Below are 54,262 nucleotides of genomic sequence, written 5' to 3' on the forward strand. Positions count from 1 at the left end.
CATATACAGCATGACGTGCCTTTAAAATTAATATTTATTTTCTTTGATACATGACTGTATTAAACGAAGCCGTTTACTTAACTCTCTCACTATTATCTCACCTTTCTTTTACTTGAGAAGATTTTCTCTAGTTTTTAACTTCTCTACGTTAATAAGTATTGTACACTGTTTTATGTACGAAAATAGTTTTGATCTTGTTTTTTGTATGTCTTTGAATGGCGCGAAAATGACAATAAAGTTTTTGAGTTCTTTGGTTTTTAACACACCGTTGGCTTGGTAGTTTGTATTTCATTGAATCATTGCTTGATGAAGTGATTTATTACTTCTTAGTGCTTATTCGTGTTATCCACTGTACTTAGTGAATTGTCGAATCAAGTGACTATAGAGATTTGTATTTTGTGTAGATTTGTCTCGCTGTAGTTTCTTAGAAATTTCAAGTAATAAAACAAAAGGAAAGGATAGGCTATCTTGGTTGAAGATCCAAGTTCACTTTTATTTAAGGATTTTATTGTTAGGAATTTAACAAAGGTAAGTCGTTCAAAATATGCTGCAATCGGCCTATCTGTTGTCGATTTAGTCTAGTCTTTACTGAATACTTCAATTAATATTATAATAATCTGTTCAAAATGGTTAACATTGAGGGCTATTGGGTTTTGTAGCACCATGGATAATGATCAAAATCTACATTATTGCCTAAGCCTAAACTGTTATTAGTGATGTTCATACATAATAGCATAAGCATAAAAACAATAAAAAGGGCAAATATTTACTTTAGCCACTTCATATTTTTTGCCTTTGGAAATTATAAAAGGTGGCAAATCACGAATTTGACGTTATCAACGTTTTCTGCTCATCCTCCTGAACAAAAAATATATATGGTTTTAGGGGTTGCAAATGACAAATAACATGGTTTTAGAGGGTATATACATAAATAGTCAAGTTCTTAATGTTCTGTTTGTGTGCTGTGTCTGGATATCTGTAAATATTATCTGCGGGTGGGACTGATAGCGTTTCTGTTATCTGAGCGCTCTGGGACAGAAGTCAGAGATAATGTGTACTGTAGGTTGGATCGAGTGAGTGCGTGACAATCATGGATCAACTATCCACTAATTCAACCAATCGTAGGCTAGTGAACTGGTGTGACGTAAATATTATCTGCGGCTGGGACTGATAGCGTATCTATTATCTGAACGCTCCGGGGCAGATGTCATGGTGCTTCACTAGATATCGTGTGCCACTGTAGTTTGGATCGAGTGAGTGCGCGACGATCATGGATCAACCATCCACTAGTTTGACCAATCGTAGTGAATTGGTGTGTCGGAGTGTTTTGTCGGGCATGGTTACGTTTTGACCAAAACGAGATTATTTATTTTCTGTACATTCTGTGGAACACACTAGTGGTAAGTGTTCTCTTTTAATGTCCGTTTATATACGTATTCATATTAGGGGTATTCATGATTTATTAAGTTTTTTACATGGTACATAATTGCCTTTCCATTACGATTCAATTTATATTTCTGATCAGCCCCTCTAGAATTTGATATTTTACTGATAGGTACTATCTCGAGGGATGTTTTTCTTTTGTTGATATCAGCGCGGGGCAAAAGGTGCTGCTGAAGCCCGCGCTGATCGCCGGAGGCACTCGTCTCAACTCGACAACTAATGGTAATTCTAAGCAATATATGGGTCAACCTCGATTTTTCTCATATTACAATATAATGTTCCAATAGTCAATTAGAAAAGGAAATGACTAGAATTTCTTGTTGGAAAGCAGTTATAGGGAGCAGGCAACCGCCAGACGGTCATGTGTTTAAAATTGTTTTACATACATTACACCTACATCATATTGTAATATGTAATAACAATTTATCAGTAATTTTTAATAAAAAAAGAATCACGCACGATGCCTGCCCGCTGCGCAGCGCTTTGCGCTGCTTGCTCTTTTAGAAAAAAAATTAACTCGAGTAGTTCCAAATTTGAAGCCCAGATCACGTCAGTGCCCCTGATCACTAATAGGTAATTCTAAGCAATATATGACCGTCTGGCAGTTGCCTGCTCCCTATAACTGCCTTCCGGCAAGAAATTCTAGTCATTTCATTTTCTAATTGACTATTGGAACATTATATTGTAATATGAGAAAAATCGAGGTTGACCCATATATTGCTTAGAATTACCCAACTAATTAATTTGTACTCGAAATTTAAGAAAAACGTTGTTCATTTGGATCAAAATTCGAGTAGGGTACGATAAGCGGACCTGGTTTTTTTATATTGAAGAATGTTATCATCGATACCTAATATTCGCATCTCAAATCCTACCTGACTATCAATCGATATAAAAGTATCTATAGTCTTCAATAACAATCATATGTTTTAAATTAAAATATAAATTTAATATTTACAGCGATCAAAAAAATTATTATAACCTAAATTAGGAAAACTGAAGACGACCATATTTGCTTCTCTCTCAGTTACAGTTGTTTCTTTCCCACAAATTTCACATAATGGTGTTTTCGGTTTGAGTCCAACATGTTGAAGTCACAAAAACAATATATTTTATTTATGTCTTATCATCTTTGAAAGCAATGTCAAGTAGTTTTCTAAAATTGACTGCCATTTTTAATAATCAAAGTTACTTATGTAAAATTGAAATATTACCCTACAGTACGTGTATTATTTTAAAATGTTTACAGCTGTTGATATAGACTATTTAAGTTAATAGTTCAAAATAATTAATCAGTATCGAATGATTATATCGATGGTTATGATCAATATCGTTTGCCAATTTCGATATAAAAAACCGGGTCCGCTTATTGTACCCTACCCCCAAGACATCCTGCCAGAGGTCCTGGAGGAGATACAAATCTTGACATGTAGGCTATTTTGAACAAATTCCCAATGATAGAGAACTGATGTATATGTTTTGTGCAGCCAGTACAAAGGCTTATGGAAGAGAAGATAATCAACATTTATGTACAAAATATGTAAGAAGTGATTGCATCCCAAGTGTTTTATTTTTGAGCACTGATAAATTTTTGGGTTTTTTTGTTTGAACATTATCCAACTTTAAAAAACTAGATAACTTTTACAATGTATAGTTGAACATATAGTTTTACTTAGTGTGATTGTTAATGTTATCCGTATTTTTCCTTAACTTTATAATTTGTGTTAATTTTTTTTAAGACAACCAGTTCGTTGCCACAATTTTTTTATTTGTCAACATTTTATCAATAATTTTCAACAGAGTGTTCATATCGTAATTTAATGGACACTGAATTTATTGAATAGAGCCCAGACTTTTTTCATCAACATAAGAAGGTCCAAAAAAACATTTTTAATTTTGAGTCAAGCTTCTTTTAATATATTCTAATAGATGATTTAATGTTTATCTATAATTTTTTAAAATCATTAAATAGGTAGGGTACGATAAGCGGACCCGGTTTTTTATATTGAAGAATATAGTCATCGATACCTAATATTCGTATCTCAAATCCTAGACTATCAATCGATATAAAAGTACCTATAGTCCTAAATAACAATCATGTTTTAAATTAAAATATGAATTTAATATTTACAGTGATCAAACAAATTATTTAACTATACGTAAATAATAAAGAGAATAATAACTAAAAGTAATCAATTTGAACATTCTTTCCCAATTTTTTGTTCTTAAAAGTTCTTCCTTTAAGATATATTTATGTATATAAGGTACTCAACATTTTTTTCTTAAGAAGTAGAAGCTGTAGGGAAAATTATGAGTATATTAACAGACTGCGTAGTAATAAAAATGTGTTCTTACCAAAGCCAACAAACACATATTTTACAAAATAATTAAATTTTTTAGCACCTACATTATTTAACAAATTGCCAAACAACATAAGTAAGATAAATGTTTTTCTTAAAAATTTAAGACATGTCAGAATATTGAAGATTTATTGTTTTTTATTTGTAATTAGTTGTTTTCCCTCCTACTTTACTCCACTGTACTTTGCTTTACTCACTATATATTGCCTTTAATTATAATTATTATAGTTATGATAAGTATTATAGTATTATTAAATCATAAATTCTCTCAATAAGTATTTAAGTAGTTTTGTGTAATGATGTTGTAACTGTTCATATTATAAATTGTAGTAGTTTGGAAGAGTAGTATTTATTGTATCTTTGATTGTGTATTATAGATTTAAGTATAATTACTTTATTTTTGTTTATATAATTTAGTTGCCATTTGAACAGTGATATTTAAAATTGCAGTAAAGCCTCCAATCAGACTAAGCCTTGGAGGATTAAATATTTCTCATGATATACTTATTAAATGTATGTATGTATGTAAGGTGTTGTTTGAGAAATAAATTTCTTTCTTTCTATTATAACCAAAATTAGGAAAATTGAAGACGACCATATTTACTCTCTCACAGTTACAGTTGTTTCTTTCCCACAAATTTCACATAATGGGTTTTTCGGTACGAGTCCAACATGTTGAAGCCATGAAAAAGCGTCATGTAGTTTTCTAAAATTGACTGCCATTTTTAATAATCATAATTACTTATGTAAAATTGAAATATTATCCTACGTGTATTATTTTAGAGTGTTTACAGCTGTTTATATAGATTATTTAAGTTAATAGTTCAAAATAATTAGTCAGTATCAATTTATTATATCGATGGTTATGATTAAGTAATATCGTTTGCCAATTTCGATATAAAAAACCGGGTCCGTTTATCGTACCCTACCCCATTAAATTTGTGGAATAAATAACAGAGATACAAATTATTTACAAACACTTTGCAAAAAGGATAGAAACCCTCTGGCACTGGCAGGCACACACTTGTAATAAATGCTTGGAACTGGTTGAGTACAAACAACTTGAAAAATACCTATATAGCACTAAAGGGTTAAACATTGAATCTAACCTTAGACATGAGAAAAGGCCTGTGAATAACCCTTGGAAATTTTTCCCCAAGTGGCATAACTCTTCATGACAACAGACATGGCAACTCTCTCAAGGTTAAAATTTGATTATGAAAAAGTCGTATCAGCAAATTTTAGAGATAATATTTACTTCACCATGTCAGATGTTGGCCTAAAACCACTTTATACCTATTTTTTTGAAATAGTATAGTATTATTTCCAGAAAGAATTTGTAGGCACTGACAAACTATATTGATAAAATATTAGCCTGACCAACATTTTAAACATACTATCTAAATCTCAATTAGTTCATTGATGTAGGGGACGGGAGGAATCAGGGTTTCTGAATAATAAATTATCTATGTCTCTAAAGTACTAAATAAAAGTTAGGCGTATAGGTTTAGAATTAAAAGGATTAATTTAGTAAATACAATGTCTTCAACATCATAAATAATAAACGAACCATAACTATCAAACAAACAGATGGATAGGTAATAAAAATGATCTTATTTCAATAATAAAAACATCATGACCAGAAAACAAACACATAGAAAACGGGATATTGTCTTTCAATGTTATTTTGGTTTGTTTTCCAAACTACTTACATTTTTATTTTAATGAAGTCATCAAATATCATGTTAACAATCTTTAAATGTATTTATGTTTGTACAGATGACTTGAGTGCGTTCAGTTAAACTTAAATATTAAATTAATCAGTATTGGTTGATTATATTGATTGTGTATAGATGCAATGTTGATATAACAAATTGGTCCGCTTATCTTACTCTACCCGCAATTAGTTCCATCACTCACCTATTTTTTGTTTGTCTTTATTTTAGCCACAGTTTCTACCTCTTCTAGGTGAACTTTATTTTCGTTTTCATTTTTCGGTGTTGTCTGCCTCTGGGCATTTTTATGTTTGCTTATTTGTAGCAATTTGTGATTGGTTAAATTTTGTTATGAAGTTATTTTGACCAGTGTGAAACTGCCAATGGATTCCACTAAGGAGTTCTAAACCATTTCCCTTAGCATTCTTCATAGCCAGTTCCCACCACTCACTTAAGTGATATAATGAGTAAAAATTGCAGATGACTGACATTGAAACTTAAACTATAAACTTACAAATATAACCTGTATGCTAACTAAAACAATCTACAAGTTGGTACATTACATAGCCGCAGTTTAATAGGTGGCCACCACCACAATCGAATCACGATTATTGAATCCTCGATTAAAATGTCGAGCCAAATTACACAGTAGGTATTTCAAATAATAATATAGTTCTGCTGCTTTTAAACCTTAAAAATTAATATATTAACGATAATTAAAACTATCTATGTTATTTATATTTATACAATGTTATAAACCAAACAATATAACATTTGTCTCGATTCCTTGTGACACAAAGAACACATGTATCGTAATTGTACTTGCCGCCATTAGTCAAATACCAAACAGATGATTTTACTATGAATTAATTTGGAGCCATGTCATTGAACTGAACTGCGTTGTAGGCTTTTAAAATTGTATTATAGTGGATTATCTTCACTATGTAAAAGAAATGTATTTGTTTCTGATTATATAAAATAACTAATAACTAAACTTTACTAAACTATGTTTGAGCAGCAAAATACCTACGATTACTTTAGCCAATATGAAATGGTATTTCTGCAGGTACTAATGCCTTCAAAACTACATTTACTAATAAAAGGGCAAAGTTTGTTAGATTCCAACTGAAATAGTACAGATTTTCAGTATATTCATAATTCCAAATTTAGAATGCTCAAAAGTCTTCCATTATTCTTGTCGATGTCACTAGCCTACTCAGTGCGTAAATGAGATAAAAACAGGTAGCAATGTTTAATTGTGAATATCTATAGGTCAAGTGTTGTATTCGATAGTTTGGATATTTCTAATCGATAATCATGATTCGATTGTGGTTGTGGCCGCTTATTATACTGCAGCCCTTTACATAACTAAATATAAATTTAACGGTTTATTAACAGTTAGTACCAACTGTCAGCGGCTGTAATAAAAATTAACCATAACAGTCTTTGTGATCATAGTTGGCTATTTTCTGCAGCTGATTTGAAAATCATGAAAAAGAATTATTTCTATCTCGTAGTTATGTATTTACAAGTATATAAAGCTTCCAAGGAGACAAGCACCACATTAAAGTAAACAATATGTTTCTACATAATAATACTTCAGTTTTATGAGCTGAGGTCTTTGTGGGAATGCTAGAAAGAAGGTATGATCATTTACAAATAAACCAAAAAACTTACTTTTTTCTCAAAAATACAAAACTGCTCCCAGCAAGGCACATATACCATCTGAAACTACACAATATATATTACATAATGATATGTAATTTTTCTGGTCTCATGCGTTGAGGCTTTTTTTTGTTAGACTACCAATAAGTTTGAGATCTACTACATGGAGATCTGTGGTAATAACTTATTGGTAGCCTAACAAAATAATTCACAGCGCATAAAACCAGAAGTATTATAGGCTACGGTATAGTAAGTGGCCACCACCACAATTGAACCAATGTACCAAATCATTAATTAGAAATACCGTACATAAGTTATCAAATACAAAAACATTCTAATTATAGTTATTTATAATTAATATTTGCTAGCTATTTTTAATGTACTGAATAACAATATTGTTAGACATACGTTAGAAATTAATTAAAATCATTTATATGGTATTTGAGAAATGGCTGTAAGTACAATGGCGATGTACATGTATCATTTGTGTCACAATGCTTGCCAATGCAGACCACTGTGTAGCCATGTTTGTTAATCACCACTTCCAATTCTTCCATTTTGCTCTTAATTCTTTGTGTATTTATAAACAAAAACTTAGAGTGTGCAGAATTATATACAACAGTATGCTCAATAGTATCTGTGTTACAATTACACAACACTACTTTATCAGCTCTTCTTCCTTACTCCTCAAGTTTGAAGTAATATCCTGTCTGTGGTCTCTTCTGCAGGATTACTAACTATTTGCCTATTAATCACATTGATATTCTCCTGTGCCAGACATCTTTTACCCTTGATGTTAAAGTGTGTGCCATGGAGAATATGGAGTTCTCTACCAGCATTGCTTGCTTCTATAATTCTTACATTATTATATCTCTTAACTATTTCCTTTACTTCAAAATTGGTTTTCCTACTGTTTACACATAACCACTCAGGAAGACCATATCGGTTTGGGACATCTACTAGAACTTGGGACATAATTTTTTTTTAACTTGATTTAGAGTTTCAGAGATACCCATTAAAAACTCTTGTGATTCATTATGGATTAAGTCATTTGTACCTGATATAATAACTCACATATCTTGTTCTTGATAAAATCTTTGTGTTCAACTACTATTGTAAAGTAAATATTAATATTTTTTTTTTTTTTTGTAATTTCATAAAAATTCTAGTTAAGCGTGATTATTATCACATTTGAAGTGTAATTCTATTCCTTGTATTTTCAATTTTCTTTTTTTAATTCTTAAACCATAAATTTTATATAAATTGTATTATAGCCCAACACCCAAACAGCCAAACTTGGATAACTCCAACAATTTTAATTTGAAGTTTGGTATAGAATGAAATTTTATCCCAGTCTCTTGATACTCTATTTTAACTAGGCAGGAGAACTCCACACCACATATAAGGATTTGTCACTGAACTTGCATGCAAAATTTAAAGTATATCTCGTTTCATTCTCAAGATGTCCTATGGACAATCATACAGAAAATTGTGTAAGCTGGTTTTTTGCTGATGCTATGAGGTTTGAGTCATCTGCATGAAGATACAGATGACTCTTTATTTAACTGACAACCCCAAGTGTACCCTAATTATAGGAGGTGAACAGCAATGGATCCAAGATATAAGGGCTATTCCAGAAGTAACTGCCGTTCGCTTACAGTGCTGGTAGTAGTGGGGGTAGCGCTCTCTCTCTCTCACACACACTGCTGAATGCGGCAGGTCACTCAGCCTCTAGCCACATGGCAGTTCGAAGGTTGTACCAGTGTTCGTTCATTTTCTATAGCTTTGCGAAATGTATGCCGCAATAGAGTTTCTTGCCAAATGTGAAATGCTTGCTGTTAATTAGGTCTTTTACACCAAAATAATATTGAGTGGTAGTTATTCATAGAAAATTTTGTGCCGTTTATGTACCAAACAAAATGGATGAAAGGAGTGCACATGAATGGGTTTGTTTATTTAAAAGTGGAGGATCAAATATTCACCAGAAAGGAGTGACAGGCTATCAGTGGTGAGTGTTGAGCTGTTTGTAAGTTCAACGAAACAGTTAAAGAAATGGAGGTTTCACAATCTCTGAGCTTACAGATAAATTTCCACAAATTGTTTTTGAAAATGGAAAAGTGGTTTTTTGCTCTCAGTGTATTAATGATGACAATGAACACTTAAAACACTGTCACTGGCTGGCTAAAGGTGCATGCAGCAAAATTTCATGAGAATTACTATTAAAAGGCTTTGGTTAATCCATGAATATTTCAGCAATTTTATACTGTTTTTCAACTGAATTCGTAATAAATTCAGTGAAGTTAACCAAAGCTGTCATTGAGGATTTTTTATTCCATAACCCATGCTGTTGTTCATCAGTAAGTTTATGGTTCTCTAAACGTGCTACAACAATCATAGATTATACATAGCTATTAAAAAAGTTATATACAATGCCAGAAAAGCAATAGGGTGATAATTAGAAATACCTGTGGTTTCACCCTTTTTAAATATAGGAATTACTATAGAAAATTTTGATCTTTTGGAAGCACCATCTGATACAACAAGAAATTTACAAGATAGACTAATGGTTTAATCATTATTTCTTTTGAAAATTTCATTAATATTATGGGAATCTCGTAACTACTGGCTGACATGTTTTTAAGAGAATCGATTATTTTATATAAGTCTGTTTCAGTCACTGGAGAACAACTAAATATTATTTTGTTAAAACCATGTTATATATCAGAGATTAAGTTTCCTTGCACCATTACTGTATTTTGTACAGGTTTTTTCTGAAGCAAGATACCAATAATACTTACAAAGTAATCATTAACCCGTAGCATGCCGTAGAAGCCAAAGACGAAATAATCCGCCGATTGATAAAAATATTTTGTATTACTGTTTTTGAAGTTTATAAGCTCAATATATAAGCCACAATACTAAGTAATATACTGGCTTGACCAAATAATCCAGTTGCAGCTGTCAGCTGGCCGCAGTAAACAATAAATAGTTTTGTTGCTGGTAGCTGTTCTCCCACTCCTGTCTGTACGCCGATGACAATACTATCCGCCATTACCGACTGTCACTGGAGCATGTATTGTGCCTTTGGGAAGTGTTCTTGCGTTGTCATTCCTTATACAAATAGTTGTAAAAAGTTATTGTTACCATGTTTTAAGTGTTATAATCAAGTTTTTATTGTTTCTTTTCTGTTGTGTAATTATGGCTCATCACCCAGACGATTATGATTATGACGATTTTGTTGCTAAAGTTTGGAATGCTACGTTTTCTAGTGCTTATAATGATGAGGATGAAGATGATATTAGTGATACTCTTTTAAACAATTATACTGACAGTGACGCTAATGATGATGTTGTGAATGTTCAACAACCACAAGTGTTAGGCCTAGACCTATGTCAGCAACAGGTAAGAAGTCCTACCTTGCAAAATAATGCTCAACCTACGCCTACATCTGTATGGACCAATATTACACATGATTGAAAAAAATGAAAAAAAGGGTCGTGCACATTTTGGGTACGAAGGGCAAAGGGAGCAGACGTAATATGAGCCTTGTACAAAGTAAGTGGCCAAATAATCCTCCAACCCCTTAACCAGATGTAGTAACAGACTATACCAAAAGAATGGGAGCAGTTGATAGAAGCGACCATTTTATCGCGTCTTTCAGTTCATGAGGCATACAAAGAAATGGTACCGTAAGGTTTTTTTTTGCTTTTAGAAGTGGTCACTGTCAATTCTTACTTGTTATACAAAAATGTTCAAGAAGCAGCTGGATAAAAACCACTTACCCATAAATATTTTAGGAAAAGTTTGGTTAACGACTTGGTAACAGATAGAGTAACTCTACGTACACTACGGAGAAAGTGTGGAAGACCAACTCTAAATGTTCCTCAAGAAAAAAGCAAGCAACATTTTATGGAGAAAAGAGCTCAAGGATCCAGGAGGTGTGTTGTTTGTACAAGAAATGGATTATGAAAGGAGACAATCTACTTCTGCAAGTCATGTCCCGAGACCCCATGGCTTCATCCCGATTTGTGTTTTGAAGTTTACCATATAACTGCCTAAATCTAACATCAGACCTTATAAACTAATCAAGATCAGCATATTACACTTTATTTGTTTTCTAATCCTTGTACATAGTTTTAATATTTTTCATCACATGTATTTGATTACTATGTAACCTGAATTTGATTTTTATTTAAATATTCCATTATTATGAAAAAATGTGATTATTTTAATCCAAGTATTACATTATTGTAAAATTTATTTTTTTTTGTATTAGTCATTAGGAATGAATAAAAAAATAGCTTTAAAGAAATTTCATTTTCATTTTTTCACCTTAAATGAGCGTAATCTAAAAAAATACTAAATTTATATCGGCGTTCAAAGGGTTAAAAGCATTACTGACTTATGTTGTATTGGAGATCTGTCCATTAGTAGATATGTTACTTTCTATATTATCCTTCTTTTTCCCTGTTTCCTCATTTATAATATCCTATGTTTTTTACAAAGATTTTTTTAAATTTTATTTAGAAAAAAATACTTTTTTTGGATTGGTTAGCAAATCTTTATATTGTTTATTTTGACAATATTTTAAAATTTACAATTGTATTTTTCTCACATTTGAGTTCAACTAAAGTAGTACATGAAAATATTATTGTTTTTAATACACAGAAGCAACACACCATAAACAGCTCCTCACATTAGAATAAATTGCTAAATAGTGTCATTACTATGTGAGAATTTCCTCCCAATGAAAGATCAAATCAAATCAAAACATCCTTTATTCCATATAACATATTACAATGCATTGGTTTGCGTCAACTTAGTACAATCATGTGTAGAGAACAATTTACATAGGAACAAAATACATAGGAAGGACTAAATAAATTACGTATTGCTATTAATGTAGTCATCTACAGAATAGAAACAGTGTTCAATAAGATAAGCTTTAAGCATTCTTTTAAAACAAAATAAATCCTTTTCAGCTCTAAGAGCATCAGGAAGAGCGTTAAAGAGGGACGTGGCATTGTAAAAGGTGTGATGTTTAAAAAAAGTAGTGGAATGGTAAGGAATATTCAGTTTATGTTTTTGTCGAAGACTGTATCCCGACTGAGGAACAAGGGACCGGAAAACACCATGGTTCTGCTGTAAGAAAATCAAGGTCTGAAAAACATAAATGCTTGGGAAGGTAAGCAATTTAAGTTCCTTAAAAACAGGCCTGCAAGTCTCTATTCGACGGATGCCAACTACTATTCTCACTGCCTTCTTTGCCGTTTTGTACGACAACTTTCCGATCCCCAGATTGTCACCGCATACGAAAGATAAGGGAAAATTAGAGCGTAGTAGGTTGTTAAGAGGATCGCAGCGTTTGTAAAAGGTGCCAGTCTACGAAGCACAAAGAATCCAGAACAAAGCTTACGTGCTACATAATCGATGTGGGATGAAAAATTCAGGTTTTCTGTCTATAGACAATCCCAAAAATCTAACATGCTGTTCAGAAAGGATTTCCATATCATCGACCCAAACGCTGAGATTATTAATGCTATTAGATGAGATTGCGAATTCAACAATTGCGGTTTTAGCAGCATTTACCACTAGACCATTTTCCCTAAACCATTGAACAATCTTATTAGACTCCACAAAAGTGCTAACCTCCATGGCCTCACGACATTGGTTTTCCATTACGATGGACGTGTCGTCTGCAAACAAACACAACTGGGCCTCCGCATTACAACTCCTGAGGTCGTTTACATATATAATAAACAGAAGAGGGCCGAGTATGGAGCCCTGCGGCACCCCCGCCTTAACGCTCAGCACATCCGAGTAGCATCGCCTCACAGTGCCTGCAGCATCGATGAAGGACACTTCTACGGCCTGTCGACGATCCCTCAAATAAGATGAAAGCCATTGGTTCGCCACTCCTCGAACTCCAATGCCTTCGAGCTTTTCCAACATGATGTCATGGGAAACCACATCGAAAGCCTTCCGAAGATCAAAAAAGACACCGGAAGTAGACCTACCTCTATCCAAGGCATTTACTATTTTGTTGATGAGCGTAAACATTGCATTGACAGTTGACCGTCCTTTAACAAACCCAAACTGATTCTCAAACAAAATACTGTTGTGATTAATAAAAGACCATAATCTATTTAAGACTGCCCTTTCAAATATCTTTGAAAACGTTGATGTGATAGATATTGGTCTAAAATTATCGAGTTCATCCACTCTTCCTTTTTTAAGCAAGGGCTTCACAACAGAAAGCTTCAACAAATCTGGGAAAACTCCACCTTCGAATGAACAGTTAATAAGGTGAACGAGTGGGTCAACAAAACATTCACTACATGACATAAGCAATTTAGATGATATCCTGTCGCAGCCAGAAGACGTCTTTGGCTTTAAAGACCTGATGATATCTGTTATCTCTCTCCTAGTAACTGGTGATAAGAAAAATGAAGATGTACATAATCCAGGCTGCACATAAGAATGAGGAATACTGGATGAGGTTGATGCACTATTAGACACATCAATAAAGAATTTGTTAAACATGTTTGAGACCAGTTTTGGATCACTGATATCAACTCCCTTGTCATCTTTGACGGTGCGGGGGACATTACATGGAGACTGATTCTTCCCTCTACTTTCATTAACGATCTCCCACATAGTTTTGACTTTATTAGAAGATTTTTGTATAACATCAAGCACCTTAGATGACTTAGCAAGCCTAACACAAGACTTGTATTCTCTCTTCAATGATAAGTAATGCTTTCTCCTCAGATCAGAAGAATCCAAATCTTTAGTGAAGCAATACCACTGGAGAACCATATCTCTAAGTTTCAATTGGTGATCACTCAAGGACACTTTGCTGCATGAGGCACCTTTGCGAACTCTTCTTTTCTTTTCAGGAAAAGCCTGTTCAAAATAAAAGGAGATTGAAGATTGGAATAGACGCATTTTATCATTTATAGTCCCAGCCTCGTAAACATTAGACCACGTTTCCTTGTCAATTAGATATTTGAAAATACGGATATTATCATCAGAAAACGATCGCTTGAGATAATACTTAGGATGACTTGAGTCACTTGAAGTGGGTAGTTTGACACTGATCACCAGTGCATGGTGATCGGACAATGCAGTAATTAAAACGGAACAACTACAAACGTCATCAGGGAGATCGGTGTAAACATGGTCAATCAGGGACTTGGAGTTTTTAAATTCCCTGGTATAAGATTTTACCTTATTTTTAAGGTCATGAGAAAGCCATGGTGTAAATCAAGTCATCAACTTTACCATCAGACACAGACAAGTCGACATTGAAGTCGCCCACAACAATGGTTCTGATATCTGGACTTATAATTTTTTCCAGACATTCTGATAAACACCTGTAAAATGTCTCGTGCTCCTGTATTGAGGACGAAAAAGGCTGTGGCTTATAAGCAGTGATTATCAAAAATGAGGTGTTACTAAAGTGAAACCTGGCAGCAGCAAGCTCGCACCTGCCTTCCAGACAAAAACGTGAGACATCTATTACCTCAGATTTGATTGAAGACTTACTATAAATACATACACCTCCCTTATGAAGAGTTTTTCGACAGTAGGCTGTGATGCCATTATATCCGTAGAAAGATGCAACTTCAAATTCAAAGTCTCTTAAATGGTGTTCCGAAAGGCAAATTATGTCTGGATCTTCAGATTCAATGAACATTTGAAAATGGTCAAACTTACTTGAAAGACCCTGAACATTATGGTGAACTGTGCTCAGCTACAGTGGTAGGGTCATTTGAGACAGATCCTCTAAAAAATGTTCTCCTTGGGTGATATCAGATGGACTGCAAGGAACCTCCTCGGGCAGAATTGGCTCTTTTGAGGCATTTTCCTCCAAGCCAGGAATTACACTAACAGTGTCATATCCCTTTTTAAGACCGAAGGCAACAGAAAACACTTCTGAAAACAGAGTTCCTAGCTGATGGCTACCTTTTCTATTCAGATGCCTACCATCTCTGGCAAGATGTTGCTTCTTCACCCAACAATTTGCCTCAACAAACATTACACCAAAATTGTTGCACATGACATCCAGCTGATCATTAAAATCAAACAAAGCTCTATATGTTATATCAGACCTTACTAATATGCTATTAACAAAAACCATAGTATTAGGAAAATGGGTTTTGGTGGTGAACAAAAGGTCGGCCATGTCATGGAGGGCCTCACGCTTTCCATGGCCACCGTTATAGCCAGCCCCTCCATTATACCATCTTTTAAGATTGTTTGTTCCCACATGAAAATATATGACAGAAATTTTTTCACCAGTGTACTTCAACAATTTCTCTTTTATATCCTTAATTTTGCCACCCGGACAAAGTTCCACTATTGCTCCCTTCTTAAAGCTTATTTCACTTGCATATCGAATAATTGAGTCACCTATTAATAACACATTTTCATTAAATCTAGAGTTGTTACTTCCGTTACTCACATCTTCGACCAACAACTCACTTTGAAGAGTAGACTGATTTTTAGTCATTGTAATAGGAGTCATTACCTGTTCTTTCTCAGTCACAGACTGAGTTTTAGTAGTGTGGCGCATTAATTTAACATGGTCTTTTCTTGAAATTTTTTTATGCTTTGACATTGAACTTTGAGATTTTTGTTTCCATGTTCCAGATACATTTCTTATGTAAGAAACTTGTACATCAAGTGGTTCTTGTGAACCTAAACTACTAAACTTATTACTACATTCAAAGCGAGCTGACTGCTTTGCAACCGGCATGAGTTTTATTTCGTTCCCTTTAGTTTTAGTTTTTTTTTGTTTTAACTAACTTCCAGCAATTTTCTGCTGATTTCTTGAGTATTACAGGACTTACAATTTGTTCGGCATTATCACTAAAGCTATCAGCTCTTTGACAGATAGATTTTCTATTTACAGGAAGATCAACTACATCAGTTTTATTTACAGAGTCATCAGGCAAACTCGACCCATCATGGAACCATTCGAGAAATGGTTTTTTGTACATGAGAACAACAAAAATAGTTGAAAATGAACTTTGCATTTAGGATTACATTTATCCCACATTCATAACTATTGTTTTGCTGAGTGCAACTAACAGAAATCAAATTTTCAGGTGGGATTTTCAAGTTGGTAACAGTTGTAAGAGCAGGAAGGTCATTAAATGTTACTAGAGAATCTAGATGATAAGCCTGGTGTCTAGATTTGTCAATAAAAACAAGAGACCAGTGAGAACCATTCCCCCCATTAGCCTCACCCAGGATATCACTGACAGCAACAAACACATAATTGCATGCCTGATAAGATGGAGATTTTAAAAGATCCAAAGCAGTGTTACTGTCTTTTTTAATCAGATGTGACACGGAGGGACTGACAAATAAGCACTGACCCATATCACCTACACTACTTTGCATAGATGAGAAATAATCATGGATGATAAGAGTCTTAATACTATTAGACCTGTCATCTAACTTAAGCTTGTAAGAGTCTTTTTCGGCAGTGATGGATGAGATGTGCAGATCCCGCTGTCTCAGAGAAGCCTGCAGTGTCTCAATGCGCTGGCTCAGTGAACGCATTTCTGACGCTGCTTGGTCCTGGATTCTGAAAGACGTATCCTTTTCCTCCTGTCTTACGTCCTTCTCTAAATTGAGTTTTGACTCTAGCACTTTCACTTCCGCACTTAGAGCCTGGAGATCGTCCTGTTTATTTTTACACTCCACATTTAAAAGGTCCAAAAAACGAAGCAAACTGGTAATATGTACAAATAATGCTTCAAAATCAACGTCAGGATTGTTGGCAGCAAGAATATTCAATTCTCCCGACAGAGAAAGTAGAATTTCTTCCTGGTTATCATCGTGCAATGGAGTTTCATAAATAATTTCCTCCATCATATATAATAAAATGGTAAATTAATGAAAATTTTAAGTTCAAGAAATTGAGTTTGGCCACTTGAGCGTATGTCCGGTATAGCTACTGTATTTCATTGATTCCAGAACCCCAGGGCTATACTCATACGAAACAAACGCATTGAACAAGCCAACGTTCAGGACAGGTTAAAAACAATTAAGACAGGTTAAAAATAAAAAAGTAATTAAGACTCTTATAAATAGTTATTATAACAATAAAAAGTAAATTGTGAATCAATTACAAATATTAAAATACAAAAGTTGTAAGCCAGATAAGTTATAAGCATAAAAGGTGACAATAATAATTACAATGCATACATACAAAACATTTAACATTAAAATAATAAAAATACACAAATATAACAATTAGTTAAATAAGTCAAATAGCAGTCAGATAAAAGATTAAAATAAAATAAAATATTAAAAAATTTTTTAAAAACTTTAAAAACCTTTATAAAAATTTTTATTACGTTCAGACAAGATTACTAATAAATTTAAGAATTGAGGTTGCAAAAAGTATAACGCCACCAGTGGGATTTGAACCCGGATCTGCCACATTAGGAGCCAGTCACCTTATCAAATGAGCTATTTGATATTCATAATCAGTTAACAGAACTAAACACTGATAGTTCAGTTTATCCAACTGGCAATAGAAAAAGAGTTTTCTTGTCTTAAACAGTCACTGGGCTTTCCAAAATGTTATTGTTAGTGTTAATATATGTCAAACTTCAAATTCCACTGTTAATCTTTCAAACTATTGAGATTATGTGATGAAGTCAGTACAATTAAGTTTTTTAATAATAAGAGTGAGGTTATGTTATGAGAAGATTATACAATTTTAAAACTTCAATTAAAAATAGTCTTACAGTCCAAGTCCATGTCTTCAAGGATGTCACTATAGTGAAATATTCACAAAAACACAGAATTATAGACCAATGGAAAACTAAAATTTTATATAATTACTTAAATTAGACACCACATTATAGAGCTTGTCAGTTCAAAACCTGTTACTATGTGCTATCTGAAGCTCATAATCATAAAATAAGACAAACCATTATTTTTTTTATTGTGCCTTACACATTGTGTGTGTACAGGATGAAATATATCATCATTATGGCTTTAAATTGCTGAAAAAGCTCAACAGTCAACTGAAGGGTTAATTTGAATTAGGTGTGTTTATGCAATAACGTTTTTTGTAGATGTCGAGCACTTCACAGAAACATCGCAACTTCGTGGTGGAGCCAATGGGTGACAAGGCAGTCACTGAACTGGCTGGTGTTGGAGAAGTTTTGGGGAAAAGGCTTGAACATCAGGGATTCGACAAGGTACATATTTTTGGTTTTCCCTGAATAGTAATTTATTTTTCAGATTGTTTGCAATTTGATTTTCATATTGACTTGTTTGAATCATTATAAAAAAATACTATGAAATTTCTCATTTACAAAATATCAATTTTATAAGAAATAGAATAATTGGTTAATTCAATGATTGAAGTTCTTAAACACTCGCAAACTCTAAATAGTGGCCATTCCAAGCATGTTTTATGTTTTAAGAATGGCATTAGTAAATTGACAAAATAAACAATTATCTTTCTTATATTATACAAATTTCAATAGAAGGCAAAAATACTAGAATGCGAGACACTTTATTTAGTAGTATTGCCAACAACAGTAAAAGAAATTTCCCCTTCATTGAATCCTTGGTTGAGTATAAGCAATAATACCAGACTACTTCAAATTTCTTGTTTGTTTGATGTCAAGAAAATGTTCAATAGTGTGAGCTAATACAAGGATAGCATCATTGCAAGGATTTAAGCAAACATGCAAGTGATATACCTGCATTGAGCCAACATATGTCTTATCTTGATTAACTGCAATGTTACTTTGAATATTTTACATTTTATTGTGGTTATTTGTTTCAATTCCTGCTGAATTGCAGAACCTGTAATTCAATTCTTTGGTTTATGCTAATGATTATTTATATGTCATGATGAAGTAATGTCTTAAAAACTTTATTGAATAAAATAAAAAATCATTGTCTGTGAAAATGGTTTGCCATTAAGTGTTCCTTAATTATTATTACTAGTAAAATGATAATTTATGTATGTAATATTATTCCTATACATTGGAAGAAAGTACATTTATTTTCTAGCTCTCTCTATTTTAGATTATGGTTTTATCTTAGAATGGGTTGTCAAGACTAAATAAGTTTTGAAAAAGTAGAAACTCATATCTTGATTGAATTCTGGTGATTGTTTTAAATCCCAGCTGCTGTTGTTCTTACTTAATTGTATAATACTAAGGTGACACAGGATTGTTAATACAATTGCTATCTTACTTCAGTATATAGATTTGAGTTTTATGCATTCTTCCGTGCTTAATGGTGCACCTTGCATCATTCACAGGAGGGTTGTTGTCCTTCCCCAATTTAAACTTGGAAAATTACAAAGGATTTATTTTATTAAAATTTTCCAGTTGGTACAATCATTTCCTCCTCAAAGTGAGAAGCAAAATGCTCTTACTGGTGTCCATGAAGATTGCTGATAGCAAAGTATCTGTACAACCAGGCTCAGATTTACGAACAGGTTGACTAGGCATATGTCCATGGTGGTAAATTTTCAGGGGTGGCGGCAGTGCGGAAAAATATTAGGTGAAAATTGGTTTTGGTGCACAAGAGGTGCAACGGGAAATTAACATTTGACAATAGAAATTCTTGTGGTTGAAGCTCATTGAATGTCTTTGAAACTGTTTTATATCTTGAAGTATAGCAGTGCGTGAAATACTAGTTGATTTATAGTTTATAGCTATTTGACATTGATGGTTCTGTCATTTTTTTAACATTAATTACAGTGTTATTTATTTTGCCATAAAATTTATTTATTTGTTTGAATTTTTAGTTAATTTTCACATTTGAAAAATTGACTAATCAAAACTAGGGTTACTTTAGATTTATAATGTATTCTCGTGAATTCTTGTCTTTCTTGAGATTTGGATTTGCAAAATTATACAATCTCCTGAACAGTGAGATATCACGTGGTTTTGAAGAAGGATCAGTTCTGCTAGAGTACCTCTCGTTTTCTTTTTCGAGGGAAATCATTACACTAAAGTTAGGTTATTAAATAAATTAGACTCTGGTAAGATTTGTATTGGTGTTATTTAACAAAGTTTAAAATATGGATTTATGCCGATAGTCATGAAAAAATTTTGTTTTAGAAAAACAATCAACAGAAAAGGTCTACTACAGGTCTATTGGTTTTTGTAATACCTGGATGTAGGACTAAGGAAGTTGTGGGAATGTGTAATAATCTTAATGAAGTACAAAGTGAGGATATGGTAGTTGTTATCTGTGGTACAAATGATGTGGTGAAGAACGAGTCCGTGAAAGCAATTGATGGAATTTCAAGTTTTCTTCAGAAAGTTAATGGTACGTACAAGATCGTTGTTTTAGATGTGCCAAAGAGGCATGACTTAGCAGAATGGTCGTGTGTTAATACTGAAGTTAACAAAACCAACTCAGCTCTTAAAGAACTTTGTAAAAAGCATCCAAATTTTGTGCTAGTTTAGGCTGGTAAGTCGGCGAGGATGATTCATACCAGACATGGAATGCATTTAAATCCTAAAGGCAAAAAGTGGTTAGCTGGTGAGATAATCAAGGCTATAAAATGTATAAGAGAGGATTGTATCAATCTGGATGTAGAGAAAGAGGAGTCTTAACAGTAAAATCTCTTCGGAAAACTCCATTCACTCTCTCAGAAGTCCATTGATGTAATAAGAGATGATATGCCTGCTACTCTGAGCAACTCTAGTGTAACCTCAGACAGTTTTTCACCAGAATGTTCAATCATTATCAAATAAAATACAATAGTTTGTGCTAAATGGTTGTAACATTGATTATGTGTGTAACAGAACACTTTATGTCAGAAGAAGAATTAAATGGAAATGTAGTCATTAATGACAGCCAACTAGTGTCTAGTTTTTGTAGGAAGCGAATTGGTCATGGAGGAACTACCATCTTCTCTAGTTTTCCCTGTGGTAAATAGTTCAATTAATAAGTTTTCAGTTGAATTGGACTGTGGACTTTTTAGTCTAGGACTTGTTGATATGAACTTGGTGCTTGTAAATGTCTACAGGACCACTAATGGAGAAATTAATACTTTCCTTAGTACTATGGAACAAATTTTATCTTACATTAATAGGCTGAACAAAAATTCTATCCTTTGTGGGGATTTCAATCTTCAATTTTTAAAAGTTGACAATGTTTCTAACCAATTTGTTAACTTGTGTCATTTCGTATGGCCTATCCGTGAACCTACGTGAGACAGGAACTGTATTGATAACTTTTTACATCTTTGACCTTCCAACACTATTCTGCTAAAGTTATTAACTGTCATATAAGTGATTTGGGATAGCTATTCACTGTGCAGACTATAGCTCAAGAAAAAAAATCATATCCTTCAAAAGAAATTTTAAATATAGGATTTAGTTTTAAGTGTATATCTATTTTAAACGATTCCAATATTAAACTATTTTTAAGTATCACCTCATCAAAGAAAATGGGAATGATATTTTGTCTCCAATAATGTAAATGCATTGTTTGAACTTTTTAAAAAAATATCCAGTATTATTATGAAATATATATATTGGCACAGTGAATCGAAAAGTTGTCAAACGAAGAAACAAACTAAGAGGCAATAAAAAGAAGACAGACGAGAAGAAACTCAATCATCGGAATTGCCTGACATCCGGAACAACAAGCAATACCCGATTCAACATTAACATCTTCGGTGACAGCCATGCTAAAGGCCTGTCGTCGATTATCCAGAAAAAAATAAAAGACGGTGACTCAGTTTTTGCTTGTGCAAATTCAGGAGCCCGTATGGACTATGTGCTTAAAAATAGCGCAGATATGATAAAAAAATGTCGAGGGAAATGATCCGATTGTAATCATTGCTGGAAATAATGACATGGGGATCGTTGATGAAAAGAACAACTTATTGAACTCTGATTTGGCAGACAAGATTGAAAAACACGTCACATCACACAAAAATCAATCTTACATTGTGGTTAATTTGTTTCACCGACACGACTTACCTTATAACTGCCGCATCAATAAGGAAATAAAACAAATTAACAATAAACTGCTAAAACTTGAAAAAGAAGGTGTGTGTGTTGTAGATGTCACCAGATTTTTTCGGCGTCTTTTCACCAGACACGGCCAGCATCTCAACGGGCAAGGCAAGGCAGCTCTTTGTTATAAACTACTGTCGGCGATCGAGAACTTGAGACGAGAACAGTGCGAGTCTTCCAGCAACGCTGCAACGGCGAACCAGCAGTTAACTCAGCTGAATGGAGTTCCACACAATAACTTCGGAAGAGAGATGCCACTACCGGTTGAGCGGCCAGAGTCAGAACCTGTCACACTTCCATTTGACACCTACGCGGACGCGGTGAAAAGCTACAACTTGAGGCGGACGATGACCAGCGAGAGACATCAGCCTGAATCCTCGCCACCAGCGGCGGCCAGGGACGTGGGAAGCGGCGATCCGGACTCTGTGATCGGCGACCGGCGGATGTCCACCGAGAGCGTAAACGAGTTTCCAACCGACCATAGACATTTTTTAGCAGTAAGCCAAGTTTTAGAAAAAAACATTGTAGAGTAGGGCGTAGACTTTCGACTTCGGCGCCCCCTGCCAAAACAATGCAACAAAATGCAACAAATTCAAAATTCAAAATTTTGCACCAAAACTCTCAGGCCGCTACAAATAAAATTGACTGTTTAAATTTGATGGCAGACGAAGTCATGCCCGAAGTGATGGTTATTACTGAGCATCACTTCAATGAATGCAACATACACCAGTTTCGACTGGAAAACTATTACCTGAGTAATTACTTTGCACGAAGTAATTTTAAAGGTGGGGGTATTGCTTTGTTTGTCAAAAAGGGAATTCAGTATGAAAGTGGATGTAATGTGAATTGTTCTGAAAAGGACTTTGAAGCGGCATCCATTTCACTTTTAATGCAAAAAAACAAAATTTTTTTGATCGGCCTTTACAGATCCCCTGATGGTAATTTCGATGTTTTCATGGACCAAATGAGTTTTCTTTTGCAAATTCTTTTTCAGAAAAATAGATCGTTCATAATAATTGGGGACTTTAATGTTGATGTACTCAATGTAAGAGACATGAAAACCAGGAAGTTGGGGGATCTCTTGAAAACATTTGATCTGCATTGGTCCGTAAACTCGCCGACTAGGGTGACAGCTACCACTGCCACCGCAATTGACAACGTCATCACCAATATGCCATCTGTGGCAGTGTCCCTGATTGTCACAGCCATCTCGGATCATGATGCGCAGCTGGTCACTTTGACGGATTTTGCGCCTGCTACTCTCCCGCCACAGACAGTCGTCTCCCGAGCTACTCGACCTGAGAATATTGCTGCTTTCTGTAAGCTATTAGAAAAAGAAACTTGGGACTGTCTTGATGGTTGTTCTGGAGCTGACGACATGTTTATATCGTTTAATAGGGTATTAAACTATTATCTAGATGTTGCATGTCCCCAGAAAAAAACTGTTCAAAAACATAAAAATTGTCAAAGTAGTTGGATTACTACCGGAATATTAGTCTCTAGGGCAAATTTAAAAGAATATTACCAAATTTCAAGAAGAACAACAGATGAGCATTTCCAAACATTCTTTAAAAATTATAAAAAAATCTACAAAAAAGTAATAAAGGCAGCTAAGGCATATGATGTAAACAAAAAACTGAGACATTCTAATAATATATCAAAAACCGCTTGGTATATAATTAACAAACAAAGTAAATACAGAAACCCAGTCTCTCCTTCAGAGCTGATATTTGAAGGAAATGCCATTAGAGACCCCTTCTTGATTGCGGACATGTTAAACAAATTTTTTGTAGATGTGGCGGTGAAGAGTGGCAATGTGCCATTGTCAAGTTCTGACAGCAGCAGGGGGTCATGCAGCCCAGCAGCGTCGATGATGTTAACACCTGTTACAGAGGGTGAGGTGGCTGCGGTGATCCGGGACTTAAAGGCCAAGCATTCTAGGGATGTTTATGGGTTGTCGGGGTGGCTTCTTAAACAGTGTTTCCACACAATCTTGAAACCATTGGCCAGAATGATTAATTTTTCTTTCCAAACTGGGCAATTTCCAAACGGCCTAAAAAATGCAAAAATCATTCCACTCTTCAAAAAAGGCGATTCAAAATCTCCAAGCAATTACAGGCCCATTGCCATTCTTCCAACAATCAGCAAAATATTTGAGAAGTTATTTCTCATTAGAATGCTTTCCTTTCTGGACGTGCATGATATTCTCTGTAAGGAACAGTTTGGTTTCCGGAAGGGAATATCGACAATTGATGCAGTCACTAAACTGATCGACATTGTTGTGAAGGGCTTGGACAGGCAAATACCTACGCTTAGCGTATTTCTTGACCTGTCTAAGGCGTTTGACTGTGTGGACCACCAGACTCTCATTTCAAAACTACATGACTGTGGGATACGAGGTACACCACTCTCATGGCTTGAGTCGTACCTGAGTTCCCGCCTGCAAAAAGTCCATATAAATGGCGTTTCATCAAACAACGCCCTCGTAAAATATGGGGTCCCACAGGGATCAATTCTCGGCCCAGCTCTTTTTTTAATTTATGTTAATGACCTCAGGTCATCCATATCAACTGGCCAAATGATTCAGTACGCAGATGACACAACTCTCTGTTTTCAGAGTAAATGCAGGGCCTCATTGGAAGTGGAATGTTTTGTAAGTGCAAATTCTTGTCTGCAGTTCTTATCTAAGGTAAATCTGCAGACAAATGATTCAAAATCCAATTTCATCTATTTCTCAGGGCGAAGAGTGTCCCATGATTGTGGCCCATCAGTTGTGCTAAATGACACAGTCATTGAAGAACTAAACAGCATTAAATTCTTAGGAATCCACATTGACAAAAGTCTAACGTGGGACAATCATGTAGACGCAGTCTGCGCCAAAATGTCCTCGGGCATCTTTGCTCTGAGAAAGTTAGCAGAATTTTGTGCAATTTCTATTCTAAAAATGGCCTATTATGGCCTTGTGTACCCACACATGTCTTATGGCATAACGTTGTGGGGAGGATGCGCAAACACCCACTTCCAAAGGTGCTTTGTCCTGCAGAAGAAAGCAATCCGAATCATCTCTAAAATAGGAATGAGAGAATCCTGCAGGGAGCACTTCAAAAGTCTCGATTTGTTAACGCTCCCATCCCTCTACATGTACGAGACTGTCCTGTACTGTCGTTACAAATGTGAAGTGACGCGGGGCAGAGACATCCATGACTACAACACTAGAGGGAGGGATGCATTAAGACCAGCGCAGCACAGGCTCCGGGCTTTCGAAGCCCTGCCATCTGAGGTCGGGGCCAAACTTATCAACAAGTTGCCTCTTGACCTACAGGCTGAAAATGGGCAACCACTGTTTAAGAGGAAGCTAAGGAACCTATTGGTGCAAGGGGCCTTTTACTCCGTCGGCGAGTTCGTGGACCGGGGAGGTTAGTTGGTACAAACCGTTGAGTGGGGGTGCCAGGCTTTAGGCCTACATGATAAGCCATAATGTTCTCTCTATTTAAGTTTTGTTTTATTTGAGAATTAAAATTTTAAGTGCTTTCTTTTATTTGCTTAGTTTTACATATAACTTTGTAAACACTACAATATTATTTTATTTAAATATCTACATGACTTGACGCGTGCCATGCAATGTTGTAAAAATTGTTATTACGGCAATAAAGAAATTTATTATTATTATTATTATTATTAAATAAGTTGTAATAAACAAGTTAAGAGTTAATAACAGGCATAATAGTAACAGAGTTAGTTCTAATGTAATCAAGTGGTATACTGATGAACTGTTGGCAAAAAGAAATGAGCTTAGCATGCTTTACGAATTGTTAAAATCATCTAATAGGCTGAAATGCATAGAATAAAAATAAATTATGACCAACAAATGAAGCTCGCTACGAAAAAGTTCAGCAAGAGTCAATGTCAAGATGGGGAAGGGTGATGAAGTGAGTAAGGGAGGGGGGGGCGGAAAACCTAAAATCAGGGCCTGTGTACAACAAGTTGAAGTATTGGAGGAAAACCTGCAAACATTGTTTAACTGTTTCACAGAAACCCTGCATGCTTACTATTTATACTTTTATTAATGTAGCACACCTTTGACCATTATATTTTGTTTTTTGTAAAGTGTATATAAATATTTCTATTTAGAATTTAAGTATAGGGAGTCCATCAAGAAAATACAACAATAAAACCGATCAAAAATATTCATTTTAAATTCAAGGATGGGACCTCATTACAAGCTCTGCCTTGGAGGCCCTGTATCTTTCTTAAAGAAAGTTAAAGTTTATTTTATTAAATGCTATTATTGTTTATATTTGTTACAACATAATATGGTATATTTTAAATATTGTTATGTGTTTTATCTTAAGGTCAGACTGAGCACGAGAAAGGCTTTGTTATATTCTATTCTTGTTTTTAACATCTTTGTTTTTGTATTTTGTTTACATTTAAAAGAATATTTTCAAGAGGATTATTTTTGGTTTGACTGTCTAACAAGAAAAATATCAGATGCATATATTACTTTCTTTAAGAAATAAATTTCTTTCTTTCTTTCTTACACTTTCCTGTTTTTCTGAATTCTTCTGTTAATGGAATATTAAAAAAAAAATGTATTTGACATTGAACATCTCTTGTGTTTTAGACAATTGTGCAAGCCACTTTGATGATCCATATACAACACTACCTACTCATATGATGTAATATACAGGGGAAAATAAAAGTAACATGTTGTTATTAGTAAATCTGTTTATAATACAAACACTCCTTTAGTTTCAAAAACTGTTCCAAAGTGATAGAGAAACAATTCTACTTTTTGTAATTTATAATTTACAATGTTATGTTAAAAAATGTGTAACCCATAAGGTAATTCACATTTGTATGTTCTAAATCTGCTCTAAATATTATTGTGTTTAACTTCTGGACTAATTTGATTGTACTGTATAGGCATATGTTGTGCTTGGACAATTCCTGGTGTTGAAGAAGAATAAGGAGCTGTTCCAGGATTGGATGAAAGACACCTGCAGCGCCAACGCCAAGCAGTCAGCTGACTGTTATCAATGCCTCTCTGATTGGTGTGACGAATTCTTGTAGTTCCGTATACAATGCTTTTTAATTTATTTTCTGTTAATAACAATGAACTGCTGTAACATTCATGTCTTTTGCCAAATTAGTGGTGTAAAGATATAAATTTGTTATGCAACAAAGATGTATAACAATTCTAATACGGTAAAAAAGCTTTTATGTTATCTCTAAGTTAAGTTAATTGCATATTCTGTTAAGGTTGTTGACTAGGCTGTCCTTGGCCTTGAGCTCTTATTTAATAATTACATTATTTGTACTTAGAATTTAATCAAATTTCAACATCTGAAGGCATTGTAAGTAACATTTTGTGTTAAAAGATCCTTAATTTTCACTATACTGAAATATGACTGAATATAAGTTTGATAGAGACACATTGTTATATTTTAAACTACACAAACTGGTTTGTATCATAATAATACAGTTTGAGAATAACTGCATCTTTTTGGCCAAGTATGCATTTAGCATTCCTAATTGTGTTTATTTTTAATAAGATGAAGAAATGTATAATTAGTTATTAGATTTAAATAAGAGAAGCCCATAGAATTTTACATTTTTATATGTTAGTATTTAACGTTTTAAATGAATTTTGAAGAATGGTTTGGTAAATTAAAAGATTCAGTGTTAAAAATTTAAACATTTTGTAACTACGCACATTTCATTAGTGAATTGATTATTGTAAAACCCAAATAAATATGAAGATATAAATTTAAGATTGGCATTTTTTGCACAGCATGTTTTAAAAGTAACTACAATTAAGTTGACAGTGTTTGTTAAACATTCATTTTCAGAGTCCATGAGCTTACTATTTTTTTAACAATATATTAAACTAAAAACTGTTTCACATCTTTCACTAATTAGTTTCCTGTAAATAATAATATTTGTATATTTAAAAATAAATATTTTGGAATCTGTTGCATTTGTGTGGTTTGTCCTCTTCAGTCCTTGACAAGAAGTTACTTTTATTACTTTACATTATAAAAACTATGTAGGTAATAAAACCTCGTTCATTGCAGTAACTTTGCTGTAAACTTTGCAGTAAACTAAAAAAAATCAATAGTGAAAGATTAGGTATGTTAGAGCTTGCACCTTGATGAAGAGGGCTTTAAAATAAAGAATACATAAATTAGTTTATGCTTGAAATATTGAAAACTTTTCTCAGTTCAAGTGGTATAAAATTTGTAAAATAAATACTTGCCATGTGCAGTAATTAACATTTTGACTGTAGTAATCACTATGTATCAGATTACACTTATTACTGTCGTCCGATAACCTTAAAATATATACTCCTGTTGTCAAAATGTTAAAATCATAAAGCACTCTCTATAGAAATAAAAATCCAGATATTCACAAAGTGGTCCTACTCTCGCAGCATTTTAGTACAAATGGAATCTGATGGCATGTCTCAGACATACTACTAACAAATAGTAGATTGTCAAAGGAATGTTGATATAAGGTACATCCTTCTTAGGTAATCTAAAGATAAATTTTAATCAAAGTTTAATTATTTGTCTCATTTGGTTTGTTGTGACTGGAATACAATCTTCTTAACCCTCATTTGTATAAGCGTATCAACATGAAAAAAAAACCATTTGAATTGTTGGAATATAAGTTAGCATTAATTGATTTTTTCTTCTTTGTTGGTGTTTATGCCATTATGTCTAACTGTGGTAAAATTCACCTTTGTTTTTGTTACGCAATCTTGGTGTAGTTTGGTACCTGGTATGTGTTCAGGCATTTGCCATTATTATATGTTGCAAAATTTATAACACTAAGTTTTGAGGATTGAAATCTACCCTTTCACAGGTATAAAAAACTGATATAAACATGTACTTAAGACCTAGACATCAAAAACACGATTGCAAAAAATACTGAAAATCTGTCCCCTCGGATACGAATTCAAACAAACTGCTATTTTATCCAAAGGATTAAATTTTTCTGTGGCCCATAAATCAGTGAATGGTCTGAACTTAATGAATGGAAACGAGTTGGCTGTTTCCCAGCTATCTGAGGAACAGAGTGACAGATTTCGGTGCGAGTCCAGTCTCTTACTGAACAAAATTTCTCCCACAAAACCTATTCTTAATAAGTAGGAACTTGAGCCTGTATCGATACTTGAGAAATATGATTGTCAAAATCTTACCATTCGACAAAGCTACTGTTGTACTAGACACAGTAAACGTACAAAATAAAAATGATGGAAACTTTAAATGCCGGCAAATGTTAAATAAAGATCCAACTGATGCATTTGAGCGCAAAATAACTAAAAAACCTTTCATAAACATAAAGAACAGTTTTCAGATGAATTGAGATCATTCCAAAGTTCTACACATGTGTGACCTTTCAAAAACCCACGAACCTGTCATTCCTCTCTGACCAATAATTAGTTTTATTGAATTCAGTTAGAAGATCAAATGCTCAATCAGAGAAGGAGACTTTCTATACACATAATTATGGAACTGTTAGAGCTATGCACTCAGTGTACCTACTTTGAATTAGAGGTTAAAATCTACCATTGGTGATGGGATCTATCTTTATTGCTCATTTTTACCAATGTTTTTATGGAAAAATTTGAGCAAAAAGCCCTGGCTTCAACTCAGTTCAAACCGAGGATCTGGTGGAGGAATGTGAATGAAAATTTTGTGGTTTTCCCTCAAGGAGATACTGAACTTAATGAATTTTTGTCCCACATAACCCATTTCTCACACCTTGCCTAACCTTGGTGGTAGAAGTACAAAACAAACTTCCTTTTCTGGATGTCTGTAGTAAAAAATAGAGATGTAATTAAGAGAAAAGTTTATCAAAAGAAAATACACATGCCAATATCTAAATTTTCAATCGAACCATCAAAATTTTGTCAAAGAAGGAGTTGTATACTCTATGACAGAGCAAAGATGCTATTTATGTACATTTTGTCAACACCTTATGTGTCGGAATTATTGGAGAAACTCAAAGGATTATGCAGATAATATAATATTAGAACCACCTTTAGAATACAATATTTCATAAAAACTAAAGCAAAAAATGGCAAACAGTACTCAAAAACTGAGTATAATAACTGTTTAAAGTATAACAGGAAATACATAAGTGAAACAAAAAGACCACTAAATGTGAAATCAGAATGCTTTATTCAACATCTTCAAGACATGAATATACGTCAAACCTATTGCAAATTGTTATACAATTTACAAGCTATAATTAGGTAGAAATAGAACAACATTCTATAGTATAGATGGACTTTTTTACAAGCATGTTGGCCAGTCGTTTCTTGAACATCTCTTAATTCCCGTTCTTGATGTTAGGAGGGAGTAGGTTGAGAAATCTTGCACCAGCGTGAGGGCTTCTTGGTGTAGAGGGTAGCCGTGTGCACTGGCAGGTTAAAGTTTTTAGCACACCTTTGAGGATTAAAGAACATAAAAGGGCTAGTGAAAAAGTAAAATTGCTCGACAATATTGGTCTGAATTATGAGATGGTATGAAGCCAACATAATAAACTGTGGGAGAATTTCTTCAAACTCAAACCTATTGAGGCCTCATACATAAAGTTAGCACCAAGAGTTAAGTCAACCTTGGTTGAGATTAAGCAACTTTCAGTACCAATATTTTAAAACCTTAACTAAGAAACCTAAAAGGATTTTAACAATCCTCAACCAACAAAACATAAGGCCGCTGGAAGCTAGCTTTACCCTTTCCCCTTCTGACCATCACCTTCCTGTCTCATTATTTTTAGATGACACACCATGATAGTAAAGGAAATGTCGACATGGATCTTATTAGTGTTCCAATACAGCTGTGTGGGTGTGATGTGTACTCTTGACTTCTGTGCTGTGACATGTGGGGGTTTCTTTCGTACTTCTTGCAAGAACCAGAGTATGAAGAAGATGAACCTGTTGTGGAAGATTTACAACCATCTGCACCCCAGATCCAATAGAAGAGACACACAGGCCTAGGAGAATCGCCTAGAAGCATAAAGACGAAAATATATTTCAGGTAATCCCGTGGACCACTATAATATATATATACCTGAGTTTGTCTATGAAGTAATAAAAGTACATTGAGTAACCAGAACTACCTGAAAAAGAATGGAAAAGAACTAAGGACATTTCCTAAAGAAATAAGTTTTTTGGCATAACTATAGCTGTCTTACTTAAAATTTCCAAGAATCTGTGTGCACTGGGCAACTGCAACAAGAGTACTATAATAATCTGTGAAACATTAAGTAGGGAAAGGTACTTGGTCATGAGAAGGAACCTTAAACTGGTTTATGATGCTTTAATTTCTGATGAGAATAGAAGTAATACATTTTTGAAAGGTACAGCCTTTCATTGACAGCCAGACAAGCTTGTGTTGTTAACTGTAGACTTTCTGGTCTTGATTGATGAGCAGATTATTTCCTTCTGGGGTAGTAGTCCTTCCCGCCATGTAGTACCAGAAAAACCATGTGGTTTGAACAATTTTGTTTCCGCCAGCTCTGATGGACTTCATTTAGATGTTTTTCCGTATCAAGGAACTGATGACAGTATTATCGATGATCCTGCCTGCACAGATTTGAATATAGGAGGCAAGGTTGTAATGAGATTAGCTGGAACTATAAAAACACATGCACCACTTTGTACAAGATAGATTGTTACTTTATTTCTGTTTATTTACTTGATATGCTCCATTCTGGATTGCTGAGAGTTTGATCTTGGGATCAACTTAGAAGAGATAATGAACAAGTTGTGTGGTAAAATGATACCATAACAAACCAGTAATAGTAAATTCTTCAAATAAAAGCATTTTTCCACGTCGCAGATGGGATAAAAAGAACACATTCTATGTTGATGTTAGCTGTAAATCTTCCATTAGAAACTATAACGTCAAGATGGGAGGAATTGATCTCTTAGATCACCTGATGAGCTTTTACAGAATCATCGGGAGGACTAGGAAGTGGACAATCCAAGTCATCTTCAACTTATTTGTCTTTGCATTAGTGGCAGCTTAGATTTACTACAGAAGACAACAAGAACAACAAACCACTCCTAGAAGTGATCAGCTTGATTCCTTCGAGTTTCGTAGAAGAATAGTTGAACATTTAACTCTTCAACCTCTACGAGTTAGTGGGATCTGATCAAGAGGATGGTGACGGTAAAAGATCAAAGAAGAAGCACGTACTTTCTCATCCCCTGCCAGAGCTTAGAACAACAATGGCTCTCCACTTAACCACAATACCTGATGCAGACAAATACTAATGCCTGGTTGTAAAAGTAACCGAGTTCACTTTCCAGTGCATCACTTGTAAAATAAATCTATGTATTAAAGATTGCAACTGTTTCAAAAATGTAACTTGGCATTTTTTTAAAAGAAATATTCTATTTTTCAAAATAGACCGCGTTTAACTTAATGGCATTGTTGTAAATATTTCATGTCTAATGGTCCAATGTAGCATATAAGCTACATAAATTATTTTAGCTAATTGTAAATAAACATTTTGCTTACTAAACAAAATTTGTAGAATCATAATATAACAGTGATTTAAATATATTTTCAGTCACTATCGCACGGGTCTGAGGAGGGTAATCTTTTCTGCATAAAAGAGTTAACTTAGTGCTGTATTATCCTATTGATTAGATTTCCGTTAACATTTGATTGCAGGGTGTGCTAATTACTCACACTTGGCATTTTTAATAACCTTCAGAAGAATTAAGTGGGCAATCAACTCATTTAGCCCCTTTAAGTCTCCTGGGAGTTGGGGGGACAAGGTCAGACAAATCTGCTTGCAGAAGGGATTAAATTCAAACTGGGTGTGCAGGATAGAAAATGCGCAGGCAGAGCAAGAAGAGACCATAGGTTTTTCTTAACATTGAAGGGGCTTTTGACAATAAGGGCACTGAAGCGATTGTTGATGGTCTTGAGACATGGCATTGATGGTCAGATTTGTGATTGGATAAGAGCCTTCCTTGCTCCTGGATAGGAGTACTACCAGTGCAAGGCGTACTTTATCCTCACCTGATGATTGGTGAGTTTAACACCATAGTCACAGAATTAACTAATGTAAGAAACTGGTGTTATAGGGTGGTAATAATGTTAATCAGTTAGAGAGCATTGACTCCTTTTTACTGAGAGGCTCTACATTTGATTGAAGTCTGAGTTCAAGACCATGTCAAGTCTTGCACATTATCTCTGTATACGTATCAAACATTTTCCTTCAGCAAATATACCTTCTAGGGAAGCTTGGCCAGAGGGAAGGAAATCTCCACCAACCTTGAATGGTTTATATATGGCTCTAAAACAGAAAGAGGCACAGGTGAGGTGGTGGCAAGGGTGAGGCCATGTAGGAGACTGGAAGTTCCTATGGGTTATTCCACAAACTTTTCAGGTAGAATTCACAGCCACAGTGGAATGTACTCATGAGAATCTTTGCCTGCAGTATAGGAGCATCTGTTTTTTTTTTCACAGATAGGCAGTGTTGAGGGCATTCAACTCTACTCTTATCTGTTACTCTAAGCTTGTCTGGGATTCTCATCAGGTTGTTTCTTCCCTCACCAGAATCAACAATGTCACTGTTTGTTGGGTTCCTTTAGGAACAAAAGAGCTAATGCCTTGTTTAACCTGGTCTCAGCAACTTATACAACAGAGTATCAACTATTACATGAAATTTCTAATTGTGAGTCCTCTCAAAGTGGATTCCCACTTAATATGTAAGAGAGTGGAGATTGTGTCCAGATCTGAGGATGAGAAAGCTAGTTCTACAGTCACTTTCCAGCATGAATCATCTGATCCCCCTTCAAGCAGATTGCTGTCTTCTCAGGTTGTGGATTTGATTACAGAACATGGGCGTTTGAGGAAATGTCTTGATAGAGTCGGCATTTTTAGGGATGATCTGTTATGTAGATTATTTAATGAGCAGGAAAACTTTCTGAACACTTGCTTTTTGACTGCCATGCAATAGAAAGGGAACATTGCACCATCTTTGGCAGTCTGGTCAAAAGTAGTGAATTTTCCCAGATTGACCTGATTGGTTTTATATACTGTGTTTCATGGGATTGCTTAAATTGTAAACTGGTAGGCTTCACAACACACTTCCGGGGTCTGGAAAACGTCTTCAATGCTTCAGTGCATGCTGATAAGGCATCTCTTAGAAGAATAAGAAGCCAATAATTTCCCTGATTACCAATAGTTTGGAAAAGACATTTTAGAAGGAGACAAAAAATATAGAATTCAAAATACTAGTACTATTTTATAAAATGTCCTAAACATTAGAAATATCTTGTCTACTGTGCAAAAGATAAAGCTATTTTATTTTAATACAGTATTAAAAATACAATCATACATTACAATTATTGATTATTGAGTAATCAGGAGTGTCACCTGGAAGAGCACCGCTTAACTATGAAAACAAAACAAGACTGTTAACCTTCTATAGGTCAAAGTCAAAGTCTTTATTGCACATTACATTTGAACATTATTACAATTTGTAATACAAACAGGTGCATTGTCATAATTTAATAAACAATGTTAAATTTAAAAGTAAAACAGTGGAATTTCCTAAAAGTAAGACAGAAGTATTCAACATACACACTTATTATGCTTGTGCATGTGCTGGGATGTTTAAATAAATTTATTTATTTAAAATATAATTGTCTTGTCATTTAATATCTCATCTGTACTATAATAGGCTTTTTTCAGTAATATTTTTTTAATACATTTATGAAATTGAGCTTCTTCAAGATGTTTTAATGGTGTTGGCAAACTATTGTACACACGAATACCCATATATAAAGGACTTTTCTCGAATAAGGTAGTTTTATGAATTGGAAACAACAAAAGATCCTTATGTCTGGTGTTATAGGTATGCTGGTTTGTGTATGAACTATAAATATTTGGATGTTTGTGGACGAGATTTAAAATGTCCAATATGTATAAACATGGCAGTGTAAGTATTTTTGCTTTTTTAAATATAGGACGGCAGCTTTCTCTAAAGTTTGCTCCCATCATTGCTCTTACCACTGCTTTTTGTGCCATGAAAACTTTTTCAAAATCAGGAGATGATCCCCATATTACTATACCATACTTAAGAATTGACTGAATATATGCAAAGTATACAATTTTACATGTGTTTATAGATACGGATTCTACTAAAATCTTCATTGCAAATCGGAACGAACTCAATTTGTTTACAAGGTGGTTTACATGGCATTTCCAATTTAAGTTTTTGTCAATTTTGATACCTAAAAATTTGTGAGAGTCCACTAGATTTAATCCAGAATTTTCTAAGAAGCTATTACCATTGTTACTAGGTCTGAAATTTATTATATTGGTTTTAGTTTGATTTAACAGAAGTCCAGTAGAATTAAACCAATTTTCTAACAACTGAAGAGTTCTTGTTATAGATTCCTCCATATTGAAAAAGTTTTTTTCTGTAATAAGAACATTTGTATCATCTGCAAATAAAATAAATTGTTTGTTTGGTATGTCGATTGGTAAATTATTAATATATATAAGAAAAAGGGTAGGCCCTAAAATAGAGCCTTGAGGGACACCATACAGAATATTTTCCCAATCTGATGTGACTCTATGCGAATTCTCATTGATAATGGTTCTTTGTTTCCTGTTATTTAGATATGATTGCAGATAATCCAAAACTAGACCCCTAATTCCAATTTGATATAATTTTGAGAGGAGCAATTTATGATTTACGCAATCAAAGGCTTTTGATAAGTCACAAAATATACCTGCGGTATACCTTGACTGATCCAAGGAAGTTGAAACACTATTTACAAACGAAACCATAGCTAACTCTGTATTTCTGTTCTTTCTGAAACCATACTGCTCATCACATATTAATTTGTTTCTTTCTAAAAATTTTGTTAATCTAGAATGTACTGCCTTTTCAAAGACTTTTGAAATGTTGCTCAATAAAGAGATAGGTCGATAGTTTGAGATGTCCTTAGGGGAGTCTTTCTTTTTATATACAGGTATGATTTCAGACAACTTTAGTTTATCTGGGAAATGTCCTAAGAGGAATGACTGGTTTATTATCCTGGTCAATATTGGGCTTATTATTTTGGACGAAAGTTTCAGTAAAGATATGGGTATGCCATCCCAGCCACATGCCTTACTATTGTTTAAACTAAGAATTATCTTTTCTACCTCAGTAACTGATACAAAATGAAGAAAATCTAATTCTGGTAGTTTGTTTACTGATCTAGCATCAATGTTATCAGGGCCGCATTTACAAATTCGGCGCCCCTAGGCCTACAGACCAAAGAGCGCCCCCCCCCCCCCCCCCCAGAGGACTCTGATAACACTGACGTAGAGGAGTGACACTGTAACACTGATATATATATATATATATATATATATATATATATATATATATATATATATATATATATAAAGAGAGAGAGAGAGAGAGGAGTGTTTTGAATAAATAAAAGCAATGATGAACCAATGAATGAGTCAACGTCGCACCCCGGACCTAGTTGACCTTGGCCACCCGCCCCGCCGAGCGCCAACACCACCCGCCGCCGCAACTTTTTTCTTTTGTGTACTTAAAAATTTATGCGCCCCCTAAAATTTTGCGCCCTAGGCCTGGGCCTAGTGGGCCTATAGGGAAATGCGGCACTGAATGTTATGTGTTTGTACTGTTTTTGGTATATGTAGCGTATCAACAACGTTAGCAAAATGGGCATTAAACTGTTCAGCAAGTGCACGGGGGTTTCTTATCTCATCGCCATTAATGCTTAAAATGATTTTGTCATCCCTGCTACATTGTACCCCTAGCTCTTTTTTCACAATGGCCCAAGTGGCTTTTGACTTATTTTTTGCATTGATTATAAACTTTTCATTTGCTATAATTTTTGCTTTGTTTACTACTTTTTTAAAACACTTTTTGTAGTTCTTAACATAGTTTTGGAATTTTGGATCTTTGTTTGTTTTGGCTATGACATGTAACTCTCTTTTTCTCTTAGCAGACGTTTTTATACCTTCCGTAATCCATTTTATTTTTTTCATATTATTTACTTTAACAGTCTTTAAAGGAAAAGCCTCATTCATACAAGATATAAATTTATGGAGAAAACACTTATAATTTGCTTCTACACAATCCAGGAAATGGAATTCATTCATTTCACGGTCTAAGTTTATTAAGAAACAAAATGAATTGTCTCCATTATATATTCTGATATTTTGTGTTGGTTTTTTATAATTTTGAGAATTGTTTGAGTATGGTAAGGAAACGATAAGTACATTATGGTCTGAGAGGCCAGGATCTGTGTTGAGAACACTGCTACTTCCCCATTTTAAACTGGTTAATATGTTATCTATACAACTCATTGTTGTATCAGTTATTCGAGTTGGTCCTCTATTATTTATCTTATATCCAAATTGTTTTGCTAAATCCTGAAATGATTCTGAAAATTTATCATTTTGTAACAAATTAATATTAAAGTCTGAAGCAATAGCTACAAATTTTGTTTTTGAGTCCTTTTCAAGTATTTGCATTAAAAGTTTTTAATTTATGTATAAAGAGGTTGGTCATTGAGTAGCCTGGTGTTCTGTATATTGCCACAATTAAACAATTCAGAGATTTGATTTCTGTAAATGATCCTTCAAAGATGAACTCTTCATTTAGGATTGAGAGATCCGGTCTAGGAGTACCCTGTAAATGGTTTTTAATTAGAATGCAAGACCCTCCCCTAGATCTATTTCTAAAAAATCCGTCAGTTAATTTAAAACCATTTAATTTATTTAAAAAAGTTTGATTAGAATTTTTTATGTTGTGTTCATTAAGGCAAATTATTTGTACATCATATTTACAGTTTGTTATTAACAACTTTAGTTCATCAATTTTGCTCTTAACACCTTGGATGTTGTAATGTAGCATAGCGGGACATTTATTATCCTTTATTTTTATACTACTGTTTATCTTTTTCCCAGATATTAGATTTCCTTCATTGATGTTTCTACATTTTCTAGAAAACTCTTATCACTATCTAGATTAGGACTACAGATTATAGCAGGAATGCGTGGTGCAGTTGAAGGGGTCACTAGTCCAATTCCAGCAGGGTAGTCAGTGTTTGGAGGAGAATGGGAGGGCCGAGATTCACTTACAACTTGTGGAGTCGTAGTTGCAGTCAGAGTGGAGCGAGAGTATTGCAGTGTTCTCAAAACTTCTTCAGCAATTTTTTCTTTTTCCTCTTTTGTTGTAGTGCATACCATGGTTGGTATATAGATGACGTGGTAATAGATGAAGTTCTAGTAGTCTAATGTTTGTGTCCGTATTTGAAATCTTGGTAGTTAGTTCCGTATTTATTGTATCAATTTTACTGTCTAATTCTGGCTTGTCATGACGCATAGGCAAGGTCGCAACAATGAGATTTGTTTTCTTTGTACATTCCATTAACCTTCCAAACTCTTCCAAGATATGCTTTTTTCCAGTGCTTTCAACATTGTTTGTGCCTCCTATTACAAGAATAAAATCATCTTCATTGAAACCACTTGAAAGTTCCTCTACTTCTTTAATTACCCCATTTATCTTTGCACCTGGCCTCACAACTGCAGTTACATTTAAGTTTGTCTTTTGCTGCACTAGATTACTGAGATTTGTCCCATGGCTATCAGCCATTATTAGTAATTTGGATTTTGCAGCCAGAGATACATGAGTATGTGCAGAGATTTTCTTCAATATGTTTACTTTCCTGGTATTACTTACATTTTTGGTTCTTTTACTAAGGGAGTTTATGGTATCAGGAGTGTTGCTAAATTCTTCTTCCTCTTCACTATTGTCCTCAGACAGAACCTCAAAACTGTTTTGGCAATAAATTGTGGAACTATGTTTTTTCCATTTGAACTTTTGATGTATGTGTAGGTTTTTGCCAATTCATTGAAAGATTAGAATTAGTCCTGACTTGATCTAAGCATGAAAAGCAGTTTAAACATTTAAGTGTATTTTCTCTTGTATTTTTAAATTTGTTTTCTAGGTCAGTATAATCCTTTTGCATCATAGCTATAACAGTTTTTAGGTTTTCATTTTCTATTTTAGTTTCTTTGAGTTCCCGTATTAGGATTTGGGTTTGAAAGTCTTTTGTATTATGTTCCTCTTGTAGCATAGAAGATATTTCATTCGTTTTCAAACTAATTATTTCATCTTTTTCTATCATACTTTGTTCTAAGCTTATACATTTTTCAGTCAAAGCTTCTACTTGAAAATTCAGATCCATATATCTAGGAGTGTTAACAGCCTTATCTTCAAAATTTATTTCGTCACTTCTTACATTAGATCGGTTTATAGAGGTTTGGAGAACAGGAGTTGAGCACCGTATAGATGCACTATTATTACTTATAGAAACTCTCATTTTTTGTTTTTTATTGATTTCCTCCTCAATCTCTTTTATTGCTAAACAAAAATCTTTGTTATTCATAATTTTTCCCTTTGAAAATTGTTGTTTGCTTTCTCTATAATGAGTCAATTCACTTAAACGACATTTGCCCGTTTCTTTAGTTTTATAGAACATAACATGAAATATGGACATATTTCCCTTTTTTTCAACAGTTTGTATTATAGCAGGCCAGGCTGCATGGCCCCTTATTTTGGCAAAGACAAAATCACCTTCATGGAATTTATTTGCATCCATTTTTAATATTTTTTTTCCAAGTTTTGTTAATTTAATTTATGCTGTTTAATTTAATTTAATTTAATTTTGTTAATTTAAATCTGCCTATATTATACAAAATAATCTTGGTTATAAAGCATTAACACCTGGCATATAGCTACTCAATTCACCATATATCAAGTGAAAAATAAATAATCTGAGTTTCTCTTATAGGTAAGATATTTGATTATTAATCCAGTGTAAACAAGTGGTTGTCTGCCAGCTATGTTCCACTAGCTTGACCTTGGTTGTTCTTGTTTACTTGTACTCAGATGTTCTAATCAGTGACATGTTATATAAGAAGGTTTATCCCTGACAGAAGACATGAATGAACTGGATACTGGCAACTGTCAAGATACAGTGTTGTTCACAGCCAAGTTCAAGTTCACTGTGTCACAATCAGAACTAATTTATTGTGCTTTTAAAATTATTATCAGTTAATTAATAAATAATTTATGAATTATTATTTTTTAAGTATCTGCATGTTGGAATTTTGTTGCATATTTTTAAACAAATGATTAAACAGTTAAATGAACAACTGAAGTTAATGAGTATAAGTTTCCAACATTCAACAGGAAGCAGCTACACTAGTCAAGCAAGTAAGCCATATAATAAAACCAGTATTTAATTTTGTTCCTGGGTACCAATATTGAATTTTAAATGTAAATCTGCATACTAGAAGAAACTTGCAAACAAGAAATATAGCTTCTTTTTGTTCCACAGTTAGATTTAAGCCTCACAACTGTGTTCCAAAACAGGTGGTTTCAAACAGAAAAAATTATGAGTATTGAATTACTTATATTAATCAACTGTCTGTGAAAATAAAATAAACATTTACAAGTCCACTTGGTAAAATAAAACTTCACTTGTTAGTTAAAATTAAAATTTGGCACTTACTTATGAATGAAACTAGTAAAAATTTAAATATTTCAGCACTAAAAATGTAGTTTGTTATGCACTAGACAGTATAGGTCGTGCTTTAATAATATATCACGTAAACTGTTGCATGTTAGGTTTATTCTACCATAAATTTTGTAGATTTTATGAATTAAAAATATAAGTGAAACCCCTAAAATTATTATAACTCTGTACAAACTGAAGTAGACACTCAGTGGGTTAAACTATAAATGTTATGTCATCATTTGTATATCACTCCTCACCCCCCTCCCCCTTTTGGATGATAAATAAATAAATAAATAAGGTCTTTATTTAGCAAGCGTCCATCAGTACAAAAAACTGTTTTTCATGAAAACTCTTGTCAGACATATAGAATACATGGAGAACAATAACGTAAACCATAAAATAAACGTAAAACACTAAACTATAAAAACTAAACTAACCTGATGCATATGCATGGGTCAGGCAAACACCACCTTCACACTCCCCTTAAATTTCTTACAGCTATAACTTTTTAAAGTGGGTGACAAAGCATTGTATTCTTTGGTCCAAAGTAACTAAAACCCTTTTTCCCCGTTTCCAGCTTTGTCTTTGGTAGGTGCAATAGGCTGTTCTGACGGGTACTTGCCTGTTAATTTCTTGCCTGAATACCAGCTTATTCCTGAGGTATTCAGGTTTTCCCGTCTGAAGAATTTTGTGGACCAGATTGACGGTTTGCAAGTCGGAGACACCCATGATAGACAACATCTTAGCATTTAATCTGTACTCGCTGATGTGGTCGAATTTTTTCAGATTGTAAACTAATCTCAGTGCTCTGTTCTGCAGACGAGTAAGTATCATCAAATTTTCCTGAGTCAGACAACAAGCAAAAGCTGGAAGAGCATAATGTATAGCAGGAAATATTGTTGACCGAACAATTTCCAGCTTGGAAGATTCTGGCAAAATTGTGCTTAATCTGTAAAGGGCCTTTAATCTCATTGTCACTGTTTTACATATACAGTAGAACTCCGATTATCCGAACCCCTATTATCCGAATCCCCAATTATCCGAATCACGATTCGGTGAAATTATGTAAAATTTGAAAGTCGTCAAATAACAGTGACGGCGCCCGCCCGACGAAACGTGCCATGACGTAGACAGGGGCAGGAGCCCGGCGCGCCAGGCGTACGTGCCGTTACCGTGGTAACGTGACTCCCGCATGCTATATTTAGAACACCCCGCCCTTCCACCTGCACATCGACTGCAGTCTCGCCGCCCGCCGGTCAGTGCGCTTGAGCCGTATGCCAGTTCCGTTCGCGTGTGTATTTAGCAGTCGAGTTGCGTTGTACCTTGAGAGTTGCGTTGATGTGTGTACTGTTGCATAAAATCATTAACGATGAGTGCAAAACGTAAACGAGTTGTACTTTCTCTCAGCGATAAAGTGGAAATTATTAATCAGTTAAATAGAGGCGTCGCAGGAAAGCAACTAGCAGAGCGGTTTGGCGTAGGGGCTGCGACTATATGTGACATTAAAACTAACAAAGCAAAAATTTTAAGCTTCGTGAGTGCATTGGAAAGTGAAGATGGATGTTCATCTAGAAAAGTGATGAAGCACGCTAAAAGTGAACCTATTGAGAACGCTGTTTTTACGTGGTTTCTTCAACAACGGTCAAGTGGGCAACCTATTTTCGGACAAATTTTATGTGAAAAAGCTCGAATGTTTAGCGAAAAAATGGGTGTGACTGATTTTAAGGCAAACCAGGGGTGGCTTCGGAATTTTAAATCTAGGCATGGCATTCGAGAATTAGACGTAGCGGGAGAAAAACTTTCTGCCGACCGTGAAGCTGCCATTAAGTTTGTGGAAACATTTAAACAAGAGACTAAACACTATGATCCCGAACTTGTTTACAATGCCGACGAATCCGGGTTAAACTGGAAGGCCCTACCGAGGAAGAATTTGGCATCCAAAAGAGAACAAAGTGCTCCAGGGCATAAAGTAAGCAAGGAACGAGTAACAATCCTTGTTTGTGCTAACTCTACAGGTACCCATCGGCTGCCTTTACTAATGATAGGTAAACCAAAAAAGCCAAGAGCTTTTAAAAATGTAAACCATTTACCAGTGGCTTACACCAACCAAAAAAGTGCATGGATGGCGAGTGATATATTTTTGGAATGGTACAATAAAACTTTCATCCCTGAAGTAAAAAAATTTAAAAAAGAAACTGGAAAAACGGGGAAAGTGTTGCTCATCATTGACAATGCTCCAACTCATCCACCCATTGAATGTTATGATCGGGACGAGGGCCAATTTAAATGCCTCTTTTTGCCGCCTAATGTCACAAGTCTATTACAACCCATGGATCAGGGGGTTATTGAGTGTACAAAACGACACTACAGACGTCAACTGCTCCGTAAACTGCTCCTGGCTGAAGAAAACAATGAAGAGAGAGTTTTGGATTCATACAAAAAAATTAACTTGAAAGACTGCTGTTACATGATTGCGGATTCCTGGAATATGGTTAAAAGCGTTACACTAAAACGAGCTTGGAACAGAATAAACGGTACATCAACAAAAGAACTGCTGGAACTAGAAAAACAGAGGTTACAACAAATAACAGATGAGCTAGCTGATGATGAAGAACTTGAACTGACTGTGGCAGAATTTGTAAAACTTGCCAATAACATTGCAGGTTGTTCAGAAGTCGATGTTGAAGATATGGAAGAGTGTTTGCAATCTGATAACGCTGATCCTGGGTTTCAGATAATGACAGACAATGAAATAGCAGAAAGTGTAATGGACGAACAGCAAAGTGATATCATTGACAGTGATGAGAGCGGTGATGAAACTGAAGAGGAAAATGTGCCAACACACGGAGAAGCCTTCATTTGTTTTGAAAACGCCTTAAAGTGGATGGAGCGGCAACCAGAATGTGAAGCTGTACAACTTCTTGCCGTCAAGCGCCTGCGGGACCTTGCTGCACGGAAACGAGCTACAACCTCAAGGCAACGTACTTTATTGGAAATGTTCAAGTGAAAAACTACACAGGACAAATATGTACTGTATGTAGCCTATTGCACATTTCATCACTTAATTTTTCATTTGTCATTTAGTTTATGTACTAGTACTTTTCGTTAATCTGTCTGTATTGCTGTACTGCATTTTTATTGCTCATGTTTATTACTGTACTCTATAGTATTAAAATAACAACGTTTTCAATGCACTTTTGTTTATTTAATGTAAAATACTCCTTTTTTGCATAATTTCCATGCTAAATCCAACTATCCGAATTTTTGCATATCCGAATCGGCCTGATCCCCAATTAATTCGGATAATCGGAGTTCTACTGTAGCTTTGACATGATTGGAAAAATCGAGTTGGGGGTCAATAGTAACACCAAGAATCTTTAGACTATTACTTGCCATCAAAAGCTTACCGTCCACAAATATACACCGTTCAGCGCAGCTATTCACAGACTGACTACTCGAAGATAACAGGTCTACAAGCATCACAGAACATTTATTAGAATTCAATAGCAAACCATGATCGTCTGACCATTTCTTTACACTCACTAAATCAGCATTGACATGACGGACAGCCTCAGCCGTTTCTGAGGGTTTAAATGAAATCAATAGCTGTGAATCATCCGCGTAGGAATGCAAAGAACAGTGACTTAAATGATCTTTCAAATCTGCTGTGTATATAAGAAAGAGAATCGGTCCTAAGCAACTGCCTTGAGGAACACCGACGAACCTAGGAAGTGCTGTCGATAACTTCCCGTTTACCTTTGTACGTTGCGTACGCCCAGACAAATAAGATGAAAACCATCTAACTGAGATATCATCAAACTGGTAAAATCTTAGCTTTGCTAGCAACAAATCAAAATTCACCGAGTCAAAGGCTTGGGAGAAGTCAAGGGAAGTAATCACACTCTCTAGACCCTTATCTTTAGCTGAAATAATTTCATCAATGACATTGAGAAGTGCTGAGCAAGTGCTAAAACCCTGCCTAAATCTTGACTGTGTTTCAGGAAGTAATCCTTCAGATTCTAAATATAAGACTAGTTGTTCTGCCACAACTTTTTCCAGTATTTTAGAGATGACAGGAAGGATTGAGATAGGTCGAAAGTCTGAAACTAAGGTAGGATTGAGATTCTTTGGCAGAGGAACCACCACGCTCTGCTTCCAACTAGAAGGGAAGTTGCCAGTTTTCAATGATACATTGACCAGGTGAGAAACTGCTCCAATGCAAAAGGGACTCAGGCCTCTAACCATTTTTATGGATATTCCATCCACACCAAATGCAGTACTTGTGATACTGTTCATCAACTCCTTTACCTTACTTTCGGATACAGGAGAAAAAGTGAAAGTAGAATCTATCTCTGCACATTTGTTACTGTTAAAGAATTTCAGTTTTTCTGTGCTCACTGTCCCGTTACAACCCATAGTTGAGAAGTAATGATTTAAATCTTCTAGTTCAACAGAATGGTCCTTTTCTTCAACTGACCTCATCAAACCACCATCTCTTAAAGTAGCCCAGAAAGTTTTAGAGTTTTTTGTATTCAAAGTATCAGTAAAATACTTCCTTTTCGCTGATCGTATGGCCACATTGAGTGCATTACGAGCCCTGCACTATGCATTCCTAGAACCTGTGTTTTCAGAGACAAATAAGTATGTTTACAATTATTCTTCTTTTTTGTAAGGTATGCTATGTTTGAATCTCTCCAAGGAGCTTTCTTTCTTGTTATTCTTTTTCTCACCAAGGGTGCACATTCATCAAACACTTGGACTATTTTTGTTGTTAACACATTAGCGATATCATCCACGTTTCGATGAGTCATTATGTTATCCCAGTGTATATTGGAAGCAACATCAATAAATGTATCACTGTCAAAATCTCTAAAATTCCTATATGTAATAAACTTTTCTTTGGATTTGGATTTTTTGCAAGGCACGTCACAGTAAGTCAACCTGTGGTCGGTGATCCGTCTACCATTGTGAGTAAAAATGTTGGAGGTATCAACCATTCCTACATCAAGGTAATGGGTCTTGTCTACAATTATCAAATCAATAAGAGAAAATGAACTTTCTGTGACACGTGTGGGCTCCTTAATAATCTGAGAAAGGCCCATTGATTGAAAAATTCTTTCGAGATATTTTACATCTGCCCTCTTTTGGTTCAGAAGATTCACATTCAAATCACCCAGCAAAATAACTGAATCAACACCTGGTGACTCGTCGATGTACAGAGCGTGGATTAAGGAGCTCAAGGTCGAATAAGGAACGTCTGGGGGCCTGTATGCAATGCAGATAAGTAGCTTCAAACCTTTAAGATTAACTACACCGCTGATGTATTCAATACGGTTGTCAACATTTTGAAGATAAAGACGAACAAACTTAATTTCTTGTTTTACATAGAGAACTATACATCCACCACCATCTCCCAAACCAGTGGGTCTATTTCAACGATGGAGTGAATAGCAAGGGACATCAAAAACATGAGAGGGGGTCTCCGAAGATAACCATGACTCTGTGATTCCCAACAGGTCAAACTGGAAGTCGTCAATCACCGAACACAGCTCCTCAAAGCCTGTATTCAGTGATCTAATATTAACTTGAGCTACTCTACAACTGTTGGTAAAGTCTCGGTGCCGTTTCCCGACAGGTTACTAATTAAAGAAGGGGGAAAACTGAATCATCAGTATGGGATATCTGAGGGCTGGGACACACACCTTTTGTCTCAGCAGGCACAGCCTCATAAATTATTTTCAATGAGTGAAAAATAAGATCACCAAAACAGTCATTTCCCTTCCGATTCAAGTGTGTCCCATCACGCGCTAGATGATGATATTTAACCACAGCGCTAGTGTCAAGGAACTCGACGTTGAAATTATTGCACATCAGCATTTGCTGCTCATTAAAATAAAAAAGGGCTTTCTAATTGATATCCTTTCTTGTCAGAACACTATTTACAATTATGATAGAGTTTGGGAATTCTTGTTTTGCTGTACTCAACAGGTCAGCCATTGAGTGAAGCACCGTGGCGCTTACCCCAACCACCATTATACCCAGGCCCCCCATTATAACCATGAACAAGGTTGTTTGTACCAAACAAGTAGATATATTATTTTAGGTTGTGCAGATTTATATTTTCCAAGCTTATCTTTAATATGAGAAATTTTAGCTCCCGGATTAATATCCACGATAGCCCCACCATCTGCACACCTCTTCCCTGAGTAACGCAGAAGTGAGCCCCCAATCAACAAAACATTAGACATAGGAGTTTCCCGAATCTTCTCATTTGCTTGTATTGTATACTTTGGACCGCTTATGTCACTAGAAACCTTTACTCTTACATCTGAGTGCAGGACATTGCGATGAGTAAAGGTTTCTTTACCCACTTTAGAACTACTTTGATTTGGTACATTTACAGAAACCCTAGGTTTGTTTGTTTGTCGTCGTATGAACGACTTTTGTTGCCATTTACCAGATGAATTGCAAATTGTTGTATCATTAATACAGGTAGTCTACTCTCCAACTCAAGGGCTTGAAAACGGTTTGTACCAGGCCCGTGCGCATGGGGGGGGTTTTTGGGGGTTTAAACCCCCCCCCCTTGAAGATTGGGATATATCATATTGTTTCCATATATGTTAATCTCTTGTTGCCCAGATGTATTTACACTTCAGCTGCAGCAAAATGTACATACTGTACACTTATTATAAACTTCTGACTCAGACTGTGAATCTTTGGTTGCCCAGATGTATTTACACCTCAGCTGCAGCAAATGTACATACTGTACACATATTATAAACTTCTGACTGTTAATCTTTGGTTGCGCAGATGTATTTACACCTTGTAGATGTGAACTCAGTATTAGATGAATTTTTTTCTGTACCTCGACGCATCAACTTATTGAAAGAGTAGATCACATATGTTTTTATTTGAAAAAGTTTTTACTTTGTTTAAAGAATGAGTTACAAATGTATTAAAAGTATGTAGTTTTACAATTTTATAATAAACTCATTTTCCATACGTATTAATTTTTAATCTATTACTTATTTAAGTTTCTTCTTTTTTATTTCATAAAATAAGTATAGAACCCCCCTAAATAAAATTCTGCGCACACGGCCCTGGTTTGTACATTTTACAATGTGGTTACTTGGGAGGGAATTTTGTATTTTTGGTACGTATACCCTTAGGTTTTACTTTTACCCATTTCCCTGATTTTTTAGTTGGTGGAGCACCATCACAATTGATATTGCTAGAACTTAAAACTTGGTCTATATTACGAACATTGACAGCGGATGGTGAACAGTTTGGGACATGATTGGGCCTTGCAGTGGTTGGCTCAGATGGAGCTACCTCAAGACTTATTTCTGATCAAAAGGCCACTAGGACCGTCGACAAACAGTGCATACCAGTTACTGAACGAACTCCCAGCACTTGGCATAGTTTTTTGGCAAAAGCCTTCGTTTATAAACTTAGCATTGACCAGTACACTTAGGCCACATTCATAACTATTGTTTTGTTGAGTGCAACTCAACTCATGGAAACTGTTTGCCTTGAAGCCCAGTTTAATTGTTACTGCTTTTGCAACTACTGAGTTTATGCCAAGCAATGAATCCAGATGGTAAACCAAGTGACTAGAAATGTCAACAAACAGCAAGCTCAAGTGCGAGCCAGTATCTTGCTGTAAAGTAGCTGTGTTATTACTAACACACAAAAAAGCACAATCAAAGCTGTTAAACATAAGCTCACCTAAAAGAGCTTTTACATCATTACAAGTACCATGGTTTACAACCTGAGTTACAGAGGGACCCATAAAAATTACCCTGGATAAGCTGTCTTTGTTATTACTACTAAAAGACTGAAAGAAAGTATCGAGAATTGTGTCATCCACCCATCTACTTTTAAGCCAGTATTTTTCCTCAGCTTTTTTAACTGAGGATTTTAGATCAGTTACAAATCTAGTCAATTCTAGTTTTTGATTATTACTAACCACAAGGTCTGACTTAAGTTTAGCAATAATTGAATCATTCTCGCCAACTAAAGACTGCAATGATAGACATTCATCAGGCTTATTTTTTAACTTAGTTTTTACATCAGTAATGCTAGAGAGCATTCCACTGTTATTTTTTAAAACAACGTCTTTTTCTTCACGGATGATATCCAGTTCGTTAAATGAAGCGTTGAGATCAGATTGCCTCTGTTGTTTTTCTCGTTCCAGTCGGGATTCGAGAGTCAAGATGTTGCACTGAAGGTCCTTAATAACTGCCCCAGAATTCTTTTCAGAAGCTAAAGCGTTGTCCAAACGCTGAAGTAAGCTGGAGATATTCAGCTGAAGGTCTAACAAAGTGATGTGAGGGTGATTAGCCTCTAACTTTTTCAAAACGAGGCAGATATTTGTGAGAAGAGTTTCTGTGTCAACGTCCAGATTGTCTGTGTTGGCAAACGCCTCCTCAATTTGATTGGATGCATAATTAGACATGCCCCGCGTTAACACCATTTTATTCTGTTGACACAAAACACTTTGACGTATCGTAACAACAATTCTCCTCTGAGTGAGGGACAGCAAGCCGCCAAACAAGCAGGTATTAGTATTACAGCAAAGAAGTTTAAGGCGTAATCAAAATCACTCGCAGAGGCCAGAATGTCTATTAGACGCCAATATATGACGAGCTGCAATCCGCACGCCGCATGGGTAGATAGGTTGCGGCCAAGAAATTGAAGGCTCTCTAATAAAGTATTAGAGAGTAATAAATATAGATAAAAAATGTTTATAACAAAAAATATTACAGTGTTAAAATTCGGGTTAAAAACTATAAAGAATAATAAATATAACAAATTTAAAATTCAGGTTAAAAATTATAAATATAACAAAGTTAAAATTCAGGTCAACAACTATTAAAAATAATAAATATAACTAGGTTTAAATTCGGGTTAAAAAACTATAAAGAATAATAGATATAACAAATTTAAAATCCAGGTTAAAAACTATAAATATAACAAAGTTAAAATTCAGGTCAACAACTATTAAAAATAACAAATATAACAAGGTTTAAATTCGGGTTAAAAACTGATTAAATAAACGTTCCTTTGATTGTTTATTTTAAAACAATCAATTTATTTATTATTTGCGGAAGCAAAAAGTATTCGCCCTGCCATGGATCCGATCCAAGGTCCGTTGTTGCTGATATGTCACAGTCTGAAGCGGTGTCACTGAGCTATCAGTGCTTGCAGGAGGTACTGAAGGCACTGGTACTTAAGCCGCGCAGATGTTTCGAACAGCGAGCGATGGGACGTGCTTATTGACATGTGCTTGTCTTGGTTAGCTTGTATTGAGGTTGTGTCGTATCTACGACTATCGCCTTTACTCACTCAAATGTTCCAAAATGTCACTCACTGTCCACTGTCTCAGCGCTTGACGAGTCTGCAAGTTCACTTGTTACTTAAAGTTTTATTTTTAATTTAACTACAAAATTTTGTATAAAATCACTAGCCGATTTGGCACAGACTTATTTCCAGTGGCGCCACCTATCGCCCCCTGTCTGGATGATAGGACTATGTTGATAATACTTATTCTACATGAGAATCTTACTAGACGTAATACACTAATTTATCTGCAATGCTACTGTTCATTTATAATATTAACATATCATACGTAGTGTATAAAAGTACATATATATATATATTGCATATTGAATGCAATATTTTGAGACATAATGTTGCTGTGGATTTGGTCATCGTGCAATGGTACACAAAAACTAATCTCTTGGTTTTCATTTCATCTGATGAAAGCAAAGTTGCTAAATTCTGACATACCAGTGGCTTTTATAGATACAACCTGATCTATAAGATGTGTCTTTAAAGGATTACTAAAGTACAACATGCTCATTATTATTTATTACCATTCACATGGTTACAACATTTTATAATTACTCTACTAACAAAGAAAAATATATATATATATAATCGTACAAAAAATGATACACTAACAATTTGATATCAAATACAAATTATTGTTATGATAAACAATAAAAACATCACGAACTACAACGAAAATTACAAATAAGATTAATAGTTAATTTTAAGAATCTGGGCACACTAGATCTAAAAAGGTCAACTGAAGAAGTCCACATAACAAGCAATTTTACTCCCAGTGTGAAACAATTGAGTGATTCCAGTGTGGTAGGAATAGTAGGTGGGTCCAAATTCTCTACGGAAAATACACTTCAATCGAGTACCTCTTGGAACTGCAAAATCGAGGTTGTTTAGATTCCGTCAATCCAGTAGTTCGTTGGCAACTCAAACAAGAACATTATATCGCAGTGTTTCCTTCTTAGTTGGAGAGTCTCTAGTTTAAAGTGGCTTTTAAGTTAAGATTCATGATTATGTAAGTAAGGGTATCTAAGATGGGTGCCAAGTATCCTGATAAAATGGAGCTGGACCCTATACAGCATATCTACATGTCCAATCTGATAAGGATTCCAAATAAAGGGATCCATATTTAAGTGTAGATAGCACCAAGGACTTGTACAAGATAACAAGAGACTGAGGTAAATGAAAGTCTCTTATGGATTTCAAAATGAATCCAATTAGTGCATTAGATCTAGATGTTTTGCGGATTTCTGTTGTAAAATAATTCAACATGAAACCAATTTGTAACTTCTTACCATTGTTGTGGAACAATATATTACAGTGTTCTGTACACAAAGTTTCATCACAAAACAACTGATGCAATCTGAGTGCAGCCAGCTGTACAAAAGGCTTGCATTGTAACAATACAAATATTAGTAACAAACTTTATTCAAACCAGCGGTTAGCTGGTTTGAAGCCATCGTTTTACTTTATACATTTTTATATTTTCTGCTTACAGAAAATTTCTTAAAACTAACATCTGAACAAGCCAAAATTTCATAACAAAAAGAACATCATTTTTAAATGCAAACGTGTTTTAAATATTTTATTGATTACTAAATAAAAAACCCTAAACATTTGTCTGCATCATTGATTGAACATGTGATAAGTATAAACTTCACAAGAAACACTAAGAAGCATTTGAACGCATATCAATCATGTCTTTATAATAAGTTACTGTCCAGACCGCAGATAAGGACATAAAGTTCGAGGTTGTCTTACACTAGCTGTCTCTTAAGCTTAAGTAGATAGATCTACTATAAACTTATGGGGGAAAGAATATCTCCTCACCACCACGCACAGGTAAATATCATCAAATGTAAGCTGTCTTTGTATTTTGACCTGAATAATACTTTAAAAAAATAGACGTACCAGATTTTTTCATTATAAAAGACAGGTTTTAATACATTGTGATATGGGAGTGTAAAATTGAGCATTTTGTAAAGAACTCAATATTGAGTAAACATCATAGAAACTTTGTACAGGTATTTACACGTAGTTTGGATTTTCAAGATGGCCACTGTTCGAATTTGGGTTCTAAAGTCATTTACAAAAATATTAATTTTGCACTTACAAATTTTTAATATCTCTTAAGATAACAGCCTCAATACAATTGTTTCGGGAAATATACAGTAACATTACTGAAAAAGAGGGTGAGCACAATAATGGCCATAATTACTAAGCATTATATAGACCAGAGTTCTCAGGCCATTTATGACAACTGTTGTCCTACCAAGTTGCTTTAATATTTTCAGATAGTTTCTGTACAAAGTTTTGACAAATTCATATAACAATAGCAGACAAAATAATATTCTGTTTGCAGAAGTTACTCATTTACTGAAACTATATATATATATATATATATATATATATATATATATATATATATATATATATATAATTCATTTTGTAGATAAGGGTTTATTGAGTGAAATTGTATGACATGATAATTTGAAGATATTATTGCAGTCACATAGCTGCAAGAAATGCTATAATTTCAAATGGTTTTGGTTTATCAAGTCAATCAGTGTTGAAAGTTTGAAGCAAGCATAGAACATAAAATAAATCAGCTGATAAATTCAACCAGGATATTTCACAGAATTTCTTTTCAGTTATCAAAATCATGGGTCTTAACAATGATCATCCAGACACACTCAATGCCATTGATGTTGGAAATACAAATATACTGAGTTAAATTCAGATATTGGCCTGACTTCTGCTTCTGACAGAGATTATTCAAACCCAAAAGATATATGAAAAAATGGATGAAACTTGTCCAATAGCTAAATTACTTCATACATTCAAAACAGATACTGAAAAGATCACATATACTGTATACAGGGTGTAACAAAACTCTCTAAAACAACTTTAGGATACTGTTCCATATACCAAGAGGAGCTAAGAACTAAAGCAACCAATGATCTATTTATTTTTGCTTACCAGCCCTCTGTCAATTTTATTTTTTATTTAAGAAAATAGTAAACATATAAAACTGAAATTTGGTACAATTATTTTCCTTGCAGTCTTCAACAAAGATAAAAATTGATATTATATTATCATATCGTGTTTCAAGATGGCGGACTGTAATGATGTATTGATGATGGTTTAAAGCTTAATACTGCAAAAACAACATTATGACAGTTTATAAAGAATAATAAATGTTGCTACATCTAATAACAAACATTTTGATACATAAATCATAATAATCAGCCAAGAAGTAATGTAGATGTAAGCTTTTAACTGTTCTAAATGCATGGCAAAACTTTCATTGTTTATGACACCATTAGCAATGCATTACAACTTTTAAAAAGCATATACTGGGTGTAAATTAGGTCCTGATAGGCCTGGATATATTCTAAACGGATTGAGATATTGATGTACAATCTATCATGCCTATTAAAATACTTTACTTCTATGTGAAAGATAAATTCAAAAGAAACACAATGACATGAACAAAACATTTCTGGGATTTTTTGCTCATAACTTTTGCTAGGATCGCTGTAGAGATGTTTTTTTTCATATTCTGTTTCTTTTGAATTTACCTTTCAAATTACATGTCACAAAATAGGGGTTGCAATTTGAAAATGTAAAGTGACCCCCCTCTAACCCTTTTTAAAAAGGGGAGTGAAATATTTCTACCCTCTAAAAAGTCCAAAAAGGTATTTTAATAGGTATGGTGAAGATTTTAAATCGATATCTTAAACCCTTTGGAAAATGTCCAGACGTATCAGGACTTAATTTAGATCCTGTATATACATTATTTACTGACCAATCTTCATGATCTAGGTGCCAAAATGTTTTTTTATAGATATAGCAACTTTATTATTCTTTGTGAATGTTGTGTATACATAATATATGAATATTTTAATAAAAGAAATATGATGTTGTTTCAAGTGCCCATATAGATGTTTATCTCAGACATTATATCAAGGACAAATGTCTGTCTGTGTTCCACTGCGACTTAACTTCAGAGTAAGAACTCTGAATTGGGGTAACATAGAAACACAAATAATAATAAACAGCCTTTTGTCCAGTGCCGCATTTCCCTATAGGCCCACTAGGCCC

General features: G+C 34.5%; 1 protein-coding gene across 1 annotated transcript; it reads left to right on the forward strand.

The window, feature by feature from the left end:
- The first annotated feature begins 442 nt into the window (after positions 1-442).
- On the forward strand, positions 443-28,188 carry LOC124370877 (barrier-to-autointegration factor-like). The gene is made up of 3 exons (XM_046829180.1): positions 443-528; positions 18,286-18,411; positions 27,139-28,188. Exons 2-3 carry the CDS (start codon positions 18,286-18,288, stop codon positions 27,283-27,285), a joined length of 273 nt encoding a protein of 90 aa, XP_046685136.1. The 5' UTR covers positions 443-528; the 3' UTR covers positions 27,286-28,188.
- Positions 28,189-54,262: the final 26,074 nt, after the last annotated feature.

This window comes from Homalodisca vitripennis, unplaced genomic scaffold, assembly GCF_021130785.1.
Source record: "Homalodisca vitripennis isolate AUS2020 unplaced genomic scaffold, UT_GWSS_2.1 ScUCBcl_626;HRSCAF=3045, whole genome shotgun sequence".
NCBI lineage: Eukaryota > Metazoa > Arthropoda > Insecta > Hemiptera > Cicadellidae > Homalodisca > Homalodisca vitripennis.

Bases quoted from the DNA above. Each gene is read 5' to 3' on its own strand.
- LOC124370877 (XM_046829180.1), top strand. From the start codon at position 18,286: ATGTCGAGCACTTCACAGAAACATCGCAACTTCGTGGTGGAGCCAATG. The intron at 18,412-27,138 runs GTACATATTTTT...TGTACTGTATAG, and splicing joins AACATCAGGGATTCGACAAG to GCATATGTTGTGCTTGGACA.